Source organism: Schistocerca cancellata, unplaced genomic scaffold (genome assembly GCF_023864275.1).
Source record: "Schistocerca cancellata isolate TAMUIC-IGC-003103 unplaced genomic scaffold, iqSchCanc2.1 HiC_scaffold_1114, whole genome shotgun sequence".
Lineage (NCBI taxonomy): Eukaryota > Metazoa > Arthropoda > Insecta > Orthoptera > Acrididae > Schistocerca > Schistocerca cancellata.
The window spans coordinates 2762433-2834521 of NW_026047113.1; positions in this window are offsets into that span (position 1 = coordinate 2762433).

Consider the following 72089-nt stretch of genomic DNA (forward strand, 5'->3'; position numbering starts at 1 on the left):
CTTTGACTCACAGCAGAACGGCCATAAGGTGCCCGAGGCAACAATAGACCCATGGAAACAAGTCTGCTGGAGGACGATATATTGAATCGGGACGCAATTTGAGTGATCCATCGTCATTAGGTGGCCCTGAACGTTACAATTCACTATCACTTTTTCGTCCGATTCGAAAATCTTTGACTCACAGCAGAACGGCCATATGGTGCCCGAAGCAGCAATAGACCCATGGAGACAAGTCTGCTGGAGGACGATGTATTGAATCGGGACGCAATTTGAGTGATCCATCGTCATTAGGAGGCCCTGAACGTTACAATTCACTATCAGTTTTTCGTCCCATTCTATAATCTAGACTCACAGCAGAACGGCCATAAGGTGCCCGAGGCAGCAATAGACCCATGGAGTCAAGTCGGCTGGAGGACGATGTATTGAATCGGGACGCAATTTGAGTGATCCATCGTCATTAGGTGGCTCTGAACGTTACAATTCACTATCAGTTTTTCGTCCCATTCGATAATCTAGACTCACAGCAGAACGGCCATAAGGTGCCCGAGGCAGCAATAGACCCATGGAGACAAATCTGCTGGAGGACGACGTATTGAATCGGGACGCAATTTGAGTGATCCATCGTCATTAGGAGGCCCTGAACGTTACAATTCACTATCAGTTTTTCGTCCCATTCGATAATGTAGACTCACAGCAGAACGGCCATAAGGTGCCCGAGGCAACAATAGACCCATGGAGTCAAGTCGCCTGGAGGACGATGTATTGAATCGGGACGCAATTTGAGTGATCCATCGTCATTAGGTGGCCCTGAACGTTACAATTCACTATCAGTTTTTCGTCCGATTCGAAAATCTTTGACTCACAGCAGAACGGCCATAAAGTGCCCGAGGCAGCAATATCCGCATGGAGACAAGTCTGCTGGAGGACGATGTATTGAATCGGGACGCAATTTGAGTGTTCCATCGTCATTAGGAGGCCCTGAACGTTACAATTCACTATCAGTTTTTCGTCCGATTCGAAAATCTATGAGTCACAGCAGGCCTGCCATAAGGTGCCCGAGGCAGCAATAGACCCATGGAGACAAGTCTGCTGGAGGACGATGTATTGAATCGGGACGCAATTTGAGTGATCCATCGTCATTAGGTGGCCCTGAACGTTACAATTCACTATCAGTTTTTCATCCCATTCTATAATCTAGACTCACAGCAGAACGGCCATAAGGTGCCCGAGGCAGCAATAGACCCATGAAGTCAAATCGGCTGGAGGACGATGTATTGAATCAGGACGCAATGTGAGTGATCCATCGTCATTAGGTGGCCCTGAACGTTACAATTCACTATCAGTTTTTCGTCCCATTCGATAATCTAGACTCACAGCAGAACGGCCATAAGGTGCCCGAGGCAGCAATAGACCCATGGAGACAAGTCGGCTGGGGACGATGTGTTTGAATCGGGACGCAATTTGAGTGATCCATCGTCATTAGGTGGCCCTGAACGTTACAATTCACTATCAGTTTTTCGTCCCATTCGATAATGTAGATTCACAGCAGAACGGCCTTAAGGTGCCCGAGGCAGCAATAGACCCATGGAGTCAACTCGGCTGGAGGACGATGTATTGAATCGGGACGCAATTTGCGTGGTCCGTTGTCATTAGGTGGCCCTGAATGTTACAATTCACTATCAGTTTTTCGTCCGATTCGAAAATCTTTGACTCACAGCAGAACGGCCATTAGGTGCCCGAGGCAGCAATCGACCCATGGAGACAAGTCTGCTGGAGGACGATGTATTGAATCGGGACGCAATTTGAGCGATCCATCGTCATTAGGAGGCCCTGAACGTTACAATTCACTATCAGTTTTTCGTCCCATTCGATAATCTAGACTCACAGCAGAACGGCCATAGGGTGCCCGAGGCAGCCATAGACCCATGGAGTCAAGTCGGCTGGAGGACGATGTATTGAATCGGGACGCAATTTGAGTGATCCATCGTCATTAGGTGGCCCTGAACGTTACAATTCACTATCAGTTTTTCGTCCGATTCGAAAATCTTTGAGTCACAGCTGAACGGCCATAAGGTGCCCGACGCTGCAATAGACCCATGGAGACAAGTCGGCTGGTGGACGATGTATTGAATCGGGACGCAATTTGAGTGATCCATCGTCATTAGGTGGCCCTGAACGTTACAATTCACTATCAGTTTTTCGTCCGATTCGAAAATCTTTGACTCACAGCAGAACGGCCATAAGGTGCCAAGGCTGCAATAGACCCGTGGAGACATGTCGGCTGGAGGACGATGTATTGAATCGGGACGCAATTTGAGTGATCCATCGTCATTAGGTGGCCCTGAACGTTACAATTCACTATCAGTTTTTCGTCCGATTCGAAAATCTTTGACTCACAGCAGAACGGCCATAAGGTGCCCGAGGCAGCAAGAGACCCATGGAGACAAGTCTGCTGGAGGACGATGTATTGAATCGGGACGCCATTTGAGGCTTCCATCGTCATTAGGAGGCCCTGAATGTTACAATTCACTATCAGTTTTTCGTCCGATTCGAAAATCTTTGACTCACAGCAGAACGGCCATAAGGTGCCCGAGGCAGCAATAGACGCATGGAGACAAGTCTGCTGGAGGACGATGGATTGAATCGGGACGCAATTTGAGTGTTCCATCGTCGTTAGGAGGCCCTGAACGTTACAATTCACTATCAGTTTTTCGTCCGATTCGAAAATCTTTGACTCACAGCAGAACGGCCATAAGGTGCCCGAGGCAGCAATAGACCCATGGAGACAAGTCGGCTGGTGGACGATGTATTGAATCGGGACGCAATTTGAGTGATCCATCGTCATTAGGTGGCCCTGAAAGTTACAATTCACTATCAGTTTTTCGCCCGATTCGCAAATCTTTGACTCACAGCAGAACGGCCATAAGGTGCCCGAGGCAGCAATAGACCCATGGAGACAAGTCTGCTGGAGGACGATGTATTGAATCGGGACGCAATTTGAGTGATCCATCGTCATTAGGTGGCCCTGAACGTTACAATTCACCATCAGTTTTTCGTCCGATTCGAAAATCTTTGACTCACAGCAGAACGGCCATAAGGTGCCCGAGGCAACAATAGACCCATGGAAACAAGTCGGCTGGGGACGATGTATTGAATCGGGACGCAATTTGAGTGATCCATCGTCATTAGGTGGCCCTGAACGTTACAATTCACTATCACTCTTTCGTCCGATTCGAAAATCTTTGACTCACAGCAGAACGGCCATATGGTGCCCGAAGCAGCAATAGACCCATGGAGACAAGTCTGCTGGAGGACGATGTATTGAATCGGGACGCAATTTGAGTGATCCATCGTCATTAGGTGGCCCTGAACGTTACAATTCACTATCAGTTTTTCATCCCATTCTACGTATAATCTAGACTCACAGCAGAACGGCCATAAGGTGCCCGAGGCAGCAATAGACCCATGAAGTCAAGTCTGCTGGAGGACGATGTATTGAATCGGGACGCAATTTGAGTGTTCCATCGTCATTAGGTGGCCCTGAACGTTACAATTCACCATCAGTTTTTCGTCCCATTCGAAAATCTAGACTCACAGCAGAACGGCCATAAGGTGCCCGAGGCAGCAATAGACCCATGGAGTCAGGTCGGCTAGAGGACGATGTACTGAATCGGGACGCAATGTGTGTGGTCCATCGTCATTAGGTGGCCCTGAATGTTACAATTCACTATCAGTTTTTCGTCCGATTCGAAAATCTTTGACGCACAGCAGAACGGCCATAAGGTGCCCGAGGCAGCAATAGACCAATGGAGACAAGTCCGCTGGAGGACGATGTATTGAATCGGGACGCAACTTGAGTGTTCCATTGTCATTAGAAGGCCCTGAACGTTCCAATTTACTATCAGTTTTTCGTCCGATTCGAAAATCTTTGACTCACAGCAGAACGGCCATAAGGTGCCCGAGGCAACAATAGACCCATGGAAACAAGTCTGCTGGAGGACGATATATTGAATCGGGACGCAATTTGTGTGGTCCATCGTCATTAGGTGGCCCTGAATGTTACAAATCACTATCAGTTTTTCGTCCGATTCGAAAATCTTTGACTCACAGCAGAACGGCCATAAGGTGCCCGAGGCAGCAATCGACCCATGGAGACAAGACTGCTGGAGGACGATGTATTGAATCGGCACGCAATTTGCGTGGTCCATCGTCATTAGGTGGCCCTGAATGTTACAATTCACTATCAGTTTTTCGTCCGATTTGAAAATCTTTGACTCGCAGCAGAACGGCCATAAGGTGCCCGAGGCAGCAATAGACCAATGGAGACAAGTCCGCTGGAGGACGATGTATTGAATCAGGACGCAATTTGAGTGATCCATCGTCATTAGGTGGCCCTGAACGTTACAATTCACCATCAGTTTTTCGTCCCATTCGAAAATCTAGACTCACAGCAGAACGGCCATAAGGTGCCCGAGGCAGCAATAGACCCATGGAGTCAGGTCGGCTAGAGGACGATGTACTGAATCGGGACGCAATGTGTGTGGTCCATCGTCATTAGGTGGCCCTGAATGTTACAATTCACTATCAGTTTTTCGTCCGATTCGAAAATCTTTGACGCACAGCAGAACGGCCATAAGGTGCCCGAGGCAGCAATAGACCAATGGAGACAAGTCCGCTGGAGGACGATGTATTGAATCGGGACGCAACTTGAGTGTTCCATTGTCATTAGAAGGCCCTGAACGTTCCAATTTACTATCAGTTTTTCGTCCGATTCGAAAATCTTTGACTCACAGCAGAACGGCCATAAGGTGCCCGAGGCAGCAATAGACCCATGGAGACAAGTCGGCTGGGGACGATGTATTGAATCGGGACGCAATTTGAGTGATCCATCGTCATTAGGAGGCCCTGAACGTTACAATTCACTATCAGTTTTTCGTCCCATTCGATAATCTAGATTCACAGCAGAACGGCCATAAGGTGCCCGATGCAGCGATAGACCCATGGAGTCAACTCGGCTGGAGGACGATGTATTGAATCGGCACGCAATTTGCGTGGTCCATCGTCATTAGGTGGCCCTGAATGTTACAATTCACTATCAGTTTTTCGTCCGATTCGAAAATCTTTGACTCACAGCAGAACGGCCATTGGGTGCCCGAGGCAGCAATCGACCCATGGAGACAAGTCTGCTGGAGGACGATGTATTGAATCGGGACGCAATTTGAGTGATCCATCGTCATTAGGAGGCCCTGAACGTTACAATTCACTATCAGTTTTTCGTCCCATTCGATAATCTAGATTCACAGCAGAACGGCCATAAGGTGCCCGATGCAGCGATAGACCCATGGAGTCAACTCGGCTGGAGGACGATGTATTGAATCGGCACGCAATTTGCGTGGTCCATCGTCATTAGGTGGCCCTGAATGTTACAATTCACTATCAGTTTTTCGTCCGATTCGAAAATCTTTGACTCGCAGCAGAACGGCCATAAGGTGCCCGAGGCAGCAATAGACCAATGGAGACAAGTCCGCTGGAGGACGATGTATTGAATCAGGACGCAATTTGAGTGATCCATCGTCATTAGGTGGCCCTGAACGTTACAATTCACTATCAGTTTTTCGTCCCATTCGATAATCTAGACTCACAGCAGAACGGCCATAAGGTGCCCGAGGCAGCAATAGACCTATGGAGACAAGTCGGCTGGGGACGATGTATTGAATCGGGACGCAATTTGAGTGATCCATCGTCATTAGGAGGCCCTGAACGTTACAATTCACTATCAGTTTTTCGTCCCATTCGATAATCTAGATTCACAGCAGAACGGCCATAAGGTGCCCGATGCAGCGATAGACCCATGGAGTCAACTCGGCTGGAGGACGATGTATTGAATCGGCACGCAATTTGCGTGGTCCATCGTCATTAGGTGGCCCTGAATGTTACAATTCACTATCAGTTTTTCGTCCGATTCGAAAATCTTTGACTCACAGCAGAACGGCCATTAGGTGCCCGAGGCAGCAATCGACCCATGGAGACAAGTCTGCTGGAGGACGATGTATTGAATCGGGACGCAATTTGAGTGATCCATCGTCATTAGGAGGCCCTGAACGTTACAATTCACTATCAGTTTCTCGTCCCATTCGATAATCTAGACTCACAGCAGAACGGCCATAAGGTGCCCGAGGCAGCAATAGACCAATGGAGACAAGTCCGCTGGAGGACGATGTATTGAATCGGGACGCAACTTGAGTGTTCCATTGTCATTAGGAGGCCCTGAACGTTCCAATTTACTATCAGTTTTTCGTCCGATTCGAAAATCTTTGACTCACAGCAGAACGGCCATAAGGTGCCCGAGGCAACAATAGACCCATGGAAACAAGTCTGCTGGAGGACGATATATTGAATCGGGACGCAATTTGTGTGGTCCATCGTCATTAGGTGGCCCTGAATGTTACAAATCACTATCAGTTTTTCGTCCGATTCGAAAATCTTTGACTCACAGCAGAACGGCCATAATGTGCCCGAGGCAGCAATCGACCCATGGAGACAAGTCTGCTGGAGGACGATGTATTGAATCGGCACGCAATTTGCGTGGTCCATCATCATTAGGTGGCCCTGAATGTTACAATTCACTATCAGTTTTTCGTCTGATTCGAAAATCTTTGACTCGCAGCAGAACGGCCATAAGGTGCCCGAGGCAGCAATAGACCAATGGAGACAAGTCCGCTGGAGGACGATGTATTGAATCAGGACGCAATTTGAGTGATCCATCGTCATTAGGTGGCCCTGAACGTTACAATTCACTATCAGTTTTTCGTCCCATTCGATAATCTAGACTCACGGCAGAACGGCCATAAGGTGCCCGAAGCAGCAATAGACCTATGGAGACAAGTCGGCTGGGGACGATGTATTGAATCGGGACGCAATTTGAGTGATCCATCGTCATTAGGAGGCCCTGAACGTTACAATTCACTATCAGTTTTTCGTCCCATTCGATAATCTAGATTCACAGCAGAACGGCCATAAGGTGCCCGATGCAGCGATAGACCCATGGAGTCAACTCGGCTGGAGGACGATGTATTGAATCGGCACGCAATTTGCGTGGTCCATCGTCATTAGGTGGCCCTGAATGTTACAATTCACTATCAGTTTTTCGTCCGATTCGAAAATCTTTGACTCACAGCAGAACGGCCATTGGGTGCCCGAGGCAGCAATCGACCCATGGAGACAAGTCTGCTGGAGGACGATGTATTGAATCGGGACGCAATTTGAGTGATCCATCGTCATTAGGAGGCCCTGAACGTTACAATTCACTATCAGTTTTTCGTCCCATTCGATAATCTAGATTCACAGCAGAACGGCCATAAGGTGCCCGATGCAGCGATAGACCCATGGAGTCAACTCGGCTGGAGGACGATGTATTGAATCGGCACGCAATTTGCGTGGTCCATCGTCATTAGGTGGCCCTGAATGTTACAATTCACTATCAGTTTTTCGTCCGATTCGAAAATCTTTGACTCGCAGCAGAACGGCCATAAGGTGCCCGAGGCAGCAATAGACCAATGGAGACAAGTCCGCTGGAGGACGATGTATTGAATCAGGACGCAATTTGAGTGATCCATCGTCATTAGGTGGCCCTGAACGTTACAATTCACTATCAGTTTTTCGTCCCATTCGATAATCTAGACTCACAGCAGAACGGCCATAAGGTGCCCGAGGCAGCAATAGACCTATGGAGACAAGTCGGCTGGGGACGATGTATTGAATCGGGACGCAATTTGAGTGATCCATCGTCATTAGGAGGCCCTGAACGTTACAATTCACTATCAGTTTTTCGTCCCATTCGATAATCTAGATTCACAGCAGAACGGCCATAAGGTGCCCGATGCAGCGATAGACCCATGGAGTCAACTCGGCTGGAGGACGATGTATTGAATCGGCACGCAATTTGCGTGGTCCATCGTCATTAGGTGGCCCTGAATGTTACAATTCACTATCAGTTTTTCGTCCGATTCGAAAATCTTTGACTCACAGCAGAACGGCCATTAGGTGCCCGAGGCAGCAATCGACCCATGGAGACAAGTCTGCTGGAGGACGATGTATTGAATCGGGACGCAATTTGAGTGATCCATCGTCATTAGGAGGCCCTGAACGTTACAATTCACTATCAGTTTCTCGTCCCATTCGATAATCTAGACTCACAGCAGAACGGCCATAAGGTGCCCGAGGCAGCAATAGACCAATGGAGACAAGTCCGCTGGAGGACGATGTATTGAATCGGGACGCAACTTGAGTGTTCCATTGTCATTAGGAGGCCCTGAACGTTCCAATTTACTATCAGTTTTTCGTCCGATTCGAAAATCTTTGACTCACAGCAGAACGGCCATAAGGTGCCCGAGGCAACAATAGACCCATGGAAACAAGTCTGCTGGAGGACGATATATTGAATCGGGACGCAATTTGTGTGGTCCATCGTCATTAGGTGGCCCTGAATGTTACAAATCACTATCAGTTTTTCGTCCGATTCGAAAATCTTTGACTCACAGCAGAACGGCCATAATGTGCCCGAGGCAGCAATCGACCCATGGAGACAAGTCTGCTGGAGGACGATGTATTGAATCGGCACGCAATTTGCGTGGTCCATCATCATTAGGTGGCCCTGAATGTTACAATTCACTATCAGTTTTTCGTCTGATTCGAAAATCTTTGACTCGCAGCAGAACGGCCATAAGGTGCCCGAGGCAGCAATAGACCAATGGAGACAAGTCCGCTGGAGGACGATGTATTGAATCAGGACGCAATTTGAGTGATCCATCGTCATTAGGTGGCCCTGAACGTTACAATTCACTATCAGTTTTTCGTCCCATTCGATAATCTAGACTCACGGCAGAACGGCCATAAGGTGCCCGAGGCAGCAATAGACCTATGGAGACAAGTCGGCTGGGGACGATGTATTGAATCGGGACGCAATTTGAGTGATCCATCGTCATTAGGAGGCCCTGAACGTTACAATTCACTATCAGTTTTTCGTCCCATTCGATAATCTAGATTCACAGCAGAACGGCCATAAGGTGCCCGATGCAGCGATAGACCCATGGAGTCAACTCGGCTGGAGGACGATGTATTGAATCGGCACGCAATTTGCGTGGTCCATCGTCATTAGGTGGCCCTGAATGTTACAATTCACTATCAGTTTTTCGTCCGATTCGAAAATCTTTGACTCACAGCAGAACGGCCATTAGGTGCCCGAGGCAGCAATCGACCCATGGAGACAAGTCTGCTGGAGGACGATGTATTGAATCGGGACGCAATTTGAGTGATCCATCGTCATTAGGAGGCCCTGAACGTTACAATTCACTATCAGTTTTTCGTCCCATTCGATAATCTAGATTCTCAGCAGAACGGCCATAAGGTGCCCGATGCAGCGATAGACCCATGGAGTCAACTCGGCTGGAGGACGATGTATTGAATCGGCACGCAATTTGCGTGGTCCATCGTCATTAGGTGGCCCTGAATGTTACAATTCACTATCAGTTTTTCGTCCGATTCGAAAATCTTTGACTCGCAGCAGAACGGAAATAAGGTGCCCGAGGCAGCAATAGACCAATGGAGACAAGTCCGCTGGAGGACGATGTATTGAATCAGGACGCAATTTGAGTGATCCATCGTCATTAGGTGGCCCTGAACGTTACAATTCACTATCAGTTTTTCGTCCCATTCGATAATCTAGACTCACAGCAGAACGGCCATAAGGTGCCCGAGGCAGCAATAGACCTATGGAGACAAGTCGGCTGGGGACGATGTATTGAATCGGGACGCAATTTGAGTGATCCATCGTCATTAGGAGGCCCTGAACGTTACAATTCACTATCAGTTTTTCGTCCCATTCGATAATCTAGATTCACAGCAGAACGGCCATAAGGTGCCCGATGCAGCGATAGACCCATGGAGTCAACTCGGCTGGAGGACGATGTATTGAATCGGCACGCAATTTGCGTGGTCCATCGTCATTAGGTGGCCCTGAATGTTACAATTCACTATCAGTTTTTCGTCCGATTCGAAAATCTTTGACTCACAGCAGAACGGCCATTAGGTGCCCGAGGCAGCAATCGACCCATGGAGACAAGTCTGCTGGAGGACGATGTATTGAATCGGGACGCAATTTGAGTGATCTATCGTCATTAGGAGGCCCTGAACGTTACAATTCACTATCAGTTTTTCGTCCCATTCGATAATCTAGATTCACAGCAGAACGGCCATAAGGTGCCCGATGCAGCGATAGACCCATGGAGTCAACTCGGCTGGAGGACGATGTATTGAATCGGCACGCAATTTGCGTGGTCCATCGTCATTAGGTGGCCCTGAATGTTACAATTCACTATCAGTTTTTCGTCCGATTCGAAAATCTTTGACTCGCAGCAGAACGGCCATAAGGTGCCCGAGGAAGCAATAGACCAATGGAGACAAGTCCGCTGAAGGACGATGTATTGAATCAGGACGCAATTTGAGTGATCCATCGTCATTAGGTGGCCCTGAACGTTACAATTCACTATCAGTTTTTCGTCCCATTCGATAATCTAGACTCACAGCAGAACGGCCATAAGGTGCCCGAGGCAGCAATAGACCTATGGAGACAAGTCGGCTGGGGACGATGTATTGAATCGGGACGCAATTTGAGTGATCCATCGTCATTAGGAGGCCCTGAACGTTACAATTCACTATCAGTTTTTCGTCCCATTCGATAATCTAGATTCACAGCAGAACGGCCATAAGGTGCCCGATGCAGCGATAGACCCATGGAGTCAACTCGGCTGGAGGACGATGTATTGAATCGGCACGCAATTTGCGTGGTCCATCGTCATTAGGTGGCCCTGAATGTTACAATTCACTATCAGTTTTTCGTCCGATTCGAAAATCTTTGACTCACAGCAGAACGGCCATTAGGTGCCCGAGGCAGCAATCGACCCATGGAGACAAGTCTGCTGGAGGACGATGTATTGAATCGGGACGCAATTTGAGTGATCTATCGTCATTAGGAGGCCCTGAACGTTACAATTCACTATCAGTTTTTCGTCCCATTCGATAATCTAGATTCACAGCAGAACGGCCATAAGGTGCCCGATGCAGCGATAGACCCATGGAGTCAACTCGGCTGGAGGACGATGTATTGAATCGGCACGCAATTTGCGTGGTCCATCGTCATTAGGTGGCCCTGAATGTTACAATTCACTATCAGTTTTTCGTCCGATTCGAAAATCTTTGACTCGCAGCAGAACGGCCATAAGGTGCCCGAGGAAGCAATAGACCAATGGAGACAAGTCCGCTGAAGGACGATGTATTGAATCAGGACGCAATTTGAGTGATCCATCGTCATTAGGTGGCCCTGAACGTTACAATTCACTATCAGTTTTTCGTCCCATTCGATAATCTAGACTCACAGCAGAACGGCCATAAGGTGCCCGAGGCAGCAATAGACCTATGGAGACAAGTCGGCTGGGGACGATGTATTGAATCGGGACGCAATTTGTGATATCCATCGTCATTAGGAGGCCCTGAACGTTACAATTCACTATCAGTTTTTCGTCCCATTCGATAATCTAGATTCACAGCAGAACGGCCATAAGGTGCCCGATGCAGCGATAGACCCATGGAGTCAACTCGGCTGGAGGACGATGTATTGAATCGGCACGCAATTTGCGTGGTCCATCGTCATTAGGTGGCCCTGAATGTTACAATTCACTATCAGTTTTTCGTCCGATTCGAAAATCTTTGACTCACAGCAGAACGGCCATTAGGTGCCCGAGGCAGCAATCGACCCATGGAGACAAGTCTGCTGGAGGACGATTTATTGAATCGGGTCGCAATTTGAGTGATCCATCGTCATTAGGAGGCCCTGAACGTTACAATTCGCTATCAGTTTCTCGTCCCATTCGATAATCTAGACTCACAGCAGAACGGCCATAAGGTGCCCGAGGCAGCAATAGACCAATGGAGACAAGTCCGCTGGAGGACGATGTATTGAATCGGGACGCAACTTGAGTGTTCCATTGTCATTAGGAGGCCCTGAACGTTCCAATTTACTATCAGTTTTTCGTCCGATTCGAAAATGTTGACTCACAGCAGAACGGCCATAAGGTGCCCGAGGCAACAATAGACCCATGGAAACAAGTCTGCTGGAGGACGATATATTGAATCGGGACGCAATTTGTGTGGTCCATCGTCATTAGGTGGCCCTGAATGTTACAAATCACTATCAGTTTTTCGTCCGATTCGAAAATCTTTGACTCACAGCAGAACGGCCATAAGGTGCCCGAGGCAGCAATCGACCCATGGAGACAAGTCTGCTGGAGGACGATGTATTGAATCGGCACGCAATTTGCGTGGTCCATCGTCATTAGGTGGCCCTGAATGTTACAATTCACTATCAGTTTTTCGTCCGATTCGAAAATCTTTGACTCGCAGCAGAACGGTCATAAGGTGCCCGAGGCAGCAATAGACCAATGTTGACAAGTCCGCTGGAGGACGATGTATTGAATCAGGACGCAATTTGAGTGATCCATCGTCATTAGGTGGCCCTGAACGTTACAATTCACTATCAGTTTTTCGTCCCATTCGATAATCTAGACTCACAGCAGAACGGCCATAAGGTGCCCGAGGCAGCAATAGACCTATGGAGACAAGTCGGCTGGGGACGATGTATTGAATCGGGACGCAATTTGAGTGATCCATCGTCATTAGGAGGCCCTGAACGTTACAATTCAGTATCACTTTTTCGTCCCATTCGATAATCTAGATTCACAGCAGAACGGCCATAAGGTGCCCGATGCAGCAATCGACCCATGGAGACAAGTCTGCTGGAGGACGATGTATTGAATCGGGACGCAATTTGAGTGATCCATCGTCATTAGGAGGCCCTGAACGTTACAATTCACTATCAGTTTTTCGTCCCATTCGATAATCTAGATTCACAGCAGAACGGCCATAAGGTGCCCGATGCAGCGATAGACCCATGGAGTCAACTCGGCTGGAGGACGATGTATTGAATCGGCACGCAATTTGCGTGGTCCATTGTCATTAGGTGGCCCTGAATGTTACAATTCACTATCAGTTTTTCGTCCGATTCGAAAATCTTTGACTCGCAGCAGAACGGCCATAAGGTGCCCGAGGCAGCAATAGACCAATGGAGACAAGTCTGCTGGAGTACGATGTATTGAATCGGGACGCAATTTGAGTGATCCATCGTCATTAGGAGGCTCTGAACGTTACAATTCACTATCAGTTTTTCGTCCCATTCGATAATCTAGATTCAGAGCAGAACGGCCATAAGGTGCCCGAGGCAGCAATAGACCCATGGAGTCAAGTCGGCTGGAGGACGATGTATTGAATCGGGACGCAATTTGAGTGATCCATCGTCATTAGGAGGCCCTGAACGTTACAATTCACTATCAGTTTTTCGTCCCATTCGATAATCTAGACTCACAGCAGAACGGCCATAAGGTGCCCGAGGCAGCAATAGACCCATGGAGTCAAGTCGGCTGGAGGACGATGTATTGAATCGGGACGCAATTTGAGTGATCCATCGTCATTAGGTGGCCCTGAACGTTACAATTCACTATCAGTTTTTCGTCCGATTCGAAAATCGTTGACTCACAGCAGAACGGCCAAAAGGTGCCCGAGGCAGCAATAGAACCATGGAGACAAGTCTGCTGGACGACGATGTATTGAATCGGGACGCTATTTGAGTGATCCATCCTCATTACGTGGCCCTGAACGTTACAATTCACTATCAGTTTTTCGTCCCATTCGATAATCTAGACTCACAGCAGAACGGCCATAAGGTGCCCGAGGCAGCAATAGACCCATGGAGACAAGTCTGCTGGAGGACGATGTATTAAATCGGGATTCAATTTGAGTGATCCATCGTCATTAGGAGGCCCTGAACGTTACAATTCACTATCAGTTTTTCGTCCGATTCGAAAATCTTTGAGTTACAGCAGGCCTGCCATAAGGTGCCCGACGCAGCAATAGACCCATGGAGACAAGTCGGCTGGAGGACGATGTATTAAATCGGGACGCAATTTGAGTAATCCATCGTCATTAGGAGGCCCTGAACGTTACAATTCACTATCAGTTTTTTGTCCCATTCGATAATCTAGACTCACAGCAGAACGGCCATAAGGTGCCCGAGGCAGCAATAGACCCATGGAGTCTACTCGGCTGGAGGACGATGTATTGAATCGGGACGCAATTTGCGTGGTCCATCGTCATTAGGTGGCCCTGAATGTTACAATTCACTATCAGTTTTTCGTCCGATTCGAAAATCTTTGACTCACAGCAGAACGGCCATTAGGTGCCCGAGGCAGCAATCGACCCATGGAGACAAGTCTGCTGGAGGACGATGAATCGGGACGCAATTTGAGTGATCCATCGTCATTAGGAGGCCCTGAACGTTACAATTCCCTATCAGTTTTTCGTCCCATTCGATAATCTAGATTCACAGCAGAACGGCCATAAGGTGCCCGATGCAGCGATAGACCCATGGAGTCAACTCGGCTGGAGGACGATGTATTGAATCGGCACGCAATTTGCGTGGTCCATCGTCATTAGGTGGCCCTGAATGTTACAATTCACTATCAGTTTTTCGTCCGATTCGAAAATCTTTGACTCGCAGCAGAACGGCCATAAGGTGCCCGAGGCAGCAATAGACCAATGGAGACAAGTCCGCTGGAGGACGATGTATTGAATCAGGACGCAATTTGAGTGATCCATCGTCATTAGGTGGCCCTGAACGTTACAATTCACTATCAGTTTTTCGTCCCATTCGATAATCTAGACTCACAGCAGAACGGCCATAAGGTGCCCGAGGCAGCAATAGACCTATGGAGTCAAGTCGGCTGGGGACGATGTATTGAATCGGGAAGCAATTTGAGTGATCCATCGTCATTAGGAGGCCCTGAACGTTACAATTCACTATCAGTTTTTCGTCCGATTCGAAAATCTTTGACTCACAGCAGAACGGCCATTAGGTGCCCGAGGCAGCAATCGACCCATGGAGACAAGTCTGCTGGAGGACGATGTATTGAATCGGGACGCAATTTGAGTGATCCATCGTCATTAGGAGGCCCTGAATGTTACAATTCACTATCAGTTTCTCGTCCCATTCGATAATCTAGACTCACAGCAGAACGGCCATAAGGTGCCCGAGGCAGCAATAGACCCATGGAGTCAAGTCGGCTGGAGGACGATGTATTGAATCGGGACGCAATTTGAGTGATCCATCGTCATTAGGAGGCCCTGAACGTTACAATTCACTATCAGTTTTTCGTCCCATTCGATAATCTAGACTCACAGCAGAACGGCCATAAGGTGCCCGAGGCAGCAATAGACCCATGGAGTCAAGTCGGCTGGAGGACGATGTATTGAATCGGGACGCAATTTGAGAGATCCATCGTCATTAGGTGGCCCTGATCGTTACAATTCACTATCAGTTTTTCGTCCCATTCGGTAATCTAGACTCACAGCAGAACGGCCATAAGGTGCCCGAGGCAACAATAGACCCATGGAGACAAGTCTGCTGGAGGACGATGTATTGAATCGGGACGCAATTTGAGTGATCCATCGTCATTAGGAGGCCCTGAACGTTACAATTCACTATTAGTTTTTTGTCCCATTCGATAATCTAGACTCACAGCAGAACGGCCATAAGGTGCCCGAGGCATCAATAGACCCATGGAGTAAAGTCGGCTGGAGGACGATGTATTGAATCGGGACGCAATTTGAGTGATCCATCGTCATTAGGTGGCCCTGAACGTTACAATTCACTATCAGTTTTTCGTCCGATTCGAAAATCTTTGACTCACAGCAGAACGGCCATAAAGTGCCCGAGGCAGCAATAGACGCATGGAGACAAGTCTGCTGGAGGACGATGTATTGAATCGGGACGCAATTTGAGTGTTCCATCGTCATTAGGAGGCCCTGAACGTTACAATTCACTATCAGTTTTTTGTCCCATTCGATAATCTAGACTCACAGCAGAACGGCCATAAGGTGCCCGAGGCAGCAATAGACCCATGGAGTCAAGTCGGCTGGAGGACGATGTATTGAATCGGGACGCAGTTTGAGTGATCCATTGTCATTAGGTGGCCCTGAACGTTACAATTCACTATCAGTTTTTCGTCCGATTCGAAAATCTTTGACTCACAGCAGAACGGCCATAAGGTGCCCGAGGCAGCAATAGACGCATGGAGACAAGTCTGCTGGAGGACGATGTATTGAATCGGGACGCAATTTGAGTGATCCATCGTCATTAGGTGGCCCTGAACGTTACAATTCACTATCAGTTTTTCATCCCATTCTATAATCTTGACTCACAGCAGAACGGCCATAAGGTGCCCGAGGCAGCAATAGTCCCATGGAGTCAAGTCGGCTAGTGGACGATGTACTGAATCGGGACGCAATTTGTGTGGTCCATCGTCATTAGGTGGCCCGGAATGTTACAAATCACTATCAGGTTTTCGTCCGATTCGAAAATCTTTGACTCACAGCAGAACGGCCATAAGGTGCCCGAGGCAGCAATAGTCCCATGGAGTCAAGTCGGCTAGTGGACGATGTACTGAATCGGGACGCAATTTGAGTGATCCATCGTCATTAGGTGGCCCTGAACGTTACAATTCACTATCAGTTTTTCGTCCCATTCGATAATCTAGATTCACAGCAGAACGGCCATAAGGTGCCCGAGGCAGCAATAGACCCATGGAGTCAACTCGGCTGGAGGACGATGTATTGAATCGGGACGCAATTTGCGTGGTCCATCGTCATTAGGTGGCCCTGAATGTTACAATTCACTATCAGTTTTTCGTCCGATTCGAAAATCTTTGACTCACAGCAGAACGGCCATAAGGTGCCCGAGGCAGCAATAGACGCATGGAGACAAGTCTGCTGGAGGACGATGTATTGAATCGGGACGCATTTTGAGTGTTCCATCGTCATTAGGAGGCCCTGAACGTTACAATTCACTATCAGTTTTTTGTCCCATTCGATAATCTAGACTCACAGCAGAACGGCCATAAGGTGCCCGAGGCAGCAATAGACCCATGAAGTCAAGTCGGCTGGAGGACGATGTATTGAATCGGGACGCAGTTTGAGTGATCCATTGTCATTAGGTGGCCCTGAACGTTACAATTCACTATCAGTTTTTCGTCCGATTCGAAAATCTTTGACTCACAGCAGAACGGCCATAAGGTGCCCGAGGCAGCAATAGACGCATGGAGACAAGTCTGCTGGAGGACGATGTATTGAATCGGGACGCAATTTGAGTGATCCATCGTCATTAGGTGGCCCTGAACGTTACAATTCACTATCAGTTTTTCATCCCATTCCATAATCTTGACTCACAGCAGAACGGCCATAAGGTGCCCGAGGCAGCAATAGTCCCATGGAGTCAAGTCGGCTAGTGGACGATGTACTGAATCGGGACGCAATTTGTGTGGTCCATCGTCATTAGGTGGCCCTGAATGTTACAAATCACTATCAGGTTTTCGTCCGATTCGAAAATCTTTGACTCACAGCAGAACGGCCATAAGGTGCCCGAGGCAGCAATAGTCCCATGGAGTCAAGTCGGCTAGTGGACGATGTACTGAATCGGGACGCAATTTGAGTGATCCATCGTCATTAGGTGGCCCTGAACGTTACAATTCACTATCAGTTTTTCGTCCCACTCCATAATCTAGATTCACAGCAGAACGGCCATAGGTGCCCGAGGCAGCAATAGACCCATGGAGTCAACTCGGCTGGAGGACGATGTATTGAATCGGGACGCAATTTGCGTGGTCCATCGTCATTAGGTGGCCATGAATGTTACAATTCACTATCAGTTTTTCGTCCGATTCGAAAAACTTTGACTCACAGCAGAACGGCCATTAGGTGCCCGAGGCAGCAATCGACCCATGGGGACAAGTCTGCTGGAGTACGATGTATTGAATCGGGACGCAATTTGAGTGATCCATCGTCATTAGGAGGCTCTGAACGTTACAATTCACTATCAGTTTTTCGTCCCATTCGATAATCTAGATTCAGAGCAGAACGGCCATAAGGTGCCCGAGGCAGCAATAGACCCATGGAGTCAAGTCGGCTGGAGGACGATGTATTGAATCGGGACGCAATTTGAGTGATCCATCGTCATTAGGAGGCCCTGAACGTTACAATTCACTATCAGTTTTTCGTCCCATTCGATAATCTAGACTCACAGCAGAACGGCCATAAGGTGCCCGAGGCAGCAATAGACCCATGGAGTCAAGTCGGGTGGAGGACGATGTATTGAATCGGGACGCAATTTGAGTGATCCATCGTCATTAGGTGGCCCTGAACGTTACAATTCACTATCAGTTTTTCGTCCGATTCGAAAATCGTTGACTCACAGCAGAACGGCCAAAAGGTGCCCGAGGCAGCAATAGAACCATGGAGACAAGTCTGCTGGACGACGATGTATTGAATCGGGACGCAATTTGAGTGATCCATCCTCATTACGTGGCCCTGAACGTTACAATTCACTATCAGTTTTTCGTCCCATTCGATAATCTAGACTCACAGCAGAACGGCCATAAGGTGCCCGAGGCAGCAATAGACCCATGGAGACAAGTCTGCTGGAGGACGATGTATTAAATCGGGATTCAATTTGAGTGATCCATCGTCATTAGGAGGCCCTGAACGTTACAATTCACTATCAGTTTTTCGTCCGATTCGAAAATCTTTGAGTTACAGCAGGCCTGCCATAAGGTGCCCGACGCAGCAATAGACCCATGGAGACAAGTCGGCTGGAGGACGATGTATTAAATCGGGACGCAATTTGAGTGATCCATCGTCATTAGGAGGCCCTGAACGTTACAATTCACTATCAGTTTTTTGTCCCATTCGATAATCTAGACTCACAGCAGAACGGCCATAAGGTGCCCGAGGCAGCAATAGACCCATGGAGTCTACTCGGCTGGAGGACGATGTATTGAATCGGGACGCAATTTGCGTGGTCCATCGTCATTAGGTGGCCCTGAATGTTACAATTCACTATCAGTTTTTCGTCCGATTCGAAATTCTTTGACTCACAGCAGAACGGCCATAAGGTGCCCGAGGCAGCAATAGACCAATGGAGACAAGTCCGCTGGAGGACGATGTATTGAATCGGGACGCAATTTGAGTGTTCCATTGTCATTAGGAGGCCCTGAACGTTCCAATTTACTATCAGTTTTTCGTCCGATTCGAAAATCTTTGACTCACAGCAGAACGGCCATAAGGTGCCCGAGGCAACAATAGACCCATGGAAAGAAGTCTGCTGGAGGACGATATATTGAATCGGGACGCAATTTGAGTGATCCATCGTCATTAGGTGGCCCTGAACGTTACAATTCACTATCACTTTTTCGTCCGATTCGAAAATCTTTGACTCACAGCAGAACGGCCATATGGTGCCCGAAGCAGCAATTGACCCATGGAGACAAGTCTGCTGGAGGACGATGTATTGAATCGGGACGCAATTTGAGTGATCCATCGTCATTAGGTGGCCCTGAACGTTACAATTCACTATCAGTTTTTCATCCCATTCTACGTATAATCTAGACTCACAGCAGAACGGCCATAAGGTGCCCGAGGCAGCAATAGGCCCATGAAGTCAAGTCTGCTGGTGGACGATGTATTGAATCGGGACGCAATATGAGTGATCCATCGTCATTAGGTGGCCCTGAACGTTACAATTCACCATCAGTTTTTCGTCCCATTCAATAATCTAGACTCACAGCAGAACGGCCATAAGGTGCCCGAGGCAGCAATAGACCCATGGAGTCAGGTCGGCTAGAGGACGATGTACTGAATCGGGACGCAATTTGTGTGGTCCATCGTCATTAGGTGGCCCTGAATGTTACAATTCACTATCAGTTTTTCGTCCGATTCGAAAATCTTTGACTCACAGCAGAACGGCCATAAGGTGCCCGAGGCAGCAATAGACCAATGGAGACAAGTCCGCTGGAGGACGATGTATTGAATCGGGACGCAATTTGAGTGTTCCATTGTCATTAGGAGGCCCTGAACGTTCCAATTTACTATCAGTTTTTCGTCCGATTCGAAAATCTTTGACTCACAGCAGAACGGCCATAAGGTGCCCGAGGCAACAATAGACCCATGGAAACAAGTCTGCTGGAGGACGATATATTGAATCGGGACGCAATTTGTGTGGTCCATCGTCATTAGGTGGCCCTGAATGTTACAAATCACTATCAGTTTTTCGTCCGATTCGAAAATCTTTGACTCACAGCAGAACGGCCATAAGGTGCCCGAGGCAGCAATCGACCCATGGAGACAAGTCTGCTGGAGGACGATGTATTGAATCGGGACGCAATTTGAGTGATCCATCGTCATTAGGAGGCCCTGAACGTTACAATTCACTATCAGTTTTTCGTCCCATTCGATAATCTAGATTCACAGCAGAACGGCCATAAGGTGCCCGATGCAGCGATAGACCCATGGAGTCAACTCGGCTGGAGGACGATGTATTGAATCGGCACGCAATTTGCGTGGTCCATCGTCATTAGGTGGCCCTGAATGTTACAATTCACTATCAGTTTATCGTCCGATTCGAAAATCTTTGACTCACAGCAGAACGGCCATTAGGTGCCCGAGGCAGCAATCGACCCATGGAGACAAGTCTGCTGGAGGACGATGTATTGAATCGGGACGCAATTTGAGTGATCCATCGTCATTAGGAGGCCCTGAACGTTACAATTCACTATCAGTTTTTCGTCCCATTCGATAATCTAGATTCACAGCAGAACGGCCATAAGGTGCCCGATGCAGCGATAGACCCATGGAGTCAACTCGGCTGGAGGACGATGTATTGAATCGGCACGCAATTTGCGTGGTCCATCGTCATTAGGTGGCCCTGAATGTTACAATTCACTATCAGTTTTTCGTCCGATTCGAAAATCTTTGACTCACAGCAGAACGGCCATTAGGTGCCCGAGGCAGCAATCGACCCATGGAGACAAGTCTGCTGGAGGACGATGTATTGAATCGGGACGCAATTTGAGTGATCCATCGTCATTAGGAGGCCCTGAACGTTACAATTCACTATCAGTTTCTCGTCCCATTCGATAATCTAGATTCAGAGCAGAACGGCCATAAGGTGCCCGAGGCAGCAATAGACCCCTGGAGTCAAGTCGGCTGGAGGACGATGTATTGAATCGGGACGCAATTTGAGAGATCCATCGTCATTAGGTGGCCCTGATCGTTACAATTCACTATCAGTTTTTCGTCCCATTCGATAATCTAGACTCACAGCAGAACGGCCATAAGGTGCCCGAGGCAACAATAGACCCATGGAGACAAGTCTGCTGGAGGACGATGTATTGAATCGGGACGCAATTTGAGTGATCCATCGTCATTAGGAGGCCCTGAACGTTACAATTCACTATTAGTTTTTTGTCCCATTCGATAATCTAGACTCACAGCAGAACGGCCATAAGGTGCCCGAGGCATCAATAGACCCATGGAGTAAAGTCGGCTGGAGGACGATGTATTGAATCGGGACGCAATTTGAGTGATCCATCGTCATTAGGTGGCCCCGAACGTTACAATTCACTATCAGTTTTTCGTCCGATTCGAAAATCTTTGACTCACAGCAGAACGGCCATAAGGTGCCCGAGGCAGCAATTGACGCATGGAGACAAGTCTGCTGGAGGACGATGTATTGAATCGGGACGCAATTTGAGTGTTCCATCGTCATTAGGAGGCCCTGAACGTTACAATTCACTATCAGTTTTTTGTCCCATTCGATAATCTAGACAGCAATAGTCCCATGGAGTCAAGTCGGCTAGTGGACGATGTACTGAATCGGGACGCAATTTGAGTGATCCATCGTCATTAGGTGGCCCTGAACGTTACAATTCACTATCAATTTTTCGTCCCATTCGATAATCTAGATTCACAGCAGAACGGCCATAAGGTGCCCGAGGCAGCAATAGACCCATGGAGTCAACTCGGCTGGAGGACGATGTATTGAATCGGGACGCAATTTGCGTGGTCCATCGTCATTAGGTGGCCCTGAATGTTACAATTCACTATCAGTTTTTCGTCCGACTCGAAAAACTTTGACTCACAGCAGAACGGCCATTAGGTGCCCGAGGCAGCAATCGACCCATGGGGACAAGTCTGCTGGAGTACGATGTATTGAATCGGGACGCAATTTGAGTGATCCATCGTCATTAGGAGGCCCTGAACGTTACAATTCACTATCAGTTTTTCGTCCCATTCGATAATCTAGATTCAGAGCAGAACGGCCATAAGGTGCCCGAGGCAGCAATAGACCCATGGAGTCAAGTCGGCTGGAGGACGATGTATTGAATCGGGACGCAATTTGAGTGATCCATCGTCATTAGGAGGCCCTGAACGTTACAATTCACTATCAGTTTTTCGTCCCATTCGATAATCTAGACTCACAGCAGAACGGCCATAAGGTGCCCGAGGCAGCAATAGACCCATGGAGTCAAGTCGGCTGGAGGACGATGTATTGAATCGGGACGCAATTTGAGAGATCCATCGTCATTAGGTGGCCCTGATCGTTACAATTCACTATCAGTTTTTCGTCCCATTCGATAATCTAGACTCACAGCAGAACGGCCATAAGGTGCCCGAGGCAACAATAGACCCATGGAGACAAGTCTGCTGGAGGACGATGTATTGAATCGGGACGCAATTTGAGTGATCCATCGTCATTAGGAGGCCCTGAACGTTACAATTCACTATTAGTTTTTTGTCCCATTCGATAATCTAGACTCACAGCAGAACGGCCATAAGGTGCCCGAGGCATCAATAGACCCATGGAGTAAAGTCGGCTGGAGGACGATGTATTGAATCGGGACGCAATTTGAGTGATCCATCGTCATTAGGTGGCCCTGAACGTTACAATTCACTATCAGTTTTTCGTCCGATTCGAAAATCTTTGACTCACAGCAGAACGGCCATAAGGTGCCCGAGGCAGCAATAGACGCATGGAGACAAGTCTGCTGGAGGACGATGTATTGAATCGGGACGCAATTTGAGTGTTCCATCGTCATTAGGAGGCCCTGAACGTTACAATTCACTATCAGTTTTTTGTCCCATTCGATAATCTAGACAGCAATAGTCCCATGGAGTCAATTCGGCTAGTGGACGATGTACTGAATCGGGACGCAATTTGAGTGATCCATCGTCATTAGGTGGCCCTGAACGTTACAATTCACTATCAGTTTTTCGTCCCATTCGATAATCTAGATTCACAGCAGAACGGCCATAAGGTGCCCGAGGCAGCAATAGACCCATGGAGTCAACTCGGCTGGAGGACGATGTATTGAATCGGGACGCAATTTGCGTGGTCCATCGTCATTAGGTGGCCCTGAATGTTACAATTCACTATCAGTTTTTCGTCCGATTCGAAAAACTTTGACTCACAGCAGAACGGCCATTAGGTGCCCGAGGCAGCAATCGACCCATGGGGACAAGTCTGCTGGAGTACGATGTATTGAATCGGGACGCAATTTGAGTGATCCATCGTCATTAGGAGGCCCTGAACGTTACAATTCACTATCAGTTTTTCGTCCCATTCGATAATCTAGATTCAGAGCAGAACGGCCATAAGGTGCCCGAGGCAGCAATAGACCCATGGAGTCAAGTCGGCTGGAGGACGATGTATTGAATCGGGACGCAATTTGAGTGATCCATCGTCATTAGGAGGCCCTGAACGTTACAATTCACTATCAGTTTTTCGTCCCATTCGATAATCTAGACTCACAGCAGAACGGCCATAAGGTGCCCGAGGCAGCAATAGACCCATGGAGTCAAGTCGGCTGGAGGACGATGTATTGAATCGGGACGCAATTTGAGTGATCCATCGTCATTAGGTGGCCCTGAACGTTACAATTCACTATCAGTTTTTCGTCCGATTCGAAAATCGTTGACTCACAGCAGAACGGCCAAAAGGTGCCCGAGGCAGCAATAGAACCATGGAGACAAGTCTGCTGGACGACGATGTATTGAATCGGGACGCAATTTGAGTGATCCATCCTCATTACGTGGCCCTGAACGTTACAATTCACTATCATCTTCAATAAAATTCTTCAGGGTATCAGACCGCATCGTCATAATTTAAAATGCGCCAACGTTTCGGCCAGCGTTGCAGCTAGCCTTCATCAGGGCCTTACGATAACTGCTAAATGAAACACACTTGGCTCCTTAAATAGCTGCACGAGAAAACCGTGTCGTTACTTGATTGGCTGTAAAAGGAGGAGGAGGAGGGGTGAAAAGTATGCTTTATTGGTGTTTCCTTTATTATCTGTCATTGGCTGAAATAGCTGTCTTCTATTGGTCTTTATATTAATCCACCCCATTGGAGGAGACGGACGAATAGCGAACAGGTGATGGCTGTGACGTCACACTGTTTCCATGCTGTCCAGAAGCCGGCTGCGGCGTGCTATTGCTTTGTGTGCTCGCGACCACTGCTGCGGCTCTCCGCGTGTCTGCTTGGGCCGCCACGGCTCTGCCGCCGCTCCGTAGCCCTGCTATTGCAGGCAGCCAAGACCTCGGAAGCTTGTACCCGTCCTCTCTATTCATGTTGGCGGGTCTTTTAGCTATTTCTATCGCCTCTCTAATCTTTCTTTTGAAAGTGAGAGGCTGTTTCGCCAGGACGCGGGCTTCTTGAAAAAATATAGGTTTCCCGCACTCGTCTCGGTGTTCCGCCACTGCTGACTTAGTGTGTTGTTTCAGGCGGATATATCTTTCATGTTCCGAGAGCCTTGTGCTAATCGGACGTCCCGTCTCACCTATGTAGACTAATCCACATGCACAACCAATTTCATACACGCCAGCTGTGTGTAGTTTGTCAACTGCATCCTTGGTAGAACCGAGCATATCTGATATTTTGTTTCTGCTTCGGAAAATTGGTTTGATGTCGGCTTTTCGTAGAATTTTGCCAATACGTTCGGTGACCCCTTGTACATATGGTAACACCGCAATACTCTGTGCCTCCTTCTCCTCTTCCCTATTGGTCTTCTCCCTTGTCGACATGGAGCTGTCTATCATCTGCTTCCCATAGCCATTAGTTCCGAAGATGGACCTGAGGCGTTCAAGTTCTGTCTTCAGATGTTCTTCGTCGCTTATCCTGTACGCTCTCTTCGTTAGCGTGTGCAGGGCGGACTTCTTCTGCGTGGGGTGATGGTGGGAGGAGGCGTGATGGTACCTGTCCGTATTGGTTGGTTTCCTGTACACTTTGTGGCCAAGTTTACCATCAGGTTTTCGATAAACTTCCACGTCGAGAAAAGGCAGCACCCCATTCTTCTCTGTTTCCATTGTAAACTGAATTTTCCTTGAATTGAATTGAATTGAAGAAGACAACGGCCGCGGAAGCCTACGCTTACAATTCACTATCAGTTTTTCGTCCCATTCGATAATCTAGACTCACAGCAGAACGGCCATAAGGTGCCCGAGGCAGCAATAGACCCATGGAGACAAGTCGGCTGGAGGACGATGTATTAAATCGGGAAGCAATTTGAGTGATCCATCGTCATTAGGAGGCCCTGAACGTTACAATTCACTATCAGTTTTTTGTCCCATTCGATAATCTAGACTCACAGCAGAACGGCCATAAGGTGCCCGAGGCAGCAATAGACCCATGGAGTCTACTCGGCTGGAGGACGATGTATTGAATCGGGACGCAATTTGCGTGGTCCATCGTCATTAGGTGGCCCTGAATGTTACAATTCACTATCAGTTTTTCGTCCGATTCGAAAATCTTTGACTCACAGCAGAACGGCCATAAGGTGCCCGAGGCAGCAATAGACCTATGGGGACAAGTCGGCTGGGGACGATGTATTGAATCGGGACGCAATTTGAGTGATCCATCGTCATTAGGAGGCCCTGAACGTTACAATTCACTATCAGTTTTTCGTCCCATTCGATAATCTAGATTCACAGCAGAACGGCCATAAGGTGCCCGATGCAGCGATAGACCCATGGAGTCAACTCGGCAGGAGGACGATGTATTGAATCGGCACGCAATTTGCGTGGTCCATCGTCATTAGGTGGCCCTGAATGTTACAATTCACTATCAGTTTTTCGTCCGATTCGAAAATCTTTGACTCACAGCAGAACGGCCATAAGGTGCCCGAGGCAGCAATAGTCCCATGGAGTCAACTCGGCTGGAGGACGATGTATTGAATCGGGACGCAATTTGCGTGGTCCATCGTCATTAGGTGGCCCTGAATGTTACAATTCACTATCAGTTTTTCGTCCGATTCGAAAAACTTTGACTCACAGCAGAACGGCCATTAGGTGCCCGAGGTAGCAATCGACCCATGGGGACAAGTCTGCTGGAGTACGATGTATTGAATCGGGACGCAATTTGAGTGATCCATCGTCATTAGGAGGCCCTGAACGTTACAATTCACTATCAGTTTTTCGTCCCATTCGATAATCTAGATTCAGAGCAGAACGGCCATAAGGTGCCCGAGGCAGCAATAGACCCATGGAGTCAAGTCGGCTGGAGGACGATGTATTGAATCGGGACGCAATTTGAGTGATCCATCGTCATTAGGAGGCCCTGAACGTTACAATTCACTATCAGTTTTTCGTCCCATTCGATAATCTAGACTCACAGCAGAACGGCCATAAGGTGCCCGAGGCAGCAATAGACCCATGGAGTCAAGTCGGCTGGAGGACGATGTATTGAATCGGGACGCAATTTGAGTGATCCATCGTCATTAGGTGGCCCTGAACGTTACAATTCACTATCAGTTTTTCGTCCGATTCGAAAATCGTTGACTCACAGCAGAACGGCCAAAAGGTGCCCGAGGCAGCAATAGAACCATGGAGACAAGTCTGCTGGACGACGATGTATTGAATCGGGACGCAATTTGAGTGATCCATCCTCATTACGTGGCCCTGAACGTTACAATTCACTATCAGTTTTTCGTCCCATTCGATAATCTAGACTCACAGCAGAACGGCCATAAGGTGCCCGAGGCAGCAATAGACCCATGGAGACAAGTCTGCTGGAGGACGATGTATTAAATCGGGATTCAATTTGAGTGATCCATCGTCATTAGGAGGCCCTGAACGTTACAATTCACTATCAGTTTTTCGTCCGATTCGAAAATCTTTGAGTTACAGCAGGCCTGCCATAAGGTGCCCGACGCAGCAATAGACCCATGGAGACAAGTCGGCTGGAGGACGATGTATTAAATCGGGACGCAATTTGAGTGATCCATCGTCATTAGGAGGCCCTGAACGTTACAATTCACTATCAGTTTTTTGTCCCATTCGATAATCTAGACTCACAGCAGAACGGACATAAGGTGCCCGAGGCAGCAATAGACCCATGGAGTCTACTCGGCTGGAGGACGATGTATTGAATCGGGACGCAATTTGCGTGGTCCATCGTCATTAGGTGGCCCTGAATGTTACAATTCACTATCAGTTTTTCGTCCGATTCGAAAATCTTTGACTCACAGCAGAACGGCCATAAGGTGCCCGAGGCAGCAATAGACCAATGGAGACAAGTCCGCTGGAGGACGATGTATTGAATCGGGACGCAATTTGAGTGTTCCATTGTCATTAGGAGGCCCTGAACGTTCCAATTTACTATCAGTTTTTCGTCCGATTCGAAAATCTTTGACTCACAGCAGAACGGCCATAAGGTGCCCGAGGCAACAATAGACCCATGGAAAGAAGTCTGCTGGAGGACGATATATTGAATCGGGACGCAATTTGAGTGATCCATCGTCATTAGGTGGCCCTGAACGTTACAATTCACTATCACTTTTTCGTCCGATTCGAAAATCTTTGACTCACAGCAGAACGGCCATATGGTGCCCGAAGCAGCAATAGACCCATGGAGACAAGTCTGCTGGAGGACGATGTATTGAATCGGGACGCAATTTGAGTGATCCATCGTCATTAGGTGGCCCTGAACGTTACAATTCACTATCAGTTTTTCATCCCATTCTACGTATAATCTAGACTCACAGCAGAACGGCCATAAGGTGCCCGAGGCAGCAATAGGCCCATGAAGTCAAGTCTGCTGGAGGACGATGTATTGAATCGGGACGCAATATGAGTGATCCATCGTCATTAGGTGGCCCTGAACGTTACAATTCACCATCAGTTTTTCGTCCCATTCGATAATCTAGATTCACAGCAGAACGGCCATAAGGTGCCCGATGCAGCGATAGACCCATGGAGTCAACTCGGCTGGAGGACGATGTATTGAATCGGCACGCAATTTGCGTGGTCCATCGTCATTAGGTGGCCCTGAATGTTACAATTCACTATCAGTTTTTCGTCCGATTCGAAAATTTTTGACTCACAGCAGAACGGCCATAAGGTGCCCGAGGCAGCAATAGACCCATGGAGTCAAGTCGGCTGGAGGACGATGTATTGAATCGGGACGCAATTTGAGAGATCCATCGTCATTAGGTGGCCCTGATCGTTACAATTCACTATCAGTTTTTCGTCCCATTCGATAATCTAGACTCACAGCAGAACGGCCATAAGGTGCCCGAGGCAACAATAGACCCATGGAGACAAGTCGGCTGGAGGACGATGTATTGAATCGGGACGCAATTTGAGTGATCCATCGTCATTAGGAGGCCCTGAACGTTACAATTCACTATCAGTTTATCGTCCCATTCGATAATCTAGACTCACAGCAGAACGGCCATAAGGTGACCGAGGCAGCAATAGACCCATGGAGTCAAGTCGGCTGGAGGACGATGTATTGAATCGGGACGCAATTTGAGTGATCCATCGTCATTAGGAGGCCCTGAACGTTACAATTCACTATCAGTTTTTCGTCCCATTCGATAATCTAGACTCACAGCAGAACGGCCATAAGGTGCCCGAGGCAGCAATAGACCCATGGAGTCAAGTCGGCTGGAGGACGATGTATTGAATCGGGACGCAATTTGAGAGATCCATCGTCATTAGGTGGCCCTGATCGTTACAATTCACTATCAGTTTTTCGTCCCATTCGATAATCTAGACTCACAGCAGAACGGCCATAAGGTGCCCGAGGCAACAATAGACCCATGGAGACAAGTCTGCTGGAGGACGATGTATTGAATCGGGACGCAATTTGAGTGATCCATCGTCATTAGGAGGCCCTGAACGTTACAATTCACTATTAGTTTTTTGTCCCATTCGATAATCTAGACTCACAGCAGAACGGCCATAAGGTGCCCGAGGCATCAATAGACCCATGGAGTAAAGTCGGCTGGAGGACGATGTATTGAATCGGGACGCAATTTGAGTGATCCATCGTCATTAGGTGGCCCTGAACGTTACAATTCACTATCAGTTTTTCGTCCGATTCGAAAATCTTTGACTCACAGCAGAACGGCCATAAGGTGCCCGAGGCAGCAATTGACGCATGGAGACAAGTCTGCTGGAGGACGATGTATTGAATCGGGACGCAATTTGAGTGTTCCATCGTCATTAGGAGGCCCTGAACGTTACAATTCACTATCAGTTTTTTGTCCCATTCGATAATCTAGACAGCAATAGTCCCATGGAGTCAAGTCGGCTAGTGGACGATGTACTGAATCGGGACGCAATTTGAGTGATCCATCGTCATTAGGTGGCCCTGAACGTTACAATTCACTATCAGTTTTTCGTCCCATTCGATAATCTAGATTCACAGCAGAACGGCCATAAGGTGCCCGAGGCAGCAATAGACCCATGGAGTCAACTCGGCTGGAGGACGATGTATTGAATCGGGACGCAATTTGCGTGGTCCATCGTCATTAGGTGGCCCTGAATGTTACAATTCACTATCAGTTTTTCGTCCGATTCGAAAAACTTTGACTCACAGCAGAACGGCCATTAGGTGCCCGAGGCAGCAATCGACCCATGGGGACAAGTCTGCTGGAGTACGATGTATTGAATCGGGACGCAATCTGAGTGATCCATCGTCATTAGGAGGCCCTGAACGTTACAATTCACTATCAGTTTTTCGTCCCATTCGATAATCTAGATTCAGAGCAGAACGGCCATAAGGTGCCCGAGGCAGCAATAGACCCATGGAGTCAAGTCGGCTGGAGGACGATGTATTGAATCGGGACGCAATTTGAGAGATCCATCGTCATTAGGTGGCCCTGATCGTTACAATTCACTATCAGTTTTTCGTCCCATTCGATAATCTAGACTCACAGCAGAACGGCTATAAGGTGCCCGAGGCAACAATAGACCCATGGAGACAAGTCTGCTGGAGGACGATGTATTGAATCGGGACGCAATTTGAGTGATCCATCGTCATTAGGAGGCCCTGAACGTTACAATTCACTATTAGTTTTTTGTCCCATTCGATAATCTAGACTCACAGCAGAACGGCCATAAGGTGCCCGAGGCATCAATAGACCCATGGAGTAAAGTCGGCTGGAGGACGATGTATTGAATCGGGACGCAATTTGAGTGATCCATCGTCATTAGGTGGCCCTGAACGTTACAATTCACTATCAGTTTTTCGTCCGATTCGAAAATCTTTGACTCACAGCAGAACGGCCATAAGGTGCCCGAGGCAGCAATAGACGCATGGAGACAAGTCTGCTGGAGGACGATGTATTGAATCGGGACGCAATTTGAGTGTTCCATCGTCATTAGGAGGCCCTGAACGTTACAATTCACTATCAGTTTTTTGTCCCATTCGATAATCTAGACAGCAATAGTCCCATGGAGTCAAGTCGGCTAGTGGACGATGTACTGAATCGGGACGCAATTTGAGTGATCCATCGTCATTAGGTGGCCCTGAACGTTACAATTCACTATCAGTTTTTCGTCCCATTCGATAATCTAGATTCACAGCAGAACGGCCATAAGGTGCCCGAGGCAGCAATAGACCAATGGAGACAAGTCCGCTGGAGGACGATGTATTGAATCGGGACGCAATTTGAGAGTTCCATTGTCATTAGGAGGCCCTGAACGTTCCAATTTACTATCAGTTTTTCGTCCGATTCGAAAATCTTTGACTCACAGCAGAACGGCCATAAGGTGCCCGAGGCAACAATAGACCCATGGAAACAAGTCTGCTGGAGGACGATATATTGAATCGGGACGCAATTTGAGTGATCCATCGTCATTAGGAGGCCCTGAACGTTACAATTCACTATCAGTTTTTCGTCCCATTCGATAATCTAGATTCAGAGCAGAACGGCCATAAGGTGCCCGAGGCAGCAATAGACCCATGGAGTCAAGTCGGCTGGAGGACGATGTATTGAATCGGGACGCAATTTGAGTGATCCATCGTCATTAGGAGGCCCTGAACGTTACAATTCACTATCAGTTTTTCGTCCCATTCGATAATCTAGACTCACAGCAGAACGGCCATAAGGTGCCCGAGGCAGCAATAGACCCATGGAGTCAAGTCGGCTGGAGGACGATGTATTGAATCGGGACGCAATTTGAGTGATCCATCGTCATTAGGTGGCCCTGAACGTTACAATTCACTATCAGTTTTTCGTCCGATTCGAAAATCGTTGACTCACAGCAGAACGGCCAAAAGGTGCCCGAGGCAGCAATAGAACCATGGAGACAAGTCTGCTGGACGACGATGTATTGAATCGGGACGCAATTTGAGTGATCCATCCTCATTACGTGGCCCTGAACGTTACAATTCACTATCATCTTCAATAAAATTCTTCAGGGTATCAGACCGCATCGTCATAATTTAAAATGCGCCAACGTTTCGGCCAGCGTTGCAGCTAGCCTTCATCAGGGCCTTACGATAACTGCTAAATGAAACACACTTGGCTCCTTAAATAGCTGCACGAGAAAACCGTGTCGTTACTTGATTGGCTGTAAAAGGAGGAGGAGGAGGGGTGAAAAGTATGCTTTATTGGTGTTTCCTTTATTATCTGTCATTGGCTGAAATAGCTGTCTTCTATTGGTCTTTATATTAATCCACCCCATTGGAGGAGACGGACGAATAGCGAACAGGTGATGGCTGTGACGTCACACTGTTTCCATGCTGTCCAGAAGCCGGCTGCGGCGTGCTATTGCTTTGTGTGCTCGCGACCACTGCTGCGGCTCTCCGCGTGTCTGCTTGGGCCGCCACGGCTCTGCCGCCGCTCCGTAGCCCTGCTATTGCAGGCAGCCAAGACCTCGGAAGCTTGTACCCGTCCTCTCTATTCATGTTGGCGGGTCTTTTAGCTATTTCTATCGCCTCTCTAATCTTTCTTTTGAAAGTGAGAGGCTGTTTCGCCAGGACGCGGGCTTCTTGAAAAAATATAGGTTTCCCGCACTCGTCTCGGTGTTCCGCCACTGCTGACTTAGTGTGTTGTTTCAGGCGGATATATCTTTCATGTTCCGAGAGCCTTGTGCTAATCGGACGTCCCGTCTCACCTATGTAGACTAATCCACATGCACAACCAATTTCATACACGCCAGCTGTGTGTAGTTTGTCAACTGCATCCTTGGTAGAACCGAGCATATCTGATATTTTGTTTCTGCTTCGGAAAATTGGTTTGATGTCGGCTTTTCGTAGAATTTTGCCAATACGTTCGGTGACCCCTTGTACATATGGTAACACCGCAATACTCTGTGCCTCCTTCTCCTCTTCCCTATTGGTCTTCTCCCTTGTCGACATGGAGCTGTCTATCATCTGCTTCCCATAGCCATTAGTTCCGAAGATGGACCTGAGGCGTTCAAGTTCTGTCTTCAGATGTTCTTCGTCGCTTATCCTGTACGCTCTCTTCGTTAGCGTGTGCAGGGCGGACTTCTTCTGCGTGGGGTGATGGTGGGAGGAGGCGTGAAGGTACCTGTCCGTATTGGTTGGTTTCCTGTACACTTTGTGGCCAAGTTTACCATCAGGTTTTCGATAAACTTCCACGTCGAGAAAAGGCAGCACCCCATTCTTCTCTGTTTCCATTGTAAACTGAATTTTCCTTGAATTGAATTGAATTGAAGAAGACAACGGCCGCGGAAGCCTACGCTTACAATTCACTATCAGTTTTTCGTCCCATTCGATAATCTAGACTCACAGCAGAACGGCCATAAGGTGCCCGAGGCAGCAATAGACCCATGGAGACAAGTCGGCTGGAGGACGATGTATTAAATCGGGACGCAATTTGAGTGATCCATCGTCATTAGGAGGCCCTGAACGTTACAATTCACTATCAGTTTTTTGTCCCATTCGATAATCTAGACTCACAGCAGAACGGCCATAAGGTGCCCGAGGCAGCAATAGACCCATGGAGTCTACTCGGCTGGAGGACGATGTATTGAATCGGGACGCAATTTGCGTGGTCCATCGTCATTAGGTGGCCCTGAATGTTACAATTCACTATCAGTTTTTCGTCCGATTCGAAAATCTTTGACTCACAGCAGAACGGCCATAAGGTGCCCGAGGCAGCAATAGACCAATGGAGACAAGTCCGCTGGAGGACGATGTATTGAATCGGGACGCAATTTGAGTGTTCCATTGTCATTAGGAGGCCCTGAACGTTCCAATTTACTATCAGTTTTTCGTCCGATTCGAAAATCTTTGACTCACAGCAGAACGGCCATAAGGTGCCCGAGGCAACAATAGACCCATGGAAAGAAGTCTGCTGGAGGACGATATATTGAATCGGGACGCAATTTGAGTGATCCATCGTCATTAGGTGGCCCTGAACGTTACAATTCACTATCACTTTTTCGTCCGATTCGAAAATCTTTGACTCACAGCAGAACGGCCATATGGTGCCCGAAGCAGCAATAGACCCATGGAGACAAGTCTGCTGGAGGACGATGTATTGAATCGGGACGCAATTTGAGTGATCCATCGTCATTAGGTGGCCCTGAACGTTACAATTCACTATCAGTTTTTCATCCCATTCTACGTATAATCTAGACTCACAGCAGAACGGCCATAAGGTGCCCGAGGCAGCAATAGGCCCATGAAGTCAAGTCTGCTGGAGGACGATGTATTGAATCGGGACGCAATATGAGTGATCCATCGTCATTAGGTGGCCCTGAACGTTACAATTCACCATCAGTTTTTCGTCCCATTCGATAATCTAGACTCACAGCAGAACGGCCATAAGGTGCCCGAGGCAGCAATAGACCCATGGAGTCAGGTCGGCTAGAGGACGATGTACTGAATCGGGACGCAATTTGTGTGGTCCATCGTCATTAGGTGGCCCTGAATGTTACAATTCACTATCAGTTTTTCGTCCGATTCGAAAATCTTTGACTCACAGCAGAACGGCCATAAGGTGCCCGAGGCAGCAATAGACCAATGGAGACAAGTCCGCTGGAGGACGATGTATTGAATCGGGACGCAATTTGAGTGTTCCATTGTCATTAGGAGGCCCTGAACGTTCCAATTTACTATCAGTTTTTCGTCCGATTCGAAAATCTTTGACTCACAGCAGAACGGCCATAAGGTGCCCGAGGCAACAATAGACCCATGGAAACAAGTCTGCTGGAGGACGATATATTGAATCGGGACGCAATTTGAGTGATCCATCGTCATTAGGAGGCCCTGAACGTTACAATTCACTATCAGTTTTTCGTCCCATTCGATAATCTAGATTCAGAGCAGAACGGCCATAAGGTGCCCGAGGCAGCAATAGACCCATGGAGTCAAGTCGGCTGGAGGACGATGTATTGAATCGGGACGCAATTTGAGTGATCCATCGTCATTAGGAGGCCCTGAACGTTGCAATTCACTATCAGTTTTTCGTCCCATTCGATAATCTAGACTCACAGCAGAACGGCCATAAGGTGCCCGAGGCAGCAATAGACCCATGGAGTCAAGTCGGCTGGAGGACGATGTATTGAATCGGGACGCAATTTGAGTGATCCATCGTCATTAGGTGGCCCTGAACGTTACAATTCACTATCAGTTTTTCGTCCGATTCGAAAATCGTTGACTCACAGCAGAACGGCCAAAAGGTGCCCGAGGCAGCAATAGAACCATGGAGACAAGTCTGCTGGACGACGATGTATTGAATCGGGACGCAATTTGAGTGATCCATCCTCATTACGTGGCCCTGAACGTTACAATTCACTATCATCTTCAATAAAATTCTTCAGGGTATCAGACCGCATCGTCATAATTTAAAATGCGCCAACGTTTCGGCCAGCGTTGCAGCTAGCCTTCATCAGGGCCTTACGATAACTGCTAAATGAAACACACTTGGCTCCTTAAATAGCTGCACGAGAAAACCGTGTCGTTACTTGATTGGCTGTAAAAGGAGGAGGAGGAGGGGTGAAAAGTATGCTTTATTGGTGTTTCCTTTATTATCTGTCATTGGCTGAAATAGCTGTCTTCTATTGGTCTTTATATTAATCCACCCCATTGGAGGAGACGGACGAATAGCGAACAGGTGATGGCTGTGACGTCACACTGTTTCCATGCTGTCCAGAAGCCGGCTGCGGCGTGCTATTGCTTTGTGTGCTCGCGACCACTGCTGCGGCTCTCCGCGTGTCTGCTTGGGCCGCCACGGCTCTGCCGCCGCTCCGTAGCCCTGCTATTGCAGGCAGCCAAGACCTCGGAAGCTTGTACCCGTCCTCTCTATTCATGTTGGCGGGTCTTTTAGCTATTTCTATCGCCTCTCTAATCTTTCTTTTGAAAGTGAGAGGCTGTTTCGCCAGGACGCGGGCTTCTTGAAAAAATATAGGTTTCCCGCACTCGTCTCGGTGTTCCGCCACTGCTGACTTAGTGTGTTGTTTCAGGCGGATATATCTTTCATGTTCCGAGAGCCTTGTGCTAATCGGACGTCCCGTCTCACCTATGTAGACTAATCCACATGCACAACCAATTTCATACACGCCAGCTGTGTGTAGTTTGTCAACTGCATCCTTGGTAGAACCGAGCATATCTGATATTTTGTTTCTGCTTCGGAAAATTGGTTTGATGTCGGCTTTTCGTAGAATTTTGCCAATACGTTCGGTGACCCCTTGTACATATGGTAACACCGCAATACTCTGTGCCTCCTTCTCCTCTTCCCTATTGGTCTTCTCCCTTGTCGACATGGAGCTGTCTATCATCTGCTTCCCATAGCCATTAGTTCCGAAGATGGACCTGAGGCGTTCAAGTTCTGTCTTCAGATGTTCTTCGTCGCTTATCCTGTACGCTCTCTTCGTTAGCGTGTGCAGGGCGGACTTCTTCTGCGTGGGGTGATGGTGGGAGGAGGCGTGAAGGTACCTATCCGTATTGGTTGGTTTCCTGTACACTTTGTGGCCAAGTTTACCATCAGGTTTTCGATAAACTTCCACGTCGAGAAAAGGCAGCACCCCATTCTTCTCTGTTTCCATTGTAAACTGAATTTTCCTTGAATTGAATTGAATTGAAGAAGACAACGGCCGCGGAAGCCTACGCTTACAATTCACTATCAGTTTTTCGTCCCATTCGATAATCTAGACTCACAGCAGAACGGCCATAAGGTGCCCGAGGCAGCAATAGACCCATGGAGACAAGTCGGCTGGAGGACGATGTATTAAATCGGGACGCAATTTGAGTGATCCATCGTCATTAGGAGGCCCTGAACGTTACAATTCACTATCAGTTTTTTGTCCCATTCGATAATCTAGACTCACAGCAGAACGGCCATAAGGTGCCCGAGGCAGCAATAGACCCATGGAGTCTACTCGGCTGGAGGACGATGTATTGAATCGGGACGCAATTTGCGTGGTCCATCGTCATTAGGTGGCCCTGAATGTTACAATTCACTATCAGTTTTTCGTCCGATTCGAAAATCTTTGACTCACAGCAGAACGGCCATAAGGTGCCCGAGGCAGCAATAGACCAATGGAGACAAGTCCGCTGGAGGACGATGTATTGAATCGGGACGCAATTTGAGTGTTCCATTGTCATTAGGAGGCCCTGAACGTTCCAATTTACTATCAGTTTTTCGTCCGATTCGAAAATCTTTGACTCACAGCAGAACGGCCATAAGGTGCCCGAGGCAACAATAGACCCATGGAAAGAAGTCTGCTGGAGGACGATATATTGAATCGGGACGCAATTTGAGTGATCCATCGTCATTAGGTGGCCCTGAACGTTACAATTCACTATCACTTTTTCGTCCGATTCGAAAATCTTTGACTCACAGCAGAACGGCCATATGGTGCCCGAAGCAGCAATAGACCCATGGAGACAAGTCTGCTGGAGGACGATGTATTGAATCGGGACGCAATTTGAGTGATCCATCGTCATTAGGTGGCCCTGAACGTTACAATTCACTATCAGTTTTTCATCCCATTCTACGTATAATCTAGACTCACAGCAGAACGGCCATAAGGTGCCCGAGGCAGCAATAGGCCCATGAAGTCAAGTCTGCTGGAGGACGATGTATTGAATCGGGACGCAATATGAGTGATCCATCGTCATTAGGTGGCCCTGAACGTTACAATTCACCATCAGTTTTTCGTCCCATTCGATAATCTAGACTCACAGCAGAACGGCCATAAGGTGCCCGAGGCAGCAATAGACCCATGGAGTCAGGTCGGCTAGAGGACGATGTACTGAATCGGGACGCAATTTGTGTGGTCCATCGTCATTAGGTGGCCCTGAATGTTACAATTCACTATCAGTTTTTCGTCCGATTCGAAAATCTTTGACTCACAGCAGAACGGCCATAAGGTGCCCGAGGCAGCAATAGACCAATGGAGACAAGTCCGCTGGAGGACGATGTATTGAATCGGGACGCAATTTGAGTGTTCCATTGTCATTAGGAGGCCCTGAACGTTCCAATTTACTATCAGTTTTTCGTCCGATTCGAAAATCTTTGACTCACAGCAGAACGGCCATAAGGTGCCCGAGGCAACAATAGACCCATGGAAACAAGTCTGCAGGAGGACGATATATTGAATCGGGACGCAATTTGTGTGGTCCATCGTCATTAGGTGGCCCTGAATGTTACAAATCACTATCAGTTTTTCGTCCGATTCGAAAATCTTTGACTCACAGCAGAACGGCCATAAGGTGCCCGAGGCAGCAATCGACCCATGGAGACAAGTCTGCTGGAGGACGTTGTATTGAATCGGCACGCAATTTGCGTGGTCCATCGTCATTAGGTGGCCCTGAATGTTACAATTCACTATCAGTTTTTCGTCCGATTCGAAAATCTTTGACTCGCAGCAGAACGGCCATAAGGTGCCCGAGGCAGCAATAGACCAATGGAGACAAGTCCGCTGGAGGACGATGTATTGAATCGGGACGCAATTTGAGTGTTCCATTGTCATTAGGAGGCCCTGAACGTTCCAATTTACTATCAGTTTTTCGTCCGATTCGAAAATCTTTGACTCACAGCAGAACGGCCATAAGGTGCCCGAGGCAACAATAGACCCATGGAAAGAAGTCTGCTGGAGGACGATATATTGAATCGGGACGCAATTTGAGTGATCCATCGTCATTAGGTGGCCCTGAACGTTACAATTCACTATCACTTTTTCGTCCGATTCGAAAATCTTTGACTCACAGCAGAACGGCCATATGGTGCCCGAAGCAGCAATAGACCCATGGAGACAAGTCTGCTGGAGGACGATGTATTGAATCGGGACGCAATTTGAGTGATCCATCGTCATTAGGTGGCCCTGAACGTTACAATTCACTATCAGTTTTTCATCCCATTCTACGTATAATCTAGACTCACAGCAGAACGGCCATAAGGTGCCCGAGGCAGCAATAGGCCCATGAAGTCAAGTCTGCTGGAGGACGATGTATTGAATCGGGACGCAATATGAGTGATCCATCGTCATTAGGTGGCCCTGAACGTTACAATTCACCATCAGTTTTTCGTCCCATTCGATAATCTAGACTCACAGCAGAACGGCCATAAGGTGCCCGAGGCAGCAATAGACCCATGGAGTCAGGTCGGCTAGAGGACGATGTACTGAACCGGGACGCAATTTGTGTGGTCCATCGTCATTAGGTGGCCCTGAATGTTACAATTCACTATCAGTTTTTCGTCCGATTCGAAAATCTTTGACTCACAGCAGAACGGCCATAAGGTGCCCGAGGCAGCAATAGACCAATGGAGACAAGTCCGCTGGAGGACGATGTATTGAATCGGGACGCAATTTGAGTGTTCCATTGTCATTAGGAGGCCCTGAACGTTCCAATTTACTATCAGTTTTTCGTCCGATTCGAAAATCTTTGACTCACAGCAGAACGGCCATAAGGTGCCCGAGGCAACAATAGACCCATGGAAACAAGTCTGCTGTAGGACGATATATTGAATCGGGACGCAATTTGTGTGGTCCATCGTCATTAGGTGGCCCTGAATGTTACAAATCACTATCAGCTTTTCGTCCGATTCGAAAATCTTTGACTCACAGCAGAACGGCCATAAGGTGCCCGAGGCAGCAATCGACCCATGGAGACAAGTCTGCTGGAGGACGATGTATTGAATCGGCACGCAATTTGCGTGGTCCATCGTCATTAGGTGGCCCTGAATGTTACAATTCACTATCAGTTTTTCGTCCGATTCGAAAATCTTTGACTCGCAGCAGAACGGCCATAAGGTGCCCGAGGCAGCAATAGACCAATGGAGACAAGTCCGCTGGAGGACGATGTATTGAATCAGGACGCAATTTGAGTGATCCATCGTCATTAGGAGGCCCTGAACGTTACAATTCACTATCAGTTTTTCGTCCCATTCGATAATCTAGATTCACAGCAGAACGGCCATAAGGTGCCCGATGCAGCGATAGACCCATGGAGTCAACTCGGCTGGAGGACGATGTATTGAATCGGCACGCAATTTGCGTGGTCCATCGTCATTAGGTGGCCCTGAATGTTACAATTCACTATCAGTTTTTCGTCCGATTCGAAAATCTTTGACTCACAGCAGAACGGCCATAAGGTGCCCGAGGCAGCAATCGACCCATGGAGACAAGTCTGCTGGAGGACGATGTATTGAATCGGCACGCAATTTGCGTGGTCCATCGTCATCAGGTGGCCCTGAATGTTACAATTCACTATCAGTTTTTCGTCCGATTCGAAAATCGTTGACTCACAGCAGAACGGCCAAAAGGTGCCCGAGGCAGCAATAGAACCATGGAGACAAGTCTGCTGGACGACGATGTATTGAATCGGGACGCAATTTGAGTGATCCATCCTCATTACGTGGCCCTGAACGTTACAATTCACTATCAGTTTTTCGTCCCATTCGATAATCTAGACTCACAGCAGAACGGCCATAAGGTGCCCGAGGCAGCAATAGACTCATGGAGACAAGTCTGCTGGAGGACGATGTATTAAATCGGGATTCAATTTGAGTGATCCATCGTCATTAGGAGGCCCTGAACGTTACAATTCACTATCAGTTTTTCGTCCGATTCGAAAATCTTTGAGTTACAGCAGGCCTGCCATAAGGTGCCCGACGCAGCAATAGACCCATGGAGACAAGTCGGCTGGAGGACGATGTATTAAATCGGGACGCAATTTGAGTGATCCATCGTCATTAGGAGGCCCTGAACGTTACAATTCACTATCAGTTTTTTGTCCCATTCGATAATCTAGACTCACAGCAGAACGGACATAAGGTGCCCGAGGCAGCAATAGACCCATGGAGTCTACTCGGCTGGAGGACGATGTATTGAATCGGGACGCAATTTGCGTGGTCCATCGTCATTAGGTGGCCCTGAATGTTACAATTCACTATCAGTTTTTCGTCCGATTCGAAAATCTTTGACTCACAGCAGAACGGCCATAAGGTGCCCGAGGCAGCAATAGACCAATGGAGACAAGTCCGCTGGAGGACGATGTATTGAATCGGGACGCAATTTGAGTGTTCCATTGTCATTAGGAGGCCCTGAACGTTCCAATTTACTATCAGTTTTTCGTCCGATTCGAAAATCTTTGACTCACAGCAGAACGGCCATAAGGTGCCCGAGGCAACAATAGACCCATGGAAAGAAGTCTGCTGGAGGACGATATATTGAATCGGGACGCAATTTGAGTGATCCATCGTCATTAGGTGGCCCTGAACGTTACAATTCACTATCACTTTTTCGTCCGATTCGAAAATCTTTGACTCACAGCAGAACGGCCATATGGTGCCCGAAGCAGCAATAGACCCATGGAGACAAGTCTGCTGGAGGACGATGTATTGAATCGGGACGCAATTTGAGTGATCCATCGTCATTAGGTGGCCCTGAACGTTACAATTCACTATCAGTTTTTCATCCCATTCTACGTATAATCTAGACTCACAGCAGAACGGCCATAAGGTGCCCGAGGCAGCAATAGGCCCATGAAGTCAAGTCTGCTGGAGGACGATGTATTGAATCGGGACGCAATATGAGTGATCCATCGTCATTAGGTGGCCCTGAACGTTACAATTCACCATCAGTTTTTCGTCCCATTCGATAATCTAGACTCACAGCAGAACGGCCATAAAGTGCCCGAGGCAGCAATAGACCCATGGAGTCAGGTCGGCTAGAGGACGATGTACTGAATCGGGACGCAATTTCTGTGGTCCATCGTCATTAGGTGGCCCTGAATGTTACAAATCACTATCAGTTTTTCGTCCGATTCGAAAATCTTTGACTCACAGCAGAACGGCCATAAGGTGCCCGAGGCAGCAATCGACCCATGGAGACAAGTCTGCTGGAGGACGATGTATTGAATCGGCACGCAATTTGCGTGGTCCATCGTCATTAGGTGGCCCTGAATGTTACAATTCACTATCAGTTTTTCGTCCGATTCGAAAATCTTTGACTCGCAGCAGAACGGCCATAAGGTGCCCGAGGCAGCAATAGACCAATGGAGTCAAGTCGGCTGGAGGACGATGTATTGAATCGGGACGCAATTTGAGAGATCCATCGTCATTAGGTGGCCCTGATCGTTACAATTCACTATCAGTTTTTCGTCCCATTCGATAATCTAGACTCACAGCAGAACGGCCATAAGGTGCCCGAGGCAACAATAGACCCATGCAGACAAGTCTGCTGGAGGACGATGTATTGAATCGGGACGCAATTTGAGTGATCCATCGTCATTAGGAGGCCCTGAACGTAACAATTCACTATCAGTTTTTTGTCCCATTCGATAATCTAGACTCACAGCAGAACGGCCATAAGGTGCCCGAGGCAGCAATAGACGCATGGAGACAAGTCTGCTGGAGGACGATGTATTGAATCGGGACGCAATTTGAGTGATCCATCGTCATTAGGTGGCCCTGAACGTTACAATTCACTATCAGTTTTTCATCCCATTCTATAATCTAGACTCACAGCAGAACGGCCATAAGGTGCCCGAGGCAGCAATAGTCCCATGGAGTCAAGTCGGCTAGTGGACGATGTACTGAATCGGGACGCAATTTGTGTGGTCCATCGTCATTAGGTGGCCCTGAATGTTACAAATCACTATCAGGTTTTCGTCCGATTCGAAAATCTTTGACTCACAGCAGAACGGCCATAAGGTGCCCGAGGCAGCAATAGACCCATGAAGTCAAGTCTGCTGCAGGACGATGTATTGAATCAGGACGCAATTTGAGTGATCCATCGTCATTAGGTGGCCCTGAACGTTACAATTCACTATCAGTTTTTCGTCCCATTCGATAATCTAGATTCACAGCAGAACGGCCATAAGGTGCCCGAGGCAGCAATAGACCCATGGAGTCAACTCGGCTGGAGGACGATGTATTGAATCGGGACGCAATTTGCGTGGTCCATCGTCATTAGGTGGCCCTGAATGTTACAATTCACTATCAGTTTTTCGTCCGATTCGAAAATCTTTGACTCACAGCAGAACGGCCATTTGGTGCCCGAGGCAGCAATCGACCCATGGGGGCAAGTCTGCTGGAGTACGATGTATTGAATCGGGACGCAATTTGAGTGATCCATCGTCATTAGGAGGCCCTGAACGTTACAATTCACTATCAGTTTTTCGTCCCATTCGATAATCTAGATTCAGAGCAGAACGGCCATAAGGTGCCCGAGGCAGCAATAGACCCATGGAGTCAAGTCGGCTGGAGGACGATGTATTGAATCGGGACGCAATTTGAGTGATCCATCGTCATTAGGTGACCCTGAACGTTACAATTCACTATCAGTTTTTCGTCCGATTCGAAAATCGTTGACTCACAGCAGAACGGCCAAAAGGTGCCCGAGGCAGCAATAGAACCATGGAGACAAGTCTGCTGGAGGACGATGTATTGAATCGGGACGCAATTTGAGTGATCCATCCTCATTACGTGGCCCTGAACGTTACAATTCACTATCAGTTTTTCGTCCCATTCGATAATCTAGACTCACAGCAGAACGGCCATAAGGTGCCCGAGGCAGCAATAGACCCATGGAGACAAGTCTGCTGGAGGACGATGTATTAAATCGGGATTCAATTTGAGTGATCCATCGTCATTAGGAGGCCCTGAACGTTACAATTCACTATCAGTTTTTCGTCCGATTCGAAAATCTTTGAGTTACAGCAGGCCTGCCATAAGGTGCCCGACGCAGCAATAGACCCATGGAGACAAGTCGGCTGGAGGACGATGTATTAAATCGGGACGCAATTTGAGTGATCCATCGTCATTAGGAGGCCCTGAACGTTACAATTCACTATCAGTTTTTTGTCCCATTCGATAATCTAGACTCACAGCAGAACGGCCATAAGGTGCCCGAGGCAGCAATAGACCCATGGAGTCTACTCGGCTGGAGGACGATGTATTGAATCGGGACGCAATTTGCGTGGTCCATCGTCATTAGGTGGCCCTGAATGTTACAATTCACTATCAGTTTTTCGTCCGATTCGAAAATCTTTGACTCACAGCAGAACGGCCATTAGGTGCCCGAGGCAGCAATCGACCCATGGAGACAAGTCTGCTGGAGGACGATGTATTGAATCGGGACGCAATTTGAGTGATCCATCGTCATTAGGTGGCCCTGAACGTTACAATTCACTATCAGTTTTTCGTCCCATTCGATAATCTAGACTCACATCAGAACGGCCATAAGGTGCCCGAGGCAGCAATAGACCCATGGAGTCAAGTCGGCTGGAGGACGATGTATTGAATCGGGACGCAATTTGAGTGATCCATCGTCATTAGGTAGCCCTGAACGTTACAATTCACTATCAGTTTTTCGTCCCATTCGATAATCTAGACTCACAGCAGAACGGCCATAAGGTGCCCGAGGCAACAATAGACCCATGGAGACAAGTCTGCTGGAGGACGATGTATTGAATCGGGACGCAATTTGAGTGATCCATCGTCATTAGGTGGCTCTGAACGTTACAATTCACTATCAGTTTTTCGTCCTATTCGAAAATCTGTGACTCACAGCAGAACGGCCATAAGGTGCCCGAGGCAGCAATAGACGCATGGAGACAAGTCTGCTGGGGGACGATGTATTGAATCGGGACGCTATTTGAGTGTTCCATCGTCATTAGGAGGCCCTGAACGTTACAATTCACTATCAGTTTTTTGTCCCATTCGATAATCTAGACTCACAGCAGAACGGCCATAAGGTGCCCGAGGCATCAATAGACCCATGGAGTAAAGTCGGCTGGAGGACGATGTATTGAATCGGGACGCAATTTGAGTGATCCATCGTCATTAGGTGGCCCTGAACGTTACAATTCACTATCAGTTTTTCGTCCGATTCGAAAATCTTTGACTCACAGCAGAACGGCCATAAGGTGCCCGAGGCAACAATAGACCCATGGAGACAAGTCTGCTGGAGGACGATGTATTGAATCGGGACGCAATTTGAGTGATCCATCGTCATTAGGAGGCCCTGAACGTTACAATTCACTATCAGTTTTTTGTCCCATTCGATAATCTAGACTCACAGCAGAACGGCCATAAGGTGCCCGAGGCAGCAATAGACCCATGGAGTCAAGTCGGCTGGAGGACATTGTATTGAATCGGGACGCAATTTGAGTGATCCATCGTCATTAGGAGGCCCTGAACGTTACAATTCACTATCAGTTTTTCGTCCCATTCGATAATCTAGACTCACAGCAGAACGGCCATAAGGTGCCCGAGGCAGCAATGGACCCATGGAGTCAAGTCGGCTGGAGGACGATGTATTGAATCGGGACGCAATTTGAGTGATCCATCGTCATTAGGTGGCCCTGAACGTTACAATTCACTATCAGTTTTTCGTCCGATTCGAAAATCGTTGACTCACAGCAGAACGGCCAAAAGGTGCCCGAGGCAGCAATAGAACCATGGAGACAAGTCTGCTGGAGGACGATGTATTGAAGCGGGACGCAATTTGAGTGATCCATCCTCATTACGTGGCCCTGAACGTTACAATTCACTATCAGTTTTTCGTCCCATTCGATAATCTAGACTCACAGCAGAACGGCCATAAGGTGCCCGAGGCAGCAATAGACCCATGGAGAAAGTCTGCTGGAGGACGATGTATTAAATCGGGATTCAATTTGAGTGATCCATCGTCATTAGGAGGCCCTGAACGTTACAATTCACTATCAGTTTTTCGTCCGATTCGAAAATCTTTGAGTTACAGCAGGCCTGCCATAAGGTGCCCGACGCAGCAATAGACCCATGGAGACAAGTCGGCTGGAGGACGATGTATTAAATCGGGACGCAATTTGAGTGATCCATCGTCATTAGGAGGCCCTGAACGTTCAATTCACTATCAGTTTTTTGTCCCATTCGATAATCTAGACTCACAGCAGAACGGCCATAAGGTGCCCGAGGCAGCAATAGACCCATGGAGTCTACTCGGCTGGAGGACGATGTATTGAATCGGGACGCAATTTGCGTGGTCCATCGTCATTAGGTGGCCCTGAATGTTACAATTCACTATCTGATTTTCGTCCGATTCGAAAATCTTTGACTCACAGCAGAACGGCCATTAGGTGCCCGAGGCAGCAATCGACCCATGGAGACAAGTCTGCTGGAGGACGATGTATTGAATCGGGACGCAATTTGAGTGATCCATCGTCATTAGGTGGCCCTGAACGTTACAATTCACTATCAGTTTTTCGTCCCATTCGATAATCTAGACTCACATCAGAACGGCCATAAGGTGCCCGAGGCAGCAATAGACCCATGGAGTCAAGTCGGCTGGAGGACGATGTATTGAATCGGGACGCAATTTGAGTGATCCATCGTCATTAGGTAGCCCAGAACGATACAATTCACTATCAGTATTTCGTCCCATTCGATAATCTAGACTCACAGCAGAACGGCCATAAGGTGCCCGAGGCAGCAATAGACCCATGGAGACAAGTCTGCTGGAGGACGATGTATTGAATCGGGACGCAATTTGAGTGATCCATCGTCATTAGGTGGCCCTGAACGTTACAATTCACTATCAGTTTTTCGTCCGATTCGAAAATCTGTGACTCACAGCAGAACGGCCATAAGGTGCCCGAGGCAGCAATAGACGCATGGAGACAAGTCTGCTGGGGGACGATGTATTGAATCGGGACGCAATTTGAGTGTTCCATCGTCATTAGGAGGCCCTGAACGTTACAATTCACTATCAGTTTTTCGTCCGATTCGAAAATCTTTGACTCACAGCAGAACGGCCATAAGGTGCCCGAGGCAGCAATAGACCCATGGAGACAAGTCGGCTGGAGGACGATGTATTAAATCGGGACGCAATTTGAGTGATCCATCGTCATTAGGAGGCCCTGAACGTTACAATTCACTATCAGTTTTTTGTCCCATTCGATAATCTAGACTCACAGCAGAACGGCCATAAGGTGCCCGAGGCAGCAATAGACCCATGGAGTCTACTCGGCTGGAGGACGATGTATTGAATCGGGACGCAATTTGCGTGGTCCATCGTCATTAGGTGGCCCTGAATGTTACAATTCACTATCAGTTTTTCGTCCGATTCGAAAATCTTTGACTCACAGCAGAACGGCCATTAGGTGCCCGAGGCAGCAATCGACCCATGGAGACAAGTCTGCTGGAGGACGATGTATTGAATCGGGACGCAATTTGAGTGATCCATCGTCATTAGGTGGCCCTGAACGTTACAATTCACTATCAGTTTTTCGTCCCATTCGATAATCTAGACTCACATCAGAACGGCCATAAGGTGCCCGAGGCAGCAATAGACCCATGGAGTCAAGTCGGCTGGAGGACGATGTATTGAATCGGGACGCAATTTGAGTGATGCATCGTCATTAGGTAGCCCTGAACGTTACAATTCACTATCAGTTTTTCGTCCCATTCGATAATCTAGACTCACAGCAGAACGGCCATAAGGTGCCCGAGGCAGCAATAGACCCATGGAGACAAGTCTGCTGGAGGACGATGTATTGAATCGGGACGCAATTTGAGTGATCCATCGTCATTAGGTGGCTCTGAACGTTACAATTCACTATCAGTTTTTCGTCCGATTCGAAAATCTGTGACTCACAGCAGAACGGCCATAAGGTGCCCGAGGCAGCAATAGACGCATGGAGACAAGTCTGCTGGGGGACGATGTATTGAATCGGGACGCAATTTGAGTGTTCCATCGTCATTAGGAGACCCTGAACGTTAGAATTCACTATCAGTTTTTTGTCCCATTCGATAATCTAGACTCACAGCAGAACGGCCATAAGGTGCCCGAGGCATCAATAGACCCATGGAGTAAAGTCGGCTGGAGGACGATGTATTGAATCGGGACGCAATTTGAGTGATCCATCGTCATTAGGTGGCCCTGAACGTTACAATTCACTATCAGTTTTTCGTCCGATTCGAAAATCTTTGACTCACAGCAGAACGGCCATAAGGTGCCCGAGGCAACAATAGACCCATGGAGACAAGTCTGCTGGAGGACGATGTATTGAATCGGGACGCAATTTGAGTGATCCATCGTCATTAGGAGGCCCTGAACGTTACAATTCACTATCAGTTTTTTGTCCCATTCGATAATCTAGACTCACAGCAGAACGGCCATAAGGTGCCCGAGGCAGCAATAGACCCATGGAGTCAAGTCGGCTGGAGGACGTTGTATTGAATCGGGACGCAATTTGAGTGATCCATCGTCATTAGGAGGCCCTGAACGTTACAATTCACTATCAGTTTTTCGTCCCATTCGATAATCTAGACTCACAGCAGAACGGCCATAAGGTGCCCGAGGCAGCAATGGACCCATGGAGTCAAGTCGGCTGGAGGACGATGTATTGAATCGGGACGCAATTTGAGTGATCCATCGTCATTAGGTGGCCCTGAACGTTACAATTCACTATCAGTTTTTCGTCCGATTCGAAAATCGTTGACTCACAGCAGAACGGCCAAAAGGTGCCCGAGGCAGCAATAGAACCATGGAGACAAGTCTGCTGGAGGACGATGTATTGAAGCGGGACGCAATTTGACTGATCCATCCTCATTACGTGGCCCTGAACGTTACAATTCACTATCAGTTTTTCGTCCCATTCGATAATCTAGACTCACAGCAGAACGGCCATAAGGTGCCCGAGGCAGCAATAGACCCATGGAGAAAGTCTGCTGGAGGACGATGTATTAAATCGGGATTCAATTTGAGTGATCCATCGTCATTAGGAGGCCCTGAACGTTACAATTCACTATCAGTTTTTCGTCCGATTCGAAAATCTTTGAGTTACAGCAGCCCTGCCATAAGGTGCCCGACGCAGCAATAGACCCATGGAGACAAGTCGGCTGGAGGACGATGTTTTAAATCGGGACGCAATTTGAGTGATCCATCGTCATTAGGAGGCCCTGAACGTTCAATTCACTATCAGTTTTTTGTCCCATTCGATAATCTAGACTCACAGCAGAACGGCCATAAGGTGCCCGAGGCAGCAATAGACCCATGGAGTCTACTCGGCTGGAGGACGATGTATTGATTCGGGACGCAATTTGCGTGGTCCATCGTCATTAGGTGGCCCTGAATGTTACAATTCACTATCTGTTTTTCGTCCGATTCGAAAATCTTTGACTCACAGCAGAACGGCCATTAGGTGCCCGAGGCAGCAATCGACCCATGGAGACAAGTCTGCTGGAGTACGATGTATTGAATCGGGACGCAATTTGAGTGATCCATCGTCATTAGGTGGTCCTGAACGTTACAATTCACTATCAGTTTTTCGTCCCATTCGATAATCTAGACTCACATCAGAACGGCCATAAGGTGCCCGAGGCAGCAATAGACCCATGGAGTCAAGTCGGCTGGAGGACGATGTATTGAATCGGGACGCAATTTGAGTGATCCATCGTCATTAGGTAGCCCTGAACGTTACAATTCACTATCAGTATTTCGTCCCATTCGATAATCTAGACTCACAGCAGAACGGCCATAAGGTGCCCGAGGCAGCAATAGACCCATGGAGACAAGTCTGCTGGAGGACGATGTATTGAATCGGGACGCAATTTGAGTGATCCATCGTCATTAGGTGGCCCTGAACGTTACAATTCACTATCAGTTTTTCGTCCGATTCGAAAATTTTTGACTCACAGCAGAACGGCCATTAGGTGCCCGAGGCAGCAATCGACCCATGGAGACAAGTCTGCTGGAGGACGATGTATTGAATCGGGACGCAATTTGAGTGATCCATCGTCATTAGTAGGCCCTGAACGTTACAATTCACTATCAGTTTTTCGTCCCATTCGATAATCTAGACTCACAGCAGAACGGCCATAAGGTGCCCGAGGCAGCAATAGACCCATGGAGTCAAGTCGGCTGGAGGACTATGTATTGAATCGGGACGCAATTTGAGTGATCCATCGTCATTAGGAGGCCCTGAACGTTACAATTCACTATCAGTTTTTCGTCCCATTCGATAATCTAGACTCACATCAGAACGGCCATAAGGTGCCCGAGGCAGCAATAGACCCATGGAGTCAAGTCGGCTGGAGGACGATGTATTGAATCGGGACGCAATTTGAGTGATCCATCGTCATTAGGTGGCCCTGAACGTTACAATTCACTATCAGTTTTTCGTCCCATTCGATAATCTAGACTCACAGCAGAACGGCCATAAGGTGCCCGAGGCAGCAATAGACCCATGGAGACAAGTCTGCTGGAGGACGATGTATTGAATCGGGACGCAATTTGAGTGATCCATCGTCATTAGGTGGCCCTGAACGTTACAATTCACTATCAGTTTTTCGTCCGATTCGAAAATCTGTGACTCACAGCAGAACGGCCATAAGGTGCCCGAGGCAGCAATAGACGCATGGAGACAAGTCTGCTGGAGGACGATGTATTGAATCGGGACGCAATTTGAGTGTTCCATCGTCATTAGGAGGCCCTGAACGTTACAATTCACTATCAGTTTTTCGTCCGATTCGAAAATCTTTGACTCACAGCAGAACGGCCATAAGGTGCCCCAGGCAGCAATAGACCCATGGAGACAAGTCTGCTGGAGGACGATGTATTGAATCGGGACGCAATTTGAGTGATCCATCGTCATTAGGAGGCCCTGAACGTTACAATTCACTATCAGTTTTTTGTCCCATTCGATAATCTAGGCTCACAGCAGAACGGCCATAAGGTGCCCGAGGCAGCAATAGACCCATGGAGACAAGTCTGCTGGAGGACGATGTATTGAATCGGGACGCAATTTGAGTGTTCCATCGTCATTAGGAGGCCCTGAACGTTACAATTCACTATCAGTTTTTCGACTGATTAGAAAATCTTTGACTCACAGCAGAACGGCCATAAGGTGCCCGAGGCAGCAATAGACCCATGGAGTCAGGTCGGCTGGAGGACGATGTATTGAATCGGGACGCAATTTGAGTGTTCCATCGTCATTAGGAGGCCCTGAACGTTACAATTCACTATCAGTTTTTCGTCCGATTCGAAAAATTTTTGACTCACAGCAGAACGGCCATAAGGTGCCCGAGGCGGCAATAGACCCATGGAGACAAGTCTGCTGGAGGACGATGTATTAAATCGGGATTCAATTTGAGTGATCCATCGTCATTAGGAGGCCCTGAACGTTACAATTCACTATCAGTTTTTCGTCCGATTCGAAAATCTTTGAGTTACAGCAGGCCTGCCATAAGGTGCCCGAGGCAGCAATAGACCCATGGAGACAAGTCGGCTGGAGGACGATGTATTAAATCGGGACGCAATTTGAGTGATCCATCGTCATTAGGAGGCCCTGAACGTTACAATTCACTATCAGTTTTTTGTCCCACTCGATAATCTAGACTCACAGCAGAACGGCCATAAGGTGCCCGAGGCAGCAATAGACCCATGGAGTCAAGTCGGCTGGAGGACGATGTATTGAATCGGGACGCAATTTGCGTGGTCCATCGTCATTAGGTGGCCCTGAATGTTACAATTCACTATCAGTTTTTCGTCCGATTCGAAAATTTTTGACTCACAGCAGAACGGCCATTAGGTGCCCGAGGCAGCAATCGACCCATGGAGACAAGTCTGCTGGAGGACGATGCATTGAATCGGGACGCAATTTGAGTGATCCATCGTCATTAGTAGGCCCTGAACGTTACAATTCACTATCAGTTTTTCGTCCCATTCGATAATCTAGACTCACAGCAGAACGGCCATAAGGTGCCCGAGGCAGCAATAGACCCATGGAGTCAAGTCGGCTGGAGGACTATGTATTGAATCGGGACGCAATTTGAGTGATCCATCGTCATTAGGAGGCCCTGAACGTTACAATTCACTATCAGTTTTTCGTCCCATTCGATAATCTAGACTCACATCAGAACGGCCATAAGGTGCCCGAGGCAGCAATAGACCCATGGAGTCAAGTCGGCTGGAGGACGATGTATTGAATCGAGACGCAATTTGAGTGATCCATCGTCATTAGCTGGCCCTGAACGTTACAATTCACTATCAGTTTTTCGTCCCATTCGATAATCTAGACTCACAGCAGAACGGCCATAAGGTGCCCGAGGCAGCAATAGACCCATGGAGACAAGTCTGCTGGAGGACGATGTATTGAATCGGGACGCAATTTGAGTGATCCATCGTCATTAGGTGGCCCTGAACGTTACAATTCACTATCAGTTTTTCGTCCGATTCGAAAATCTTTGACTCACAGCAGAACGGCCATAAGGTGCCCCAGGCAGCAATAGACCCATGGAGACAAGTCTGCTGGAGGACGATGTGTTGAATCGGGACGCAATTTGAGTGATCCATCGTCATTAGGAGGCCCTGAACGTTACAATTCACTATCAGTTTTTTGTCCCATTCGATAATCTAGGCTCACAGCAGAACGGCCATAAGGTGCCCGAGGCAGCAATAGACCCATGGAGACAAGTCTGCTGGAGGACGATGTATTGAATCGGGACGCAATTTGAGTGTTCCATCGTCATTAGGAGGCCCTGAACGTTACAATTCACTATCAGTTTTTCGACTGATTAGAAAATCTTTGACTCACAGCAGAACGGCCATAAGGTGCCCGAGGCAGCAATAGACCCATGGAGTCAGGTCGGCTGGAGGACGATGTACTGAATCGGGACGCAATTTGTGTGGTCCATCGTCATTAGGTGGCCCTGAATGTTACAATTCACTATCAGTTTTTCGTCCGATTCGAAAATCTTTGACTCACAGCAGAACGGCCATAAGGTGCCCGAGGCAGCAATAGACCCATGGGGACAAGTCTGCTGGAGGACGATGTATTGAATCGGGACGCAATTTGAGTGTTCCATCGTCATTAGGAGGCCCTGAACGTTACAATTCACTATCAGTATTTCGTCCGATTCGAAAATCTTTGAGTCACAGCAGGACTGCCATAAGGTGCCCGAGGCAGCAATAGACCCATGGAGACAAGTCTGCTGGAGGACGATGTATTGAATCGGGACGCAATTTGAGTGATCCATCGTCATTAGGTGGCCCTGATCGTTACAATTCACTATCAGTTTTTCATCCCATTCGATAATCTAGACTCACAGCAGAACGGCCATAAGGTGCCCGAGGCAGCAATAATCCCATGGAGTCAAGTCGGCTAGTGGACGATGTACTGAATCGGGACGCAATTTGTATGGTCCATCGCCATTAGGTGGCCCTGATTGTTACAAATCACTATCAGGTTTTTCGTCCGATTCGAAAATCTTTGACTCACAGCAGAACGGCCATAAGGTGCCCGAGGCAGCAATCGACCCATGGAGACAAGTCTGCTGGAGGACGATGTATTAAATCGGGACGCAATTTGAGTGATCCATCGTCATTAGGAGACCCTGAACGTTACAATTCACTATCAGTTTTTTGTCCCATTCGATAATCTAGACTCACAGCAGAACGGCCATAAGGTGCCCGAGGCAGCAATAGACCCTTGGAGTCAAGTCGGCTGGAGGACGATGTATTGAATCGGGACGCAATTTGCGTGGTCCATCGTCATTAGGTGGCCCTGAATGTTACAATTCACTATCAGTTTTTCGTCCGATTCGAAAATCTTTGACTCACAGCAGAACGATCATTAGGTGCCCGAGGCAGCAATCGACCCATGGAGACAAGTCTGCTGGAGGACGATGTATTGAATCGGGACGCAATTTGAGTGATCCATCGTCATTAGGAGGCCCTGAACGCTACAATTCACTATCAGTTTTTCGTCCCATTCGATAATCTAGACTCACAGCAGAACGGCCATAAGGTGCCCGAGGCAGCAATAGACCCATGGAGACAAGTCTGCTGGAGGACGATGTATTGAATCGGGACGCAATTTGAGTGATCCATCGTCATTAGGTGGCCCTGAAAGTTACAATTCACTATCAGTTTTTCGTCCGATTCGAAAATCTGTGACTCACAGCAGAACGGCCATAAGGTGTCCGAGGCAGCAATAGACGCATGGAGACAAGTCTGCTGGAGGACGATGTATTGAATCGGGACGCAATTTGAGTGTTCCATCGTCATTAGGAGTCCCTGAACGTTACAATTCACTATCAGTTTTTCGTCCGATTCGAAAATCTTTGACTCACAGCAGAACGGCCATAAGGTGCCCGAGGCAGCAATAGACCCATGGAGACAAGTCGGCTGGTGGACGATGTATTGAATCGGGACGCAGTTTGAGTTATCCATCGTCATTAGGTGGCCCTGAAAGTTACAATTCACTATCAGTTTTTCGTCTGATTCGAAAATCTTTGACTCGCAGCAGAACGGCCATAAGGTGCCCGAGGCAGCAATAGACCCATGGAGACAAGTCTGCTGGAGGACGATGTATTGAATCGGGACGCAGTTTGAGTGATCTATCGTCATTAGGTGGCCCTGAATTTTACAATTCACTATCAGTTTTTCGTCCCATTCGATAATCTAGACTCACAGCAGAACGGCCATAAGGTGCCCGAGGCAGCAATAGACCCATGGAGTCAGGTCGGCTGGAGGACGATGTACTGAATCGGGACGCAATTTGTGTGGTCCATCGTCATTAGGTGGCCCTGAATGTTACAATTCACTATCAGTTTTTCGTCCGATTCGAAAATCTTTGACTCACAGCAGAACGGCCATAAGGTGCCCGAGGCAGCAACAGACCCATGGAGACAAGTCTCCTGGAGGACGATGTATTGAATCGGGACGCAATTTGAGTGCTCCATCGTCATTAGGAGGCCCTGAGCGTTACAATTCACTATCAGTATTTCGTCCGATTCGAAAATCTTTGAGTCACAGCAGGACTGCCATAAGGTGCCCGAGGCAGCAATAGACCCATGGAGACAAGTCTGCTGGAGGACGATGTATTGAATCGGGACGCAATTTGAGTGATCCATCGTCATTAGGTGGCCCTGATCGTTACAATTCACTATCAGTTTTTCATCCCATTCGATAATCTAGACTCACAGCAGAACGGCCATAAGGTGCCCGAAGCAGCAATAATCCCATGGAGTCAAGTCGGCTAGTGGACGATGTACTGAATCGGGACGCAATTTGTGTGGTCCATCGTCATTAGGTGGCCCTGATTGTTACAAATCACTATCAGGTTTTTCGTCCGATTCGAAAATCTTTGACTCACAGCAGAACGGCCATAAGGTGCCCGAGGCAGCAATAGACCCATGGAGACAAGTCGGCTGGAGGACGATGTATTGAATCGGGACGCAATTTGAGTGATCCTTCGTCATTAGGTGTCCCTGAACGTTACAATTCACTACCAGTTTTTCGTCCCATTCGATAATCTAGATTCACAGCAGAACGGCCATAAGGTGCCCGAGGCAGCAATAGACCCATGGAGACAAGTCGGCTGGAGGACGATGTATTGAATCGGGACGCAATTTGAGTGATCCATCGTCATTAGGTGGCCCTGAACGTTACAATTCACTATCAGTTTTTCGTCCCATTCGATAATCTAGACTCACAGCAGAACGGCCATAAGGAGCCCGAGGCAGCAATAGACCCATGGAGACAAGTCTGCTGGAGGACGATGTATTGAATCGGGACGCAATTTGAGTGATCCATCGTCATTAGGAGGCCCTGAACGTTACAATTCACTATCAGTTTTTTGTCCCATTCGATAATCTAGACTCACAGCAGAACGGCCATAAGGTGCGCGAGGCAGCAATCGACACATGGAGACAAGTTTGCTGGAGGACGATGTATTGAATCGGGACGCAATTTGAGTGTTCCATCGTCATTAGGAGGCCCTGAACGTTACAATTCACTATCAGTTTTTCGTCCGATTCGAAAATCTTTGACTCACAGCAGAACGGCCATAAGGTGCCCGAGGCAGCAATAGACCCATGGAGACAAGTCTGCTGGAGGACGATGTATTGAATCGGGACGCAGTTTGAGTGATCCATCGTCATTAGGTGGCCCTGAACGTTACAATTCACTATCAGTTTTTCGTCCCATTCGATAATCTAGACTCACAGCAGAACGGCCATAAGGTGCCCGAGGCAGCAATAGACCCATGGAGTCAGGTCGGCTGGAGGACGATGTACTGAATCGGGACGCAATTTGTGTGGTCCATCGTCATTAGGTGGCCCTGAATGTTACAATTCACTATCAGTTTTTCGTCCGATTCGAAAATCTTTGAGTCACAGCAGGACGGCCATAAGGTGCCCGAGGCAGCAATAGACCCATGGAGACAAGTCTGCTGGAGGACGATGTATTGAATCGGGACGCAATATGAGTGCTCCATCGACATTAGGAGGCCCTGAACGTTACAATTCACTATCAGTTTTTCGTCCGATTCGAAAATCTTTGAGTCACAGCAGGACTGCCATAAGGTGCCCGAGGCAGCAATAGACCCATGGAGACAAGTCTGCTGGAGGTCGATGTATTGAATCGGGACGCAATTTGAGTGATCCATCGTCATTAGGTGGCCCTGATCGTTACAATTCACTATCAGTTTTTCATCCCATTCGATAATCTAGACTCACAGCAGAACGGCCATAAGGTGCCCGAGGCAGCAATAGTCCCATGGAGTCAAGTCGGCTAGTGGACGATGTACTGAATCGGGACGCAATTTGTGTGGTCCATCGTCATTAGGTGGCCCTGAATGTTACAAATCACTATCAGGTTTTTCGTCCGATTCGAAAATCTTTGACTCACAGCAGAACGGCCATAAGGTGCCCGAGGCAGCAATCGACCCATCGAGACAAGTCTTCTGGAGGACGATGTATTGAATCGGGACGCAATTTGAGTGATCCATCGTCATTAGGTGGCCCTGAACGTTACAATTCACTATCAGTTTTTCGTCCCATTCGATAATCTAGACTCACAGCAGAACGGCCATAAGGTGCCCGAGGCAGCAATAGACCCATGGAGACAACTCTGCTGGAGGACGATGTATTGAATCGGGACGCAATTTGAGTGATCCATCGTCATTAGGAGGCCCTGAACGTTACAATTCACTATCAGTTTTTTGTCCCATTCGATAATCTAGACTCACAGCAGAACGGGCGTAAGGTGCCCGAGGCAGCAATCGACACATGGAGACAAGTCTGCTGGAGGACGATGTATTGAATCGGGACGCAATTTGAGTGTTCCATCTTCATTAGGAGGCCCTGAACGTTACAATTCACTATCAGTTTTTCGTCCGATTCGAAAATCTTTGACTCACAGCAGAACGGCCATAAGGTGCCCGAGGCAGCAATCGACCCATGGAGACAAGTCTGCTGGAGGACGATGTATTGAATCGGGACGCAATTTGAGTGTTCCATCGTCATTAGGAGGCCCTGAACGTTACAATTCAGTATCAGTATTTCGTCCGATTCGAAAATCTTTGACTCACAGCAGTACTGCCATAAGGTGCCCGAGGCAGCAATAGTCCCATGGAGTCAAGTCGGCTAGTGGACGATGTACTGAATCGGGACGCAATTTGTGTGGTCCATCGTCATTAGGTGGCCCTGAATGTTACAAATCAGTATCAGGTTTTTCGTCCGATTCGAAAATCTTTGACTCACAGCAGAACGGCCATAAGGTGCCCGAGGCAGCAATCGACCCATGGAGACAAGTCTGCTGGAGGACGATGTATTGAATCGGGACGCAATTTGAGTGATCCATCGTCGTTAGGTGGCCCTGTAAGTTAGAATTCACTATCAGTTTATCGTCCCATTCGATAATCTAAACTCACAGCAGAACGGCCATAAGGTGCCCGAGGCAGCAATAGACCCATGGAGACAAGTCGGCTGGAGGACGATGTATTGAATCGGGACGCAATTTGAGTGATCCATCGTCATTAGGAGGCCCTGAACGTTACAATTCACTATCAGTTTTTCGTCCGATTCGAAAATCTTTGAGTCACAGCAGGCCTGCCATAAGGTGCGCGAGGCAGCAATAGACCCATGGAGACAAGTCTGCAGGAGGACGATGTATTGAATCGGGACGCAGTTTGAGTGATCTATCGTCATTAGGTGGCCCTGAATTTTACAATTCACTATCAGTTTTTCGTCCCATTCGATAATCCAGACTCACAGCAGAACGGCCATAAGGTGCCCGAGGCAGCTATAATCCCATGGAGTCAAGTCGGCTAGTGGACGATGTACTGAATCGGGACGCAATTTGTGTGGTCCATCGTCATTAGGTGGCCCTGATTGTTACAAATCACTATCAGGTTTTTCGTCCGATTCGAAAATCTTTGACTCACAGCAGAACGGCCATAAGGTGCCCGAGGCAGCAATCGACCCATGGAGACAAGTCTGCTGGAGGACGATGTATTGAATCGGGACGCAATTTGAGTGATCCATCGTCAATAGGAGGCCCTGAACGTTAGAATTCACTATCAGTTTTTTGTCCCATTCGATAATCTAGACTCACAGCAGAACGGCCATAAGCTGCCCGAGGCAGCAATAGACCCATGGAGTCAAGTCGGCTGGAGGACGATGTATTGAATCGGGACGCAATTTGAGTGATCCATCGTCATTAGGTGGCCCTGAACGTTACAATTCACTATCAGTTTTTCTTCCCATTCTATAATCTAGACACACAGCAGAACGGCCATAAGGTGCCCGGGCAGCAATAGTCCCATGGAGTCAAGTCGGCTAGTGGACGATGTACTGAATCGGGACGCAATTTGTGTGGTCCATCGTCATTAGGTGGCCCTGATTGTTACAAATCACTATCAGGTTTTTCGTCCGATTCGAAAATCTTTGACTAACAGCAGAACGGCCATAAGGTGCCCGAGGCAGCAATCGACCCATGGAGACAAGTCTGCTGGAGGACGATGTATTGAATCGGGACGCAATTTGAGTGATCCATCGTCATTAGGTGGCCCTGTAAGTTAGAATTCACTATCAGTTTATCGTCCCATTCGATAATCTAAACTCACAGCAGAACGGCCATAAGGTGCCCGAGGCAGCAATAGACCCATGGAGACAAGTCGGCTGGAGGACGATGTATTGAATCGAGACGCAATTTGCGTGGTCCATCGTCATTAGGTGGCCCTGAATGTTACAATTCACTATCAGTTTTTCGTCCGATTCGAAAATCTGTGACTCACAGCAGAACGGTCATAAGGTGCCCGAGGCAGCAATAGACCCATGGAGACAAGTCGGCTGGTGGACGATGTATTGAATCGGGACGCAATTTGAGTGTTCCATCGTCATTAGGAGGCCCTGAACGTTACAATTCACTATCAGTTTTTCGTCCGATTCGAAAATCTTTGACTCACAGCATAACGGCCATAAGGTGCCCGAGGCAGCAATCGACCCATGGAGACAAGTCTGCTGGAGGACGACGTATTGAATCGGGACGCAATTTGAGTGATCCATCGTCATTAGGAGGCCCTGAACATTACAATTCACTATCAGTTTTTCGTCCCATTCGATAATCTACAGTCACAGCAGAACGGCCATAAGGTGCCCGAGGCAGCAATAATCCCATGGAGTCAAGTCGGCTAGTGGACGATGTACTGAATCGGGACGCAATTTGTGTGGTCCATCGTCATTAGGTGGCCCTGATTGTTACAATTCACTATCAGTTTTTCGTCCCATTCGATAATCTAGACTCACAGCAGAACGGCCATAAGGTGCCCGAGGCAGCAATAGACCCATGGAGACAAGTCGGCTGGGGACGATGTATTGAATCGGGACGCAATTTGAGTGATCCATCGTCATTAGGTGGCCCTGAACGTTACAATTCACTATCAGTTTTTCGTCCCATTCGATAATGTAGTTTCACAGCAGAACGGCCATAAGGTGCCCGAGGCAGGAATAGACCCATGGAGTCAACTCGGCTGGAGGACAATGTATTGAATCGGGACGCAATTTGCGTGGTCCATCGTTAGTAGGTGGCCCTGAATGTTACAATTCAGTTTTTCGTCCGATACGAAAATCTTTGACTCACAGCAGAACTGCCATTAGGTGCCCGAGGCAGCAATCGACCCATGGAGACAAGTCTGCTGGAGGACGACGTATTGAATCGGGACGCAATTTGAGTGATCCATCGTCATTAGGAGGCCCTGAACGTTACAATTCACTATCAGGTTTTCGTCCATTCGATAATCTAGACTCACAGCAGAACGGCCATAAGGTGCCCGAGGCAGCAATAGACCCATGGAGTCAAGTCGGCTGGAGGAAGATGTATTGAATCGGGACGAATTTTGAGTGATCCATCGTCATTAGGTGGCCTGAACGTTACAATTCACTATCAGTTTTTCGCCCCATTCGATAATCTAGATTCACAGCAGAACGGCCATAAGGTGCCCGAGGCAGCAATAGACCCATGGAGAGAAGTCTGCTGGAGGACGATGTATTGAATCGGGACGCAATTTGAGTGATCCATCGTCAATAGGAGGACCTGAACGTTAGAATTCACTATCAGTTTTTTGTCCCATTCGATAATCTAGACTCACAGCAGAACGGCCATAAGGTGCCCGAGGCAGCAATAGACCCATGGAGTCAAGTCGGCTGGAGGACGATGTATTGAATCGGGACGCAATTTGAGTGATCCATCGTCATTAGGTGGCCCTGAACGTTACAATTCACTATCAGTTTTTCGTCCGATTCGAAAATCTTAGACTCACAGCAGAACGGCCATAAGGTGCCCGAGGCAGCAATAGACGCAGGGAGACAAGTCTGCTGGAGGACGATGTATTGAATCGGGACGCAATTTGAGTGTTCCATCGTCATTAGGAGGCCCTGAACGTTACAATTCACTATCAGTTTTTCGTCCGATTCGAAAATCTTTGAGTCACAGCAGGCCTGCCATAAGGTGCCCGAGGCAGCAATAGACCCATGGAGACAAGTCTGCTGGAGGACGATGTATTGAATCAGAACGCAATTTGAGTGATCCATCGTCATTAGGTGGCCCTGAACGTTACAATTAACTATCAGTTTTTCGTCCCATTCGATAATCTAGACTCACAGCAGAACGGCCATAAGGTGCCCGAGGCAGCAATAGACCCATGGAGTCAAGTCGGCTGGAGGAAGATGTATTGAATCGGGACGCATTTTGAGTGATCCATCGTCATTAGGAGGCCTGAACGTTACAATTCACTATCAGTTTTTCGTCCCATTCGATAATCTAGATTCACAGCAGAACGGCCATAAGGTGCCCGAGGCAGCAATAGACCCATGGAGAGAAGTCTGCTGGAGGACGATGTATTGAATCGGGACGCAATTTGAGTGATCCATCGTCAATAGGAGGACCTGAACGTTAGAATTCACTATCAGTTTTTTGTCCCATTCGATAATCTAGACTCACAGCAGAACGGCCATAAGGTGCCCGAGGCAGCAATAGACCCATGGAGTCAAGTCGGCTGGAGGACGATGTATTGAATCGGGACGCAATTTGAGTGATCCATCGTCATTAGGTGGCCCTGAACGTTACAATTCACTATCAGTTTTTCGTCCGATTCGAAAATCTTTGACTCACAGCCGAACGGCCATAAGGTGCCCGAGGCAGCAATAGACGCAGGGAGACAAGTCTGCTGGAGGACGATGTATTGAATCAGAACGCAATTTGAGTGATCCATCGTCATTAGGTGGCCCTGAACGTTACAATTAACTATCAGTTTTTCGTCCCATTCGATAATCTAGACTCACAGCATAACGGCCATAAGGTGCCCGAGGCAGCAATAGACCCATGGAGTCAACTCGGCTGGAGGACGATGTATTGAATCGGGACGCAATTTGCGTGGTCCATCGTCATTAGGTGGCCCTGAATGTTACAATTCACTATCAGTTTTTCGTCCGATTCGAAAATCTTTGACTCACAGCAGAACGGCCATAAGGTGCCCGAGGCAGCAATAGACCCATGGAGACAAGTCTGCTGGAGGACGATGTATTGAATCGGGACGCAATTTGAGTGATCCATCGTCATTAGGTGGTCCTGAACGTTACAATTCACTATCAGTTTTTCATCCCATTCTATAATCTAGACTCACAGCAGAACGGCCATAAGGTGCCCGAGGCAGCATGGAGTCAAGTCGGCTTGTGGACGATGTACTGAATCGGGACGCAGTTTGTGTGGTCCATCGTCATTAGGTGGCCCTGAATGTTACAAATCACTATCAGTTTTTCGTCCGATTCGAAAATCTTTGACTCACAGCAGAACGGCCATAAGGTGCCCGAGGCAGCAATAGACCCATGAAGTCAAGTCTGCAGGAGGACGATGTATTGAATCAGGACGCAATTTGAGTGATCCATCGTCATTAGGTGGCCCTGAACGTTACAATTCACTATCAGTTTTTCGTCCCATTCGATAATCTAGACTCACAGCAGAACGGCCATAAGGTGCCCGAGGCAGCAATAGACCCATGGAGACAAGTCGGCTGGGGACGATGTATTGAATCGGGACGCAATTTGAGTGATCCATCGTCATTAGGTAGCCCTGAACGTTACAATTCACTAACAGTTTTTCGTCCCATTCGATAATCTAGATTCACAGCAGAACGGCCAAAAGGTGCCCGAGGCAGCAATAGACCCATGGAGTCAACTCGGCTGGAGGACAATGTATTGAATCGGGACGCAATTTGCGTGGTCCATCGTCATTAGGTGGCCCTGAATGTTACAATTCACTATCAGTTTTTCGTCCGATACGAAAATCTTTGACTCACAGCAGAACGGCCATTAGGTGCCCGAGGCAGCAATCGACCCATGGAGACAAGTCTGCTGGAGGACGACGTATTGAATCGGGACGCAATTTGAGTGATCCATCGTCATTAGGAGGCCCTGAACGTTACAATTCACTATCAGTTTTTCGTCCCATTCGATAATCTAGACTCACAGCAGAACGGCCATAAGGTGCCCGAGGCAGCAATAGACCCATGGAGACAAGTCGGCTGGAGGACGATGTATTGAATCGGGACGCAATTTGAGTGTTCCATCGTCATTAGGAGGCCCTGAACGTTACAATTCACTATCAGTTTTTCGTCCGATTCGAAAATCTTTGAGTCACAGCAGGCCTGCCATAAGGTGCCCGAGGCAGCAATAGACCCATGGAGACAAGTCTGCTGGAGGACGACGTATTGAATCGGGACGCAATTTGAGTGATCCATCGTCATTAGGTGGCCCTGAACGTTACAATTCACTATCAGTTTTTCATCCCATTCTATAATCTAGACTCACAGCAGAACGGCCATGAGGTGCCCGAGGCAGCAATAGACGCATGGAGACAAGTCTGCTGGAGGACGATGTATTGAATCGGGACGCAATTTGAGTGTTCCATCGTCATTAGGAGGCCCAGAACGTTACAATTCACTATCAGTTTTTCGTCCGATTCGAAAATCTTTGAGTCACAGCAGGCCTGCCATAAGGTGACCGAGGCAGCAATAGACCCATGGAGACAAGTCTGCTGGAGGACGATGTATTGAATCGGGACGCAATTTGCGTGGTCCATCGTCATTAGGTGGCCCTGAAAGTTACAATTCACTATCAGTTTTTCATCCCATTCTATAATCTAGACTCACAGCTGCCCGAGGCAGCAATAGTCCCATGGAGTCAAGTCGGCTAGTGGACGATGTACTGAATCGGGACGCAATTTTTGTGGTCCATCGTCATTAGGTGGCCCTGAATGTTACAAATCACTATCAGTTTTTCGTCCGATACGAAAATCTTTGACTCACAGCAGAACGGCCATTAGGTGCCCGAGGCAGCAATCGACCCATGGAGACAAGTCTGCTGGAGGACGACGTATTGAATCGGGACGAAATTTGAGTGATCCATCGTCATTAGGAGGCCCTGAACGTTACAATTCACTATCAGTTTTTCGTCCCATTCGATAATCTAGACTCACAGCAGAACGGCCATAAGGTGCCCGAGGCAGCAATAGACCCATGGAGTCAAGTCGGCTGGAGGACGATGTATTGAATCGGGACGCAATTTGAGTGATCCATCGTCATTAGGTGGCCCTGAACGTTTCAATTCACTATCAGTTTTTCGTCCCATTCGATAATCTAGACTCACAGCAGAACGGCTATAAGGTGCCCGAGGCAGCAATAGACCCATGGAGTCAAGTCGGCTGGAGGACGATGTATTGAAGCGGGACGCAATTTGAGTGATCCATCGTCATTAGGTGGCCCTGAATGTTACAATTCACTATCAGTTTTTCGTCCGATTCGAAAATCTTTGACTCACAGCAGAACGGCCATAAGGTGCCCGAGGCAGCAATAGACGCATGGAGACAAGTCTGCTGGAGGACGATGTATTGAATCGGGACGCAATTTGAGTGTTCCATCGTCATTAGGAGGCCCTGAACGTTACAATTCACTATCAGTTTTTCGTCCGATTCGAAAATCTTTGAGTCACAGCAGGCCTGCCATAAGGTGCCCGAGGCAGCAATAGACCCATGGAGACAAGTCTGCTGGAGGACGATGTATTGAATCGGGACGCAATTTGAGTGATCCATCGTCATTAGGTGGCCCTGAACGTTACAATTCACTATCAGTTTTTCGTCCCATTCGATAATCTAGATTCACAGCATAACGGCCATAAGGTGCCCGAGGCAGCAATAGACCCATGGAGTCAACTCGGGTGGAGGACAATGTATTGAATCGGGACGCAATTTGCGTGGTCCATCGTCATTAGGTGGCCCTGAATGTTACAATTCACTATCAGTTTTTCGTCCGATACGAAAATCTTTGACTCACAGCAGAACGGCCATTAGGTGCCCGAGGCAGCAATCGACCCATGGAGACATGTCTGCTGGACGACGACGTATTGAATCGGGACGCAATTTGAGTGATCCATCGTCATTAGGTGGCCCTGAACGTTACAATTCACTATCAGTTTTTCGTCCCATTCGATAATCTAGACTCACAGCAGAACGGCTATAAGGTGCCCGAGGCAGCAATAGACCCATGGAGTCAAGTCGGCTGGAGGACGATGTATTGAAGCGGGACGCAATTTGAGTGATCCATCGTCATTAGGTGGCCCTGAACGTTACAATTCACTATCAGTTTTTCGTCCCATTCGATAATCTAGATTCACAGCATAACGGCCATAAGGTGCCCGAGGCAGCAATAGACCCATGGAGTCAACTCGGCTGGAGGACAATGTATTGAATCGGGACGCAATTTGCGTGGTCCATCGTCATTAGGTGGCCCTGAATGTTACATTTCACTATCAGTTTTTCGTCCGATACGAAAATCTTTGACTCACAGCAGAACGGCCATTAGGTGCCCGAGGCAGCAATCGACCCATGCAGACATGTCTGCTGGACGACGACGTATTGAATCGGGACGCAATTTGAGTGATCCATCGTCATTAGGTGGCCCTGAACGTTACAATTCACTATCAGTTTTTCGTCCCATTCGATAATCTAGACTCACAGCAGAACGGCTATAAGGTGCCCGAGGCAGCAATAGACCCATGGAGTCAAGTCGGCTGGAGGACGATGTATTGAAGCGGGACGCAATTTGAGTGATCCATCGTCATTAGGTGGCCCTGAATGTTACAATTCACTATCAGTTTTTCGTCCGATTCGAAAATCTTTGACTCACAGCAGAACGGCCATAAGGTGCCCGAGGCAGCAATAGACGCATGGAGACAAGTCTGCTGGAGGACGATGTATTGAATCGGGACGCAATTTGAGTGTTCCATCGTCATTAGGAGGCCCTGAACGTTACAATTCACTATCAGTTTTTCGTCCGATTCGAAAATCTTTGAGTCACAGCAGGCCTGCCATAAGGTGCCCGAGGCAGCAATAGACCCATGGAGACAAGTCTGCTGGAGGACGATGTATTGAATCGGGACGCAATTTGAGTGATCCATCGTCATTAGGTGGCCCTGAACGTTACAATTCACTATCAGTTTTTCATCCCATTCTATAATCTAGACTCACAGCAGAACGGCCATAAGGTGCCCGAGGCAGCAATAGACGCATGGAGACAAGTCTGCTGGAGGACGATGTATTGAATCGGGACGCAATTTGAGTGTTCCATCGTCATTAGGAGGCCCTGAACGTTACAATTCACTATCAGTTTTTCGTCCGATTCGAAAATCTTTGAGTCACAGCAGGCCTGCCATAAGGTGCCCGAGGCAGCAATAGACCCATGGAGACAAGTCTGCTGGAGGACGATGTATTGAATCGGGACGCAATTTGAGTGATCCATCGTCATTAGGTGGTCCTGAACGTTACAATTCACTATCAGTTTTTCATCCCATTCTATAATCTAGACTCACAGCAGAACGGCCATAAGGTGCCCGAGGCAGCATGGAGTCAAGTCGGCTAGTGGACGATGTACTGAATCGGGACGCAGTTTGTGTGGTCCATCGTCATTAGGTGGCCCTGAATGTTACAAATCACTATCAGTTTTTCGTCCGATTCGAAAATCTTTGACTCACAGCAGAACGGCCATAAGGTGCCCGAGGCAGCAATAGACCCATGAAGTCAAGTCTGCAGGAGGACGATGTATTGAATCAGGACGCAATTTGAGTGATCCATCGTCATTAGGTGGCCTTGAACGTTACAATTCACTATCAGTTTTTCGTCCCATTCGATAATCTAGACTCACAGCAGAACGGCCATAAGGTGCCCGAGGCAGCAATAGACCCATGGAGACAAGTCGGCTGGGGACGATGTATTGAATCGGGACGCAATTTGAGTGATCCATCGTCATTAGGTAGCCCTGAACGTTACAATTCACTATCAGTTTTTCGTCCCATTCGATAATCTAGATTCACAGCAGAACGGCCATAAGGTGCCCGAGGCAGCAATAGACCCATGGAGTCAACTCGGCTGGAGGACAATGTATTGAATCGGGACGCAATTTGCGTGGTCCATCGTCATTAGGTGGCCCTGAATGTTACAATTCAGTATCATTTTTTCGTCCGATACGAAAATCTTTGACTCACAGCAGAACGGCCATTAGGTGCCCGAGGCAGCAATCGACCCATGGAGACAAGTCTGCTGGAGGACGACGTATTGAATCGGGACGCAATTTGAGTGATCCATCGTCATTAGGAGGCCCTGAACGTTACAATTCACTATCAGTTTTTCGTCCCATTCGATAATCTAGACTCACAGCAGAACGGCCATAAGGTGCCCGAGGCAGCAATAGACCCATGGAGACAAGTCGGCTGGAGGACGATGTATTGAATCGGGACGCAATTTGAGTGTTCCATCGTCATTAGGAGGCCCTGAACGTTTTTCGTCCGATTCGAAAATCTTTGAGTCACAGCAGGCCTGCCATAAGGTGCCCGAGGCAGCAATAGACCCATGGAGACAAGTCTGCTGGAGGACGATGTATTGAATCGGGACGCAATTTGAGTGATCCATCGTCATTAGGTGGCCCTGAACGTTACAATTCACTATCAGTTTTTCATCCCATTCTATAATCTAGACTCACAGCAGAACGGCCATGAGGTGCCAGAGGCAGCAATAGTCCCATGGAGACAAGTCGGCTAGTGAACGATGTACTGAATCGGGACGCAATTTGTGTGGTCCATCGTCATTAGGTGGCCCTGAATGTTACAAATCACTATCAGTTTTTCGTCCGATTCGAAAATCTTTGACTCTCAGCAGAACGGCCATTAGGTGCCCGAGGCAGCAATAGACCCATGGAGTCAACTCGGCTGGAGGACGATGTATTGAATCGGGACGCAATTTGCGTGGTCCATCGTCATTAGGTGGCCCTGAATGTTACAATTCACTATCAGTTTTTCGTCCGATTCGAAAATCTTTGACTCACAGCAGAACAACCATAAGGTGCCCGAGGCAGCAATAGACGCATGGAGACAAGTCTGCTGGAGGACGATGTATTGAATCGGGACGCAATTTGAGTGTTCCATCGTCATTAGGAGACCCAGAACGTTACAATTCACTGTCATTTTTGCGTCCGATTCGAAAATCTTTGAGTCACAGCAGGCCTGCCATAAGGTGACCGAGGCAGCAATAGACCCATGGAGACAAGTCTGCTGGAGGACGATGTATTGAATCGGGACGCAATTTGAGTGATCCATCGTCATTAGGTGGCCCTGAAAGTTACAATTCACTATCAGTTTTTCATCCCATTCTATAATCTAGACTCACAGCTGCCCGAGGCAGCAATAGTCCCATGGAGTCAAGTCGGCTAGTGGACGATGTACTGAATCGGGACGCAATTTTTGTGGTCCATCGTCATTAGGTGGCCCTGAATGTTACAAATCACTATCAGTTTTTCGTCCGATACGAAAATCTTTGACTAACAGCAGAACGGCCATTAGGTGCCCGAGGCAGCAATCGACCCATGGAGACAAGTCTGCTGGAGGACGACGTATTGAATCGGGACGAAATTTGAGTGATCCATCGTCATTAGGAGGCCCTGAACGTTACAATTCACTATCAGTTTTTCGTCCCATTCGATAATCTAGACTCACTGCAGAACGGCCATAAGGTGCCCGAGGCAGCAATAGACCCATGGAGTCAAGTCGGCTGGAGGACGATGTATTGAATCGGGACGCAATTTGAGTGATCCATCGTCATTAGGTGGCCCTGAACGTTACAATTCACTATCAGTTTTTCGTCCCATTCGATAATCTAGACTCACAGCAGAACGGCCATAACGTGCCCGAGGCAGCAATAGACCCATGGAGACAAGTCGGCTGGGGACGATGTATTGAATCGGGACGCAATTTGAGTGATCCATCGTCATTAGGTGGCCCTGAACGTTACAATTCACTATCAGGTTTTCGTCCCATTCGATAATCTAGATTCACAGCATAACGGCCATAAGGTGCCCGAGGCAGCAATAGACCCATGGAGTCAACTCGGCTGGAGGACAATGTATTGAATCGGGACGCAATTTGCGTGGTCCATCGTCATTAGGTGGCCCTGAATGTTACAATTCACTATCAGTTTTTCGTCCGATACGAAAATCTTTGACTCACAGCAGAACGGCCATTAGGTGCCCGAGGCAGCAATCGACCCATGGAGACATGTCTGCTGGACGACGACGTATTGAATCGGGACGCAATTTGAGTGATCCATCGTCATTAGGTGGCCCTGAACGTTACAATTCACTATCAGTTTTTCGTCCCATTCGATAATCTAGACTCACAGCAGACCGGCCATAAGGTGCCCGAGGCAGCAATAGACCCATGGAGACAAGTGGCTGGAGGACGATGTATTGAATCGGGACGCAATTTGAGTGATCCATCGTCATTAGGTGGCCCTGAACGTTACAATTCACTATCAGTTTTTCATCCGATTCGAAAATCTTTGACTCACGGCAGAACAACCATAAGGTGCCCGCGGCAGCAATAGACCCATGGAGTCAACTCGGCTGGAGGACGATGTATTGAATCGGGACGCAATTTGAGTGTTCCATCGTCATTAGGAGGCCCTGAACGTTACAATTCACTATCAGTTTTTCGTCCGATTCGAAAATCTTTGAGTCACAGCAGGCCTGCCATAAGGTGCCCGAGGCAGCAATAGACCCATGGGGACAAGTCTGCTGGAGGACGATGTGTTGAATCGGGACGCAATTTGAGTGATCCATCGTCATTAGGTGGCCCTGAACGTTACAATTCACTATCAGTTTTTCATCCCATTCTATAATCTAGACTCACAGCAGAACGGCCATAAGGTGCCCGAGGCAGCAATAGTCCCATGGAGACAAGTCGGCTAGTGAACGATGTACTGAATCGGGACGCAATTTGTGTGGTCCATCGTCATTAGGTGGCCCTGAATGTTACAAATCACTATCAGTTTTTCGTCCGATTCGAAAATCTTTGACTCACAGCAGAACGGCCATTAGGTGCCCGAGGCAGCAATAGACCCATGGAGTCAACTCGGCTGGAGGACGATGTATTGAATCGGGACGCAATTTGCGTGGTCCATCGTCATTAGGTGGCCCTGAATGTTACAATTCACTATGGGTTTTTCGTCCGATTCGAAAATCTTTGACTCACAGCAGAACAACCATAAGGTGCCCGAGGCAGCAATAGACGCATGGAGACAAGTCTGCTGGAGGACGATGTATTGAATCGGGACGCAATTTGAGTGTTCCATCGTCATTAGGAGGCCCAGAACGTTACAATTCACTATCAGTTTTTCGTCCGATTCGAAAATCTTTAAGTCACAGCAGGCCTGCCATAAGGTGACCGAGGCAGCAATACACCAATGGAGACAAGTCTGCTGGAGGACGATGTATTGAATCGGGACGCAATTTGAGTGATCCATCGTCATTAGGTGGCCCTGAAAGTTACAATTCACTATCAGTTTTTCATCCCATTCTATAATCTAGACTCACAGCTGCCCGAGGCAGCAATAGTCCCATGGAGTCAAGTCGGCTAGTGGACGATGTACTGAATCGGGACGCAATTTGTGTGGTCCATCGTCATTAGGTGGCCCTGAATGTTACAAATCACTATCAGTTTTTCGTCCGATACGAAAATCTTAGACTCACAGCAGAACGGCCATTAGGTGCCCGAGGCAGCAATCGACCCATGGAGACAAGTCTGCTGGAGGACGACGTATTGAATCGGGACGCAATTTGAGTGATCCATCGTCATTAGGAGGCCCTGAACGTTACAATTCACTATCAGTTTTTCGTCCCATTCGATAATCTAGACTCACAGCAGAACGGCCATAAGGTGCCCGAAGCAGCAATAGACCCATGGAGTCAAGTCGTCTGGAGGACGATGTATTGAATCGGGACGCAATTTGAGTGATCCATCGTCATTAGGTGGCCCTGAACGTTACAATTCACTATCAGTTTTTCGTCCCATTCGATAATCTAGACTCACAGCAGAACGGCCATAACGTGCCCGAGGCAGCAATAGACCGATGGAGAAGAGTCGGCTGGGGACGATGTATTGAATCGGGACGCAATTTGAGTGATCCATCGTCATTAGGTGGCCCTGAACGTTACAATTCACTATCAGTTTTTCGTCCCATTCGATAATCTAGATTCACAGCATAACGGCCATAAGGTGCCCGAGGCAGCAATAGACCCATGGAGTCAACTCGGCTGGAGGACAATGTATTGAATCGGGACGCAATTTGCGTGGTCCATCGTCATTAGGTGGCCCGGAACGTTACAATTCACTATCAGTTTTTCGTCCGATACGAAAATCTTTGACTCACAGCAGAACGGCCATTAGGTGCCCGAGGCAGCAATCGATCCATGGAGACATGTCTGCTGGAGGACGACGTATTGAATCGGGACGCAATTTGAGTGATCCATCGTCATTAGGAGGATCTGAACGTTACAATTCACTATCAGTTTTTTGTCCCATTCGATAATCTAGACTCACAGCAGAACGGCTATAAGGTGCCCGATGCAGCAATAGACCCATGGAGTCAAGTCGGCTGGAGGACGATGTATTGAATCGGGACGCAATTTGAGTGATCCATCGTCATTAGGTGGCCCTGAATGTTACAATTCACTATCAGTTTTTCTTCCGATTCGAAAATCTTTGACTCACAGCAGAACGGTCATAAGGTGCCCGAGGCAGCAATAGACGCATGGAGACAAGTCTGCTGGAGGACGATGTATTGAATCGGGACGCAATTTGAGTGTTCCATCGTCATTAGGAGGCCCTGAACGTTACAATTCACTATCAGTTTTTCGTCCGATTCGAAAATCTTTGAGTCACAGCAGGCCTGCCGTAAGATGCCCGAGGCAGCAATAGACCCATGGAGACAAGTCTGCTGGAGGACGATGTATTGAATCGGGACGCAATTTGAGTGATCCATCGTCATTAGGTGGCCCTGAACGTTACAATTCACTATCAGTTTTTCATCCCATTCTATAATCTAGACTCACAGCAGAACGGCCACAAGGTGCCCGAGGCAGCAATAGTCCCATGGAGACAAGTCGGCTAGTGAACGATGTACTGAATCGGGACGCAATTTGTGTGGTCCATCGTCATTAGGTGGCCCTGAATGTTACAAATCACTATCAGTTTTTCGTCCGATTCGAAAATCTTTGACTCACAGCAGAACGGCCATTAGGTGCCCGAGGCAGCAATAGACGCATGGAGACAAGTCTGCTGGAGGACGATGTATTGAATCGGGACGCAATTTGAGTGTTCCATCGTCATTAGGAGACCCAGAACGTTACAATTCACTATCAGTTTTTCGTCCGATTCGAAAATCTTTGAGTCACAGCAGGCCTGCCATAAGGTGACCGAGGCAGCAATAGACCCACGGAGACAAGTCTGCTGGAGGACGATGTATTGAATCGGGACGCAATTTGAGTGATCCATCGTCATTAGGTGGCCCTGAAAGTTACAATTCACTATCAGTTTTTCGTCCGATTCGAAAATCTTTGACTCACAGCAGAACAACCATAAGGTGCCCGAGGCAGCAATAGACGCATGGAGACAAGTCTGCTGGAGGACGATGTATTGAATCGGGACGCAATTTGAGTGTTCCATCGTCATTAGGAGGCCCTGAACGTT